At 35.4% G+C, this 72089-nt stretch overlaps 1 protein-coding gene, 1 long non-coding RNA gene and 1 pseudogene across 2 annotated transcripts; 1 reads left to right on the forward strand and 2 right to left on the reverse strand.

The window, feature by feature from the left end:
* Window positions 1–8067: 8067 nt before the first annotated feature.
* On the reverse strand, window positions 8068–37430 carry LOC129004183 (protein LTV1 homolog). The gene is made up of 10 exons (XM_054432644.1): window positions 37276–37430; window positions 36706–36840; window positions 34182–34325; window positions 32048–32135; window positions 31654–31777; window positions 15951–16173; window positions 14616–14741; window positions 10804–10971; window positions 9720–9929; window positions 8068–9221 (listed from the first exon to the last, which is right to left on the reverse strand). Exons 1-10 carry the CDS (start codon window positions 37276–37278, stop codon window positions 9111–9113), a joined length of 1332 nt encoding a protein of 443 aa, XP_054288619.1. The 5' UTR covers window positions 37279–37430; the 3' UTR covers window positions 8068–9110.
* Window positions 37431–38501: 1071 nt separating this feature from the next.
* LOC129002976 (uncharacterized) lies at window positions 38502–48193 on the forward strand. Its single transcript, XR_008491608.1, has 3 exons — window positions 38502–38805; window positions 40989–41147; window positions 48082–48193. It is a non-coding gene; the product is annotated as an uncharacterized LOC129002976 (long non-coding RNA).
* Window positions 48194–55713: 7520 nt separating this feature from the next.
* On the reverse strand, window positions 55714–55843 carry LOC129004540 (U4 spliceosomal RNA; annotated as a pseudogene).
* Between the last annotated feature and the right edge of the window lie 16246 nt (window positions 55844–72089).

A 72089-nucleotide genomic window follows, 5' to 3' on the forward strand; every position in this document is an offset into this window, starting at 1 on the left:
CGAAATAGTTTTAAGTGGTAAGAAATCCAGCTTAGCTTGTTCGATAAAAAATCTATAACTTTTTATTACTTTTGTGAAAGTAACGTACTATTGACTTTGGCGTACTGGAGTGTAGACGATAGACGTCCCATCTATGTGGACACTTCATACCTTCTAAATAACCAGAATGTCGCTGGGTCAATCCTGATAAAGCTCTACTCTGTATTGATTGTCTAGTCGGTAAATACAGTAAATTGTTAAATGTTGTAAATTACTATAAGAACCTTTAGGAGGATTAAAAGACATTTACTATTCGAATATAAAAGGGTAAGTAAAGCAATATCTTTCAAAAGCAAGGAATTCGTTCTGTATGGTTGATTTATACAGTCAGTGGTTTCAAATCTATTTATTTGTGCCTGAATTCAAAGTTAGAACTTCATAGAGAGGTAATTTGATGGGCTGAACATTTCAACAACTTATTAAATAATAACTTGTATTTCAACCAAATAAAATAAATTATTTGTAAATTGTTGATTCTTTCCTCATAGTCAAGAGTAGATTGTGTCCTGTAAAACCATTGTAAAACAACGTGACCAAATAAATAAGAAACAATAATATTCAACGTGGACACTCGCACCAAAACCAGTTATGGAATACATAACAAAACCTACTTCAAATTTTACAATAGAACAAAACCGTATATTTTATTTTCCAAAATCAACGATTAAACATAATATGTAAAAGAAAGACGAAATAATGTTATGGATTACAGTACAAATAATAAACCAATGTTTGCCAATACGGATCACATTCATGGCCAATTCATTCTATTGAAGGAACAATGTTTCGTACAGTGTACCAGGTACTTATTGAGTAGTACCGAAATAATGTTATGGATTACAGTACAAATAATAAACCAATGTTTGCCAATACGGATCACATTCATGGCCAATTCATTCTATTGAAGGAACAATGTTTCGTACAGAGTGAGTGTAGCAGGTACTTATTGAGTAGTACCGGCACCTTAAGCGTGGTACTACCATTGTACTACGTTGTTTTTAATTTTTCCTAGTTCTCTCTTTCTCCGCAAAGCGCTCGCGTGCAGACCACGAGGGTGCAAGTCGTGTTGGAAAAGCAGTTTGCAAGTAGTGTCGATAACGCAGTTTGCAAGTAGTGTCAGTATAGTTGATTGTATTAACTTGAAATAGTACCAAGAATGGAAATTTGAATAACCCAATTACAATTTACTTTAAATTTCAAGACTTGTTTATGTTTATAAAGTTAGCCTTATAAGAATTTGCTGAAAAACTATATTATAGTTTTCTATAAATAGAATTATTTAAACTAGTGGTCGAAAACTGACCAAAAATATGTAATGTACAGGCTTCTCTATTTTCACCCCACACTATAAATAAAACATGTGATTCTAATTTCTTCAATTTGTTTTGATTTTCTGTTTATTTTTGTTGTCATTTCTTCACCCCATAAGGCCCATGTTATTTTTTTTAATTTCAAATTCATTTTTTGTGTTTATTTTTTAGCCTATTTTAATTTTTAAAGGGACTGCATATCTACAGGAAATCCTTTCTAACAGTATACATAGATTTTACCTGTCTAAAACATACTTGTACATAGATTTTACCTGTGTACATAGATTTTACACAAGCTAAGAAAAAATGTTTGAAAGAAATAACATGCTTGCCTGTTAATAGGCTATACAGTGTGTAAATTAAGCATTGAAACAAATCTGTATTTTTAAAACCGAAATAGATAGAAATATTCTGTTTTTGGCAATAATTGTTAACAAAGGTTTCGCAATTTTTTACACCAAAAATATGTTTTACCCCCCTAACAGCGTAGGGGGTAGGGGGTGACTTATTTTTTTTCAAATAGCAACCGCTATTGAGTGACCCCTCATTTTGAAGGGTTTGTCTAAAGAAACACAATGACGCAAATCCGAGTTAAATATCTCACCCCTAGCCAAAATGGCAGGTAATTTCAATAGAAGTTCCTATTTGAAAAAAATAATTCACTCCCTACCCCCTACCCTGTTAGGGGGGGGGGGGGTAAAAAAAATGTTGATGTAAAAAATTGCAGAACCTTTGTTAACAATTATTGCCACAAACAGAATATTTCTATCTATTTAGGTTTTGAAAATACAGATTTGTTTCAAAACTTAATTTACACACTGTATACATTTTCCATACTGCACATTTTTACCATAAGGAATTAGTTGAATTGACTTCTGAGTGTGTCATCTTATTATGTAGAATACATTTTAAGGTACCAAGCTACCTGTAGTATGATGTTTTTTTATTTGGATCAGGGATTGTCGCCCAGTGCTGAGATTTTGTCGCCCAGTTGACTATGGGTGGTGCCGGCATATTTTTTTTTAATGATTCACATTTTAAATCTATAGGAATTTAAAATAACATTATGTAAATTTTTTAGAGTATTGAGCTATGTATGATTATGGCCCAAGAGACTATTTACAAGCAAATATAGCCTAATCTAAAAATTCACTAAAAGATACGTTGATTGTGATTTTCACTTAAATTTATCCAAAAATTTCCGGGGGGGCCTCGTACCCCCTTTTTAATGGGGGTATGAATACCCCCCACCCCCAGGCCCCCCGGTAAGTCCGGCGCCACTGTCACCCACTGGAAATCCCTTAAAATATGCTCTGATTTGGATGGAAGTGTAATGTTTATCACGCTTAATTTATTTATTAAGCCTAATAAAAGTCCTTGTTGACTTAGAGCTGGCCTCAAATTTAAGGATTGTTGGTTCTACTCTGCAGAGTATTAATTTAAAGGCTGATTTTTTGTTTTGCCCTCTAGCACTGGGGTTAGACATTAGAAACAGTAAGAAAACTAGAATATTAAAAATACAGTAAAATGAAATAGTGGACAAGCATCTTGTTTGTGAAATCTTAGAGAAATTCAACTAGCGTGCAGGTCGTTTTCTAAGCGGCCAAACTATAGTAGATATTTAATGCAAGAGGAATTGGAAACATTTAAAAGAAAATTAGCTAAAAGTAAGGTGAGCAATGTAATGGAAGGAAAGTAGTAATTTGGAATTCATCAAACCAAAAGTTTCGTATTTAGAAACATTCACAAGTAAAGCCTACAGTGGTATTTTCTTCACTAACATCTGAATGAAAATGGGGGATGAAAGACATCAATACAGAGTAAATAAGCAAATAGTTTGGTTTAAAAAAATATTTGATGTTACTTATTTTAATCAGCTTAATGGAAATGTATAATTAACAGATACCCCGCCGCAGCAATCCTGCAGACTAAGCGAATTTCCATTTGCCTGATTGGATTTACACTGAAATGTCTACTTAAAAATATAACATTTATTCCCTATTCAAATAGAATTAGTTTAACAAGCACTTAGGTTTGCTGCATCAGGAAGGGTAAAACTGGTTTTTTTTTGTAAAATGTTAATAGTTAGTAAGAAATAAAAACATTTTCCAAATTTGATCAAAATATGTTCATAAACAAGCAAACTACAACAGTTTACTTATTCTCCATAAGAATAACATGGGAATTTTAAATTTACAATTTTTTGGAATTTTCTCCGTAACCATTAGGCGCATAATAACGCTTCAATATACTAAATTATTTGTTTTTTTAAGCTGTTTTTTTTTAAGTTAAAATGGTTTGGAAAGAAATTGCATTATTTTATGTTTTTTGGGTCAAAAATGGGAAAAACCTATTTTTACCCCATAAAACCCCCCGTAAACCCCGGTTCCCATGGTCCGATCATGCTGGATCGCGAACTCGTTCAAATAAACGTAGGTTTACACGTTTGTACCAAATTTCATCAAAATCGGATCATTTTTGCTCGAGTTATTGTGCTAACGGACACATATATATATATATATAAATATATAAATATGTATATATATATGAATTTGAACGGATGGTGTTTTTGGCCTCTAGGGACCTCAAAACGAAAAAAAAAATCGGTCCCGCGTCCAGGTCTTACCATGAGTACTACGGTAATAGCTTATTTCTTAATATGGGAAATTCGCTAAAAATGAGAAATAATAGGCCTAAGCAAATCTAAGCAAACATTTTTAATTTTAGCGAATTTCCCATATAGGGAATAAGCTATTACCATTACCGTAGTACTCATGGTAAGACCTGGACCCGGGACCGATTTACTTTTTCGTTTTAAGGTCCCTAGAGGCCAAAAACACCATCCCTTCAAATTCATATACATATATATATGTGTCCGTTAGCGCGATAACTCGAGCAAAAATGATCCGATTTTGATGAAATTTGGTATAAACGTGTAAACCTACATTTATTCTAACGAGTTCGCGAACCAGCATGATCTGAAGTAGATATAGATATTTAACTGGGAACGGGGTTTTATATGGGGTTTTATGGGGTAAAAATAGGTTTTTCCCATTTTTGACCCAAAAAACACAAAATTTTACCATTTCTTTCCAAACCATTTTGTAGAGCTTAAAAAAACTAATAATTTAGTTTATTGGAGCGTTGTTGTGCGCCTAATGGTTACGGAGAAAATTCCAAAATATTGTAAATTTAAAATTGACATGTTATTTTTATGGACAATAAGTCAACTGTTGTAGTTTGCTTGTTTATGAACATATTTTGATCGAATTTAGAAAATACTTTAATTTCTTACTAAACTATTAACATTTTACAAAAAAAAAGCACTTTTTTACCCTCCCTGATGCAGCAAACCTAAATACTCGTTAAACTAATTCTATTTAAATAGGAAATAAATGTGATAATTTTTATGGAGGCATTTTAGTGTAAATCCAATCAGGTTCCAATGGAAATTCGCTTAGTCTGCAGGTTTGCTGCGGCGGGGGTATTCTTTTTGTTGTCAGAGAAACTAATCTATATTGAAAACGTAAAAAATTATCTCATAATTAAAAACAAGAGTGAAAATATTGTCATTTTCATCCATTCCTATGAAAACCAATCAATAACAATATGAGCCTAACTAAGTAACTTTAACATCAAAATTGCGGGTCGACATGAAACATTAAACATGGAAGCTGTATTTATTTCAATGTTGAACGTTATTCCCTGTCATATCAACACTCAAACGTGTTAAAAGGGAAGCAGATCGAGCAATTCTGTGTTCAAAGATCATAATGAGACAGAAACAGCACCATATTGGTGTGGAACTAATATTCCTCTAAGTTGCATTGCTGGTCCATGAACCATGAAGAATAAAGATATATGTACAAACATAAGATTAAGTTCATATATTAAAATTGAAACAACTCGATATAATGTTTCAGTGGGATTAACTTGCAATATTTATCTAGCACTTGAGCTCTCCACCAATATAATATTCTTGTTTGTTTATCATACACTCAATATACTGACAAAGGAGTTTGAAATAAACTGAATAGATATTAAAAGTAGACTATCTTATTAAATACCAGTACATCGGATAATGAACGTGTTTTTATTGTACAAGTTAAAAAAAAACTCCCAGCAGTCTTGTTTTCAAGAATACTAACATTCATTGTAATTGGATTGAACACTCATACAATAGCAATAGCACCTTATTTTGGGAGTTTTGGACGTCTCAATTGTTGTTGGTGTTTAAGTTGTGTTCATTCAAAGCATTTTTTGTCAGCGAATACTTCCGAGGGAGAGTCACTTGATTCAACACTAAAACAAGAATGTAGCTTGTTGGTTATTCCGTTATTCAAAACTAGATATAGATGTCCTTGATAGTTTGGGTCCTGACTAAAGACACATCTCTTGACAAAGCTACAAGAACCATCTCTCTCTTATATCTACAATCACCCTGCATTCAAATTGAAAAAAATATATTTACACCAAGTGTGTCACTAGCTTTGATAAGTGATCAGTAATGAACAGTTTTTATTCAACCAATGTTATGTAATACAGTAGGTTGTACAGGTAGTTTACTTGGGTTGAGATATTACTTTATTTTTCAAAATGAAAGAAAATTAACTAGAATAAGGAAGAGCATGAAGTGAGGAATTGAAGATAAGGAGTAAACAATGGAAGAGAAATAGATTGGAAGTGTATGCTAGAACTGCAGTACACATTTTCACTCCTATTAAGGAGGATAGAGTAAAAAAAGAGATTAAACATGGAATCGATACAAGTCCTAATGATTCCAGTATCCAAAACAATAAGGTAAATTGCCTGAATTATTTAGTGCATCTTTCTTTGCTAGATAGCAACTACAAGTTCAAACCAATAATTTACTAGACCAATCCAGGATAGTGTTATTCACCAACAAACATGATACCTTTCACATCCTTTGTCACAGTATTAGACAATCTACCCATTTCTGTCACCAAAATCGGAGGGGGTTCTAAAAGCAAATTTGAGAAATGGTTTTTCAAATTATGTTTTACTTGTTCTGCAATAGCCTTGTTCGAGTCTTATCTGGTGTTGGACATAATCTCCTTTGTGAGTATGGTGGCAAGTATTATCGGGACATTAGCAAGGTTATGTTCCTTGAAGTATGTCTCAAAAGAGGAAAACCGTGTGACCCTAATAGACATTGGTCGGATTGATGAAATGTTTTTGGGTTTCCAACCTAAAAACGACTACAAAGCTTTTATTTCTGCAATGTTTTACATGTGGTTGGCATTGCAGAATTTCTTCATTTGCTTCTTCATCATCGGATTTGAGGTAAAAGTTGTAGAAGATTGTTTTTGTACAGTTCTAGCTTACAGTCTAATCTACCAAATGGCAGTGCTAAAATGCTTTGTGGCTAAAAGACTTGATTGCGTTAAAACCAAACCAAGTTCAGAGTCGATTAACATCTCCTATTTTCATAAGTTGCTCGAAATAAATGAAAAAATTGACAATTTCTACTCTTTGATCGTAACAGTGGTGATGATTAAAAACTTCATTGATGTTTCAAAGTTCATGGCTCATATCTGGCTGGACTTGGGACTCCGAACAAACATGTTCAAATCTAGCCTAGATCTCTTCATTATGCTTCATGTAGCTATAGAAAACGTGGGATTCCTTTGGGTAGTGCACTGTTGTTCGTCCGTGAATGAGAAAATGGAATATATAAACAATGAACTCGATCGAGAGATTAGTTGTTCACGCTTACCACTATCAAAGAAACAACAAATGCAGGTCTTTATGCAGGAATTAGACCTCATGCCACAAACCTTTGACTGTTTAGGATTATTTGACTTTGACTGTAGTTCGGTAACTGAGATGTTTGTTTTGTTTGTAACAGTTGGTATGGTATTCATCCAGTTTGTGCAACCTGACGCTAGTGTGTTAAGTCATATAGTAGAACCTCAATAACATTGCCCTTGATAACAATAGTCATTTTCATTTTCAAATATCCTGGATTTAATATCACCTAAGTTATTGTAACCCTTCAAAGAAATGTCAACCTTATAGCAAGTATTATATTTTGATAATCCCCATGAGAGAATTGTTATTAAAGTTGTGCTATACAAGACATTAAATGCAATCTGTTTTGTGGAAAAGATAAAAAGTTAAACTTTTTTTTAACTTGTCTGTATATAAGTTATAAGAGGATTTAAAATTAAGCCCATTCCTCTATCAGACAAAAACTGAATAAGGGTATTTATAGAGTATGTGAAGGGTTAGCGTTGAAGGCAGAGTTTGAGGTAGGGATAGAGTTGGAGATAGAGATAAGGGTCAGACAAAAACTGAATAAGGGTATTTATAGGGTATGTGAAGGGTTAGCGTTGAAGGCAGAGTTTGAGGTAGGGATAGAGTTGGAGATAGAGATAAGGGTTAGAGTTGGAAGTAGGGATTGGGTTAGAGTTGGAGGAGGTAGAGGTAAGGGTTAGTGTTGGAGGTAGAGTTTGAGATAGGGATAGGGGTAAAGTTGGAGGCAGAGATAAGGTTAGAGTTGTAGGTAGAGTTTGGGATAGGGATAGGGGTAAAGTCGGAGGTAGAGATAGAGGTAGAGTTTGAGGTAGGGATAGGGGTAGAGTTGGTGGTAGAGGTAAAGGTTAGCGTTGGAGGTAGGGATAGAGGTAGACGTATATGTATAATGCTTATAAAAACTAAGCAAGACGAACCAGGAGTACAAATAAATAAAACATAGTGTTTTAGAAAACATATTTATATACATGTTGAAAACAACATTTGCTAACATAAAATAATGGACTCAAGAAACAGGGAAGTCCCTAAGGATAAAAAATTATTATTTCTTCATTTCTTGTAAAAATTTGACATTTCCTAGCTTTGCTAATAAATTATTTTAGGCCCCAACTTAAATTATAAATAATATATTTCATAAAAAACTAAACTTTGCTGGAGTTTCCAAATTAATATAGTTAGGAAAACATACTAGGCAATAATGGTAATAAATGATAATTTAGGATAAGATAAAATTATTAAAATTCCATGATATGCTATGGAAGGATATCAACTTATTGGCTCTATTAAAATGAGTTCAAGAAAGGATTAATTTAACTACTCCCTGATGATATTTCAGGTTTAACAATGTAGTTCTTTTGGTTAAAATGTAATCATTTTCCTCAATGGCAACTAGATAGAAAGTTCAAGAACTTCTTTCAAGTCACCCACTTAATTTTCTTAAGTTAAAATTTGCTCCGTACGCATCAATCTAAATAAAAACACAGAGAAGTAAGATAAAGAGGAAACATTCAATGGTATACTAAGGTGGTGTCTAGCGCTAGTGCTGGTGTCTTAAGGCAACGACTTCATGACCTTCCTCTGCCCCCCTTGCCCTCATGTACTGAATGCTCACGATGGAGGAAGACCCTGTGTCCTGTGTGATAGGCATTTCTGCAAAGTGCTCATCGTTCAGGCTCTTCCTTGATTGTCACAAGTATATTTCCGCCCCAACATATCATAGCTGAAAGCGCACAGTTATACCATTAGCTTGCATCGTCTGAACCTTTTTTCTCTGTGATGAATACTAATTTCTATTTTATATAAATGCAAATCTCCCATCTACCATAAATTTTAGAACAGTAAAAACAACTTAGTTTGGAGCCAACTAGTTCTTTATCTTTTTATCTGGATAAGACTTTTGATTCCATTACTTGTTAAAAAGGAAAAAAAGTTAAGTTTCTTATTTACAAAAACCGCCAAGTTTCTTGAACAAAGAAGATAATTTCATCAAAGGTGAACTGCTACAGTATTCACTCTGGCATTCATCATGTTCTTCTCTTGGCGTTTCTTTTCTTCCTTGAATGCGCTACTGTTGATCTTTCTTTCTATTCTTCGCTCCTGTGAACAATGAAAACAGTTTTGAAAAATTGTAAATCGTTAAAAGAACAAGTAGTCCCTGTGCTTTGTAACAGAGCATAAGCCTAGGAGTTCTTTTACCAATAGTAGATTCCAGCATACATTCTTTGGAGCTAATATAATCAACGTAAGGCTTGAGACCACAAAAGATCTTACTATTCAGTTTTGGGCCAAAATGAGACTCATTTTGGGAAAGTGGAGTAGTTTTACAAGATACAAGTGTAATTTAAACAAATGATTCAATAACTACACGAGATGAGAAAAAAGGTTTAAAAGAAACGTGCTTGCCTATACATATATAGATGTTCTTGACTAATAGCTAATCTTAATCTGTAAAAAAGTTACACAGTTCATCTCAAACCATTCTACATCACCTTGAATTGATATTCAGCTGAAAACACACACCCTAGTGTGGGTTGCTGTCTCAAAGAATTGTTAGTTGTTTTACCGTACTGTCCAATATTCACTGCAGACACTGACCTTTCGGTACTGTTTAAGGGCAGTTTTCCTCTGTTTCTTCTCCTCTGGAGTCTCGTCCTTGTTGCGTATGGAGAGTGTAGACAGTGCCGAGATGACAGACCCCGGACCACTTTTACCCCCCTCTCCCCCCAGTCTGGCTAGGTTCTTGGCTGTCAGTCTGTCGTCTGCTACAGGCATCCCCGTGCGGCTGCTGATCTTTATTTTACTAACCTGAAAGAAAATTGGAAAGTTAACACTTACTATCAACCTTGCAATGTAGAACTAGAAATTTCATTCCAATGCTAAACTTGCATCCAGTTTAAGAATGAAAATTGTAGTTGAATTTATGTCATTCATTACTGATTTCTGTTAATTACGGGAACTGCTTAACCAAGTTAACTGAGAGGAAACTTGTTGATAACTTTAAATTATTTTTGTCACATATAAACTCCACTTGTTTGATCTTTTAGTATGAAACAAGGAGTGAAGTGAATCTTCTTAAACAGAAGCGCACTCTGTAAATGGCTCACTCAAATTCAAATATGTCCTTTTTAAATAATAAAATTGGTTACACCTATAATTTAGAAGGGATGTCTGATTCAGTATTTAAAAGTAAATGGTTCATCAGATATAAGTTTTGGTCCTTAATTTGACGAATGAGCAAAAACATTAGGCCACACCCATGTCTTTCTAATGTAACGTCTCAATAAGCAAACAGCAAAAATATTGTGAGCCTATTTTAATGATGGGTCCAATCTAAATCTCGATTCTCAACTCCACCATATCTAGAGAAAAGATTCAAGTTTTAAGATTTAATGGATTTTGATGGGAATCACTGCAATAGCGGTAAGAGATGTGGTTGTCGCAATGGCATGAGATGATCAAAACGTTGCTAGGGTTATACGTTATACTTTAAGATTTAAAATTGATTCAAAATGAAGTTTAAATAGCAGAGAAAGAAACCTAAAAGGAAATTTTGACCATATCATATAAAAATTGTACTCGAGTTCAAGAGAGATTCAAGACAAAATTGTTTAGATTTTGGTTTTGACATTTGTATTCTTGAATCATACTACCACTAAAGCTTATGAATGAATGTACTCACTTTTGGCTCAGTAATGAGTTTAGGATGATTATAGATGTTTGAGTATGTTGAGAGGATTGACTCACAGTCCCATTTCTCTTTCTCTTCTATCAGAACGAATCTTTCATCCTCTAGGCTAGACGTATCTGAATCTGACAAGAGTATGTTGTTACCTTCTGGATCTGGTACCTGAAATGAACAATGACAAGATATTCTGTTAAGTAAAATCATAGCAAATAAATTTTATTGGAGAGTACACCATTATGGTCCATTTAACACCTTGGGTCAAATATATCATTTGTAAAACTATAGTTCGTGTCAATCAGGATAGGAAGTGGGAAGGACGAGAGAAAGGCTCTTGACAACAAGAGAGTCACAATACTGCTCACTGCTGTAGTTGACACAATCTATAACCAATGGTAATCCCTCTAACTCAGTGGTAAGATCAAATACTTGACATACAGTCGGGACCACGTAAGTTTGTAGTTGAGGGAGGAGCCTATTTACCATATGGTTTTGGATGAACCAATGAGAACCGTGCGGTGTTGCCAAATCTAATAATACCAGCTGATTTGAAAATATTGCTTAGTATATTTTAATTAGTGTTGTCAACGGGCGATGTGGCAACGTCGCACTAGCCTTGTTTTGTGATTGGCTGCAACCAACTGCAAACTTACGTGGTCCCGACTTTAGGTCCAACCTTCAATCTTTAATAGGATTTCAATTTCCATCCTAAGCCAAGGCACAATATCCAAGGAATGTACAATAAAAATGAGGGTTGTCTGTAAATTAAGGTTTGCATCAAACTCTTGTTGCAACTAAGCAAGCTGGTTCAAATCCAACCACTGCATGCTGTGTGACGCTGTGGGACCCAGTCCCACCTCCCCTTGTCGAACAGTTAATCTCTTCATAGTAGTCTAGTGAGGGAAACAAAACCACGATTCCATCAAGTGTGAATCATCTTCTGTGATTAGGTCTCAGTGGGAAGGGTCTACTTATGGATAATAATAATTGCCAGTAATCATACATATTTTAGAAAGTCGTAAACATTGTACGAGGATGGTATGGTAGCGAATGTTCATTCATTTTAGTATTTGGTGTCTGCGAGCCAGTACTTTTTGCTTCAGGTCAGGTGGGGGTCAGGTTTAAATAAAAATTCAGCTAAAATTAATAAAAATTAATTAATAAAAATTAACTTTTTTAGTAGGGCTCACAATAAATTTAAAATTGTATTAACTTTTATTACTTTTTATAAGAAATTATTTGTGGTATTACAATTGATCCAAACAATATTGCATCCCCTATATCGCAATAGACTCGAAAGTCTTTGAAGGTCACAACGAATTCGAGAACATCTTCTATAACATTGGCAAAATCGTGAACGTCTAACATAATTACGACAAATCGTAAACCATTTTGACTCCTAGAAGTGATTCATAAAAATCAGTTTTCGTAACATCGTTTACGTGGATGTTAAACTTTAACCAGGTAATTAGACCTATATATTTAGTTTAAAGTGTATACGGTAACTTTATTACCATATTAAAGTTTAGATCTTTCTGAAGAGATTGGTTTTTATTTTAATGTTCTAAGATTAGTAGATATTTAAATATAATGCACAGCTCTGAAATAGCTGAATACGGGCATTCGACTAACAAAAACATGGCCGTCATACAGTAGAAAAATAAAATAATTCTGTTTTTGTACATCTAATAATGTGTACTTTCAAGGATAAAAATATCAAAAAAATTTTAAAGTCTTGAAGCAACCATCTTTGGACCACTTGAAATGGATTGACCCTTGGAGGAACTTGTGGTCACGGTGAATCTGAGAACTTCTTCTACGTTCACAGCAAGATCGTAAACATCTTCTGCAGTCACCCATAAAGTAAGAACATATTCACGGTAAGACTATTAACATTTTTTGCAGTCACTATGAAAAAACCCGAGAACATCTTCTAGTCTCAGCAAAATATTCTGCAGTTAGAGTGAAATGAAGAACATCCAAGGAGCCAATTGTAAATATATCTGTGAGATTACGGCAACATAATTTTTTTTACTCCCATGAACATGACAAACCATTGAACATCACCCACAATCAGGACAAAATCATAATTTTATATCGCACATCTTTGCAGACGCTTTCTCTGAGGCAAAAATATAAACTTGACTTCATTGACCTAACCTAACCTTGGCCAGACAATATTTTCCATCCCGAACTGAAGCCTCACCTGAACCAAAAATATCAGGGACCCACAGACCTTTGATAGTGATTTAAAACTTTGTTTGCTAACCAAAAAGTGTAAGGGGTTTTACAGTCCTCGATAGTCTTAGCGACGTCTCTTTATCAGTTACCTCTTCCTCAGTCACACCAAAGTCCGCACAAAAAAAACTATTTACTGTCACTGACTCAATTAAATCTGAAGTATAGTCACAGCTTATACAGGGTGTTGAAAATGTCTGGAACCAACATTATATCTGGTGAGTGGTTTAAGAAAAACAACTGATATTTTGTGTACGGATATACTATGGTTTTACCTATCTTTTGATGCCTTATGAAATTTTTTACCACTTATAGGGAACGTCCTGTGGAGGATGCAGTAAAAAGTTTTAATGGAAGCCTATGCTAAATGATACATCATTTTAAAGGCCATTTTTTTCTGAGTAAGGAGCCGCAAGTTTCATCTCAAAAGGACCACCCTAGCAAAAATGGCGACTGTTTGAAATTTAAAAACCCACTTATAGGGAACGTCCGGTGGAGGATGCAGTAAAAAGTTTTAATGGAAGCCTATGCTAAATGATACATCATTTTAAAGGCCATTTTTTTCTGAGTAAGGAGCCGCAAGTTTCATCTCAAAAGGACCACCCTAGCAAAAATGGCGACTGTTTGAAGTTTTTGAAAATAATTGAAAGCTTAATTGGTATTTCTGTTAAAAATAAGTTTAGTAAAACAACACAAACAATTTAGTTAAATGTTTTTTTTTCAGTCATTTTTCAGTTCACCACGTGATAAACTACTGTACTTCGTAACTGGCTTGTAATAGCATTTAAAGGAAACAAATACGGACCATTTAAATAGCAATGGGTTTTTAAATTTCAAACAGTTGCCATTTTTGCTAGGGTGGTCCTTTTGAGATGAAACTTGCGGCTCCTTACTCAGAAGAAAATGGCCTTTAAAATGATGTATCATTTACCATAGGCTTCCATTAAAACTTTTTACTGCATCCTCCACAGGACGTTCCCTATGAGTGGTAAAAAATTTCATAAGGCACCAAAAGATAGGTAAAACCATAGTATATCCGTACACAAAATATCAGTTGTTTTTCTTTAACCACTCACCAGATATAATGTTGGTCCAGACATTTTCAACACCCTGTATATACACTGTGCTAGACATTCTAAGAATATTTACAACTACCTCCTAACTCTCCATCCACCCATTAGCCACATTAACTACGTTCACAAATATGTCTCTATTCATGTTCCTCGCTTAGAATAGTAGAGGGAGAGGTAAAAACCACGGCTCTGGTGTCAAGATTTGAAATAGCTCACATGAGTGTGGCTGGTAATCATTGGATACCTCAATTTATGCACAGCCTTCATAGTAACAGTTTGAGTCTCCTTCCTTGGGTTGACCTTATAAGCCAGGTATGACTATAAGTAGTAGATTACTTGAAATTAGGTTAAATTTGGGAATTTAGCAAATTTCCCTATAGGGATGAAGCTATTATTACTGTGGGTACAGTAAAACCTACAACTCACAAAGTCGAGTGCAGGTTTGCTGCAACAGGGTTATTATGATAAGGTATTGATTGAACAACGCATTGATCTTACTTTAGAACGTGTGTCAAACTCTTCTTCAGCCAGTCGCAGCACCATGTCATCAGCTGGATTTATTTCACCTTCGATCTCTTCACAGTCCAAAGCTCCTATCTCATTTTCATCATACTCAGCAAACATCTGAAACATTTTAACTCATTAGGCTAGTTGTTACGTCAGTTTCAGTGTTGCTACATCTACTGAACTACTGTATAATTTTTTTCTGTTGATTAATATTGAACAAAATACAAGAATAAGCTTTGTTAGGGAAACAGGTTTTAAAAAGAGTGGTGGCATTATAAATAACATGGTGTTTCAAAATGAGGTTTATGGTTTGGAATGGTAAAGACTTTTTTTTAAGTGAGGGGATCAGAGGCAAAAAAACCCCATAGTTTTGTTTTAAAATTAATAAGGCATCCAAAATGTAGCCTACAATTAGTTGAAGGCTTAAAAGGGCAGTTGAGTAGTTAGTCCTTATTTAATTGAAAATTTGTAACACTCTCTCCTCCAGTGACAGGAATTCTGTACATCCTTCTTCTGGAGCGTAAATATGTGAATAGGTTTATTATTTTGGGAACGACTGCTGAGATAAGGTTTAAGGTGAGAAAACAATCACACATTACTGTCACTCAACCACTTAGACACGTTTTTTATTTTTCTGTGAAAGGAGCAAGACCAAGTCTTACTGCCATAAACATTGCATGCAATGTTGCCATTATGATTTAGGTTTTCATCTGTGTGTAGCCCTAAAAACTTCAGGAAAATTTGTTTACAGGACACAACAACAACAATTTATCAATCTAAACGTCCTATTGTTTAGAGCAGTATTCTTCCACCATTATTTCTGATATAGCCTACAACACCACAAGAAAAACATAATTATTTTTTTCATATGGTACCACTTTGTCACTATTAAGTAGAATTTGAAAAAAAATATTATGAAGGTCATATGCTATTTTGTTAACTGGTATTAACATAGAATTCAGAAACTTGATTATAATTAGATATAAATATGCTTATAATCATGTACGAGCCTTGATCATTTCTGAAAAATGGCAGCAAGCTTTCCTGGGAGGGATATATTTATTCAATTTAGCACCAGATGCAAGACTTTTTTGCTCATATAAATTTAAAGTGCTAAGTAAGTAACTATGTTAAACTAATGAAATTACTTTTTCTTCGATCATACGTCTTGATTATTTTACACAGTTGCCATTAACTATTACAACCAAACAATCCTAAAATGTACTCATACTTATGTCGTCATCACGTACCACCACAATGGTTTAAGCATACTACAGGTTGGGAAACATTGGCTTAGAGGAAGAAGATTAGTTCAGGTCTACCAACCTTCTCGAACCGATCGTCCAGCAGTGTAAGTTGGTCGTTACGAGGCACGACTGAACTGGACATAGAAAACTCGGTAAACCTTGACTTGGTCTCTTCTTGGCGGAAGGAGCCGATAGTATCGTCCGACTCTTTACTGCGACCTCCCACCGTACTGACGCTACCTTCATCTTCACTGAGGTCATCGGAGTCTATGTACTCATCATCATCTCCTTCATCCTCAGAACTGAAAAAAGTGTGCAAGTTAAATACAACCTAATTATAATCAGTAAACAGAAGGAGTAACTATGGGGTTTTATGGGGCTAATCCCAAAAACATGCATAGCTGTTGAACTGGAATGTTTACAGCACTGCGGATTGTGCCATGTTGTTCGGAGTTAAAAGTACAACAACATAATAAGTTTTCATTGAAAAAGTTTAAGAAGTCTTTGTAAAAATATGTTTTTTGGGGTTTTTATTAAGCGATCCACATAAAAAATTAAAAATTTTATGTTTTTGGCCCCTGGACAAAAATTGATTTAACATTAACATACCTTCGTCAAACACAATTAAAATTGCACAATTTTTGGCTTATATATATATGTTTTGTTGCAAAGACAACATTTTCAAAGCTTGCAACTTGTCCAAACAAAATTAAAAGGAACACAAGATGAATATAAAAATGGTATGAATACACAAACATTTTGATAGCGCTGTCACTGAATCGCTCGGCGCAGGGTTGGTAGCAGACTGGAGGACATCATGCCATCTCCTCTCCATCCCTTATCATTGATGTTATCACATCTTCGGTCAGCTGTTTTTAATATAGAATTGTATTGAAGATCGAGAGAAAACGGAATGGTAGCTTTTTTTGTTGTTGATGATGTGGTGCTTACTCTATTCATCATTGTAAATTTTATAAATCCCAAACACCTCAAGGCGTGTGAGTTAGCTATCTTTCCAATAGACGTGTAAAATTTCTTAAATATCGTATATTGTGGTAGCTCATTGACTGATTTAAGGGCGCGCTTTACCCCTGACGCGCAACCGAATGCAAGGGTTTGCAAGATTTCTCTTTTCACCTGCTACATTGAAGATAGAATCAAATTTAAGGTCTCATATTAAAGAGGATGAAATTTTCTATAGTTCTGCGTTTCTATATTTCAATTATCTTTATTACACACCTTATAAACTTGAGTTTTAGTACAAGAAAAAAGGGCCTTTTCGACTAGCCGTAACTTATTTAAAAAACGTTATTTGAAAATTTTAAAAACGCAGAACTATAGATTGGTCTTTTTACTACTATAATCCGTTTAGAGTGCGTAGCTATCATTATTGGTTAATTCGAAAAGAGTAATCTTGGAAACCTCTGCAAATTAAAAATTACCACTGTGCGGTGCCGGCGTCTAGCGACAGCTCGGGGAAGCTCGCCGGAAATCCCCCTCTCAGCACCGCTTCTCACCCCTCCAATGCTTGATCCACGTGTTTCCATCTGTCAAACCCGGCGCTACTCTACCTCTGTGTTTAACTGTGTTTGTGAAGTTTAGAGATAGTTAAAAGTGAGTTTTTAAATGCCTGGAACTTCAAGGAAAACTCGTGTCAAACGACATTTGACACTTTCCACTAAAAGGAAAAGGTCTACAGCGAAGAATCTTGATAAGTGGCGGGAAAGAAAGAGAAATATTTGGTGAGTGGTTTGTTATATTATTGTTATTATTATTGTTAATTATGTTTAGGAATCAATATAAGCCAATTAATAAGCAGATAAAATAAGTACCGTAACTGTCTTTATAGGTTTGAAGGTCATTGTCAAAATAAGGCGAACTTATGACAAATAAGGCAACAACTGTTATAAGGGTTATAGCTACCAACAGACTGTCATTGTTTTGTTTATAATCCATAGCAAAAATCTATACAATCTATATCAGCTAGTACTTTGTGCAGTGAAATATAGTAATAAACAGTGTACAAATAAATCTTAGATCTGTGTGTACCGGATAAGTAAATAACAGGGGGCCATTGATAAAAATCAAATTATTAGTACCAGTTGTTTATACTCAATACAATAAACGCGCGGGCAATTTTTTAAATGTGTTTTAGATTACCATAAGCGGGATAACTGTATGATTAAAAAAACGAAATACTTGCCTACTTAATCAATTGATAGATACTGGAAAATGTGTAACGAATATCAAAAGGTCCTTTTTAAAAACATTGTTTTTAAATTATGGAAAGTTTAATGAACCGGAATGAGCAATAAATAATCATTAAAAGGTTTAAAAAAGGTAACCTAATCATTATTTAAACTACCCATTTTTTTCAGCCTAGTATCTGCAAGCGAATGTCAGTCTAACGCTACTGTCTTCCATGATTTGCCAAAAACAGATGAATCAGGCATTACTTCAAAACATAACACAGTCATGTCAGAAATGAACAACAATGATGAAATAATAGAATCTACTGATACAAGGTAAGGTAATAATTCGCCCTGCCTGCCCGTTATTTAGCTTTTCATAAGGTTTATAAAGTATAAATGGTATTAAAGTATAAAAGCTCCTTCGAAAAAATGTTGGAATGCATTTTGAAGATCAACTATTTAGCTATAACATTACCATTACTAATTAATCCTCTGCATTTAGTCGATCCTTATAAAATAACTGTTCATTGTTGCCAAACTGTGTAGGCCTACAGCTAACACAATCACTCGGAGAAATAAACCCAATTATTATTGAGTACAGTAGGTACAGACTTATCATATACCTTGTTCAGTATATATTTTTTTCAGCTTCGTACGCCTCTCCGAATGTCAGATTAGCGACAGCTTCCATCACAGTACTCCTAAAGACCATGATATAATTTCCAAAAAGGATAACGTTACTGAGGCTGAACCTACAGGAATACTAAACAATGATGATCTGCCTGATGCTGGAAGAGAGACTATTACCATCAGGTAATTAATGCATTATAAATAATATTGATGCTAGGTATTTTTTTTTTTCCAATCACTAACCTTATACAGTAGTATTAACTCGGTAATACATACAATTTATCTTTTTATCAATTGTACAGAGAATTAAAATATTAATGTTCTAACAGTTACTTGATAAATAATTAGAACTGACTAAAGTCAGTATAAAGTACAGTATTAGTAACTATTGTTGTTCATGAAGTTAAAACTATGTATTTAAAAATGTAAAATGTCTACCTATGTAGAATGTTTATTAAAACTACATTTGTTAATTTTAAATCGGTAAATACGTTAAATTTGATTATGTTTTTTGCAGGCGGAATGACAGTCTTGACAGTGACAGTGACGATTCAGACTGGTTAGCCGGAATTGAGCTTCTCGCTCCCAGGTATTTTCTAAACTATGTTATTTCTTAGAAACTCCCTTTAGAGAAAAATGTATTTTTATGTAAATTATTAAAGAAAGATGGGTAATACAAACCTATTTTTTATTACTGTTAATTTTTCACAGTTTAAAATGTTATACACTACTTCTGCATGCTTAATATATTTTTTGCCCTAAAAGTAATTTACGAAATTTTAATTCACATTATAAAGACAATTAACAGTTTAATAATTAACAATTAACATTTATTTTTGAAAATAGTTTCTAAAAAAGTAGCCTAAATGAAATACATCTATGTGAAGTCTGGTCGTTGACTTTAGAGTGTATGATAATTATTCGACTACAAGTTTGGAACTTGATAAATTTGTGTTTACAGAGATGAAGAAGATAACGAAGATATTGCCAAAGAAATATCCATACATGGAAGGAGGATAGTTAACATAGATCATTTTATCAAATCCCTGCAATCTCTAGAAAACCACGAGCCTTTTGACTGCAAGTTTTCAGATATGTATTTGATAAATGACAGACACATTGGTCTGATAGATGAATTGACATTCCATTGCAAGGTTTGTCGGAGGATTGAAAAAATCACGACGGACATATTACCTAACAATGGAAATGTAATGAATGTGAATACTTCAATGGTAAGTATTAAGACTATACGCGCGATACCATTATTAATTGAAATAGTATTGTTGTATACAGCACCAGTATATACAAGGTGATATCAAAATACCCACGTTGCAGCAGACCTTCATACTAAGTGAATTTCCAATGCATAAATGTGTCTCTCACTATTACACAAAGTCACTTAAAAAGAACCCCTACTTACCACTTACAATTCTATAAATTTATCTTCTAAACTACAGTATAAAGAAAGATTATTAAGATCGGTTAATATCGTATAGATAACTGATTTATTGCAAAATGTTTCATACGATACATGCTTATTTTGACTAAATGTTTTATTATTGCCGCAAAAAAGCATGTATTCTATTAATTTTGTGACTTAAGATTGAACTATTACGAGCCAAAATTTAAAGTGCCACGTTCGATAAAAAAAGATTTAAAAAAACACTTCATTTAAAAGAAATTTGTGAGAACTTTATCATTGACTGCTTAACTTTTACTATTTAATTAGCTGGTTAATTACATTTACATTTAGATACATTAAACAAATATTATATAAGTTACCTTATGTAAAATTACAATTACAGTAATATTATTCATGCAGGTTGAAGGTATGACCAATATCGGCCAAGGATATAGTCAACTGGAGGAGCTGTGTTGCAGTTTAGACATGCCGTGTATGTCTACAAAAACGTATAACAAACACCAAGAGCTCTTATATACAGCCATTCATGAATGCTCATGGGAGAGCATGGCTGAAGCTGCTAAAGAGGAAGCTAAATTAGCGATCGAGGAAGGCAGAGTTGATAAAGAAACGGGAACTCCAGAAATTACAGTAGTAGTCGATGGTGCCTGGAGTAAAAGGTCTTACAAAACCAACTACAATGCTCTCTCCGGAGTGGTAAGTACATACGTGTAAGAAATGTCCTATGTTGATGAGGGAAATGGTCTTTACCTTTTTTATCATTTAAAATTACTGAAAACATTAGGTTTGTTTTTAATAATAGGTTTGGCTGAAAAAATACTATGTTAGTTTTGAAGTTATTGTTCTATGTCCAACCATTGCAGGGATATTAAAATTGCTAAACACCAAATTGCTAAAATTGCCATTCATAAATCGAAAATAAGTGAAGATATAAACCTAAATAACTGGAACTTGGTATGAAGCTTCATTCACTTTATTGAATCATATTGATGATTGCATAAAACACACTAATTATGCTTGTAAAAAAATGTACTATCATCCTTTGAACGACCATTCTTATTGCGTCACATTTCATTTTCAAGGCTTGCATCATGGGGTATAAGACCAAGAAGGTTCTCTTTGTCGGGGTTCGCAACTCTTATTGTTCTATCTGTGCACGGGCTGAGTACAAACAAATCCAACCAGCTGAACATGTGTGCTATAAGAATTGGACCAAGTCATCGACGGCAATAAAGGCTGACATAATAGTGGAAGGGTTTAAAAAAAGTATCGAGATGTACAACTTGAAGTACGTGAATGTAATAGGTGAGTATTTTGTCGTAGGTTTGTCTATAGTTTACTTGCAGATAGGGTTTCTTAAAATATCGAAAATGCAGGCAAAAATTACCATAACTTTTTTTTTTAGCTACATCAATCAAATTTCAGATTTGTCTGTACATTTCTTACAACTATGAACGTTTTCGATAATTTTACCCAAAATATGAATAAATATGAAAAAAAAATTACATTTCATAGAATATGAAAACAGAGATAAGTCTTATCTCAATTTCTATCGGTCTGTCTGTTAATTGGCCTATTGTTTCATTTATATGTACGTCCACACACACACACACATAAGGTAAGGGAATTTTGAAGTTTGTTGATTTATGAAATGTTTTTAATAATTTTTAAAATGATTTGTGGAAGTCGTTTGTATTCGAGATTTATATATTGTTGCCTATGTTGTTTCAGGTGATGGTGATAGTAGCGTCACGTCAAAACTTACTGAATGTCAGCCGTATGGTCCACGTACACCAATAATTAAAATTGAGTGTACGAATCATCTACTCCGAAACTACATTAGAAAAGTGAGAGACATTGGTGAGCAGAGAAGAAACCAGACCGGCCCAGTCCCAGGAGAACTAAGAGATAAGGTGCTCAGTAGTTTAATGAGACTACGGCACGCAGTAACAGGAGCTGTAAAACACCATAAAAAAAATATGGAAACCCAGCGTCTTCACGAAACTGTAAAACTCCTACAATCCGACATTATCAATGGGCCAAATCATGTGTTTGGTGATCACTCCAAGTGCCCAAACTATTTTTGCAAGCGGCAAAAAGAGGGAGATAGGAATTATGTGGAGCTTTTAAAATCCTATGGTGTTTGGCAAGAGATCATGGCTGCCAATGCTTATCTAACCAACTTCACGTACAGCTTACTCCAATGTGTAACCTCAAACATCGTCGAGAGCTACAATGCTATAGTATGCAAACTGGTGGGGGGTAAAAGAGTAAACTTCATTCAAAGGAATAGCTACACGGCAAGGAGTGAGTTGTCGGCGTTGACGATGAATAACAGCGAAGAACTACATAGGGTTATTCATAAGAAGTTGGCATTTGGACTGAGCCCAGGACTCCACTCAAAGAGCTTGGCTGCGAGGAGATAGAGGAGGAAGTCGAAGCCAAGGAAAAAGCTTTTTCGGGAGCCGATCGCCAAAAAGTCACGTATTATGTGTGCCGACAAAGACTATGGTGATGTGCCGGTTCCGGACCTTGAACCGGATGTATATGAAAGTAAAAAATTCCATTTCATGAAGTCATTAGAACTTGACGCTGGCAATCGAGATCAAATTGAATCAGATTCTCGTGGCCAGAGCTCCTGCGAACTTTGGAAAAATGAACGAAGAAAACGATTGACAGCTTCAAATTTTGGCAAGATTTGTCGAATGAGGCAGTCTACTTCATGTCAAAAAACGGTGGTGCAATTACTCTACAAAGAATTCACCGGAAACAAGGCAACAAAGTATGTTATGGAAAACGAGAGAGTTGCCATAACCGCATTAGAAGACCTACTCTTGGTCAAAGTTGAAGATTGTGGACTCTACATAGACCCACAACATCCATTTCTTGCAGCATCACCTGACGGAGTGTGGGATCAAAAAGCTTTAGTGGAGGTACGTGGACTTTTAAATGTTGCATATTTATTACACCTTCATTCTAAATCTTTCATTAAATCAAATATTTGCTGAAACAAAGAACAGAAAATATTTGGTTGTCATACAAGTATCAACCAGGTGAAGCCACATAACAAGTGTCATCCCTTTCCATTAATAACATTAATGATATTTGTAAAATTTGAATTATTCTCGATAAGAATAACGTAGCAGCCTGAGTAGTCAGGTTTGCTGTAACAAGGATCACAAATTATAGTTGTTAGACAAATCTCAAATAGGTGAAGCTATGTAGGTGAACCTATATACCCAGTAAAAAATATGGATTTTATGGTAATAATTAAGAGAGGCATATCATTTTACTTATTCTCCATAAGAATCATAGGGGGATGAGTACTCAGGTATGATTGTATGGACTTAATCGGCAAAATTGTGTTTTTTGAGCAAATATCAACAGGCGACAATAAGATTAAGCCTCATACCAAAGTGTGTCAGTGTGTATGTTCATAAATAGGCGAGAAATAAAATTATTCTTATTCTTTATACGAATAACATTGGACAACGTACTGTGTTTAGCACTTTTATCTTGGTATCCTATTGACATAGACAAATGATCAAAACACCCAAATCCATTTATTTTATTTTAATTTTGTTACAGGTGAAGTGTCCAGCGTCTGCTAAAAACCTAACACCAGCAGAGGCAGTGCGTCAGAAAGTGATAAAATTTTGTTATCTCAATGACGAAGGAGAGCTGAGATTGAAAACACAACATTGCTACCATTACCAAGTGCTAGGGCAGCTTCATATAACCGGGAAGAAATACTGTTTGTTTGTAGTTTGGACACCTCATGGTTTGTCAGTGGAGAAGATCATGAGAGACGATGAGTTCTGGAGGAAGAATATGGAAAATCCACTAACTGACTTCTATTTCAAATGCATTCTGCCAGAACTTATTGATCCCAGATACCCAAGAGGGCTACCCATCAGAGATAGGATATAAATTCTATTAGGGTCTATATCCGAGATTTAATTCATCAAATCATCAAAATCTATAATCCATAATCAACTCAATCATCAAATCCTTATTAATAAATATATTTTCAAATAATTTTATAATCCTACCGAGTTTTTAAATAGTTGCCATGTAATCCAGGATGTGGACTAGGGTCCTGTTGGAAAATAAAATAATATTAGGTACCCTTTATGTATTTGTTGTGTATACTTTGCATATAGTGAAGGACAAATTATAATGTGTATTTGTACGTCATGTACACAAATTTCCTTTTTTTACTGCCAATGTCCATAATTTTAAGATGTCTAATGGTGTAGAAAAAAAATAATAATTTTGAATAACAAACATAGCTTACTTCGCTACATTCTACCATAGATGAAACAAACTTGTTGCTTAGTCTATGATTATACTGTACGCGACATCGGAGCGCTTACACCCAGTAGTAGCCTAGTTTGAGTTGTGTGGTTGTGTTGATGCGACGAGGCAAGGCTACCGAAAAGCGCTGGTCTACTGTGGCCGTGGCTGGCAGTGAGTGGTGCGCGGGCGGGCGCGACTGCGCGTGCGAGAGCCATCTCAGTCTCAAGCGCTGTGCAGCCCGGAGTTCGCTGCTTGCCAGTTGCGGCCATCTTGCCATTTCCCCTCTCGCCGCATCGCTCCTAGCGCTCCCAGCTCATAACGGCGTAACTGGCGTTAGCAACAACGATCGCAGGATTTCTACTGCGGGTAAAGCGCGCCCTTAAGTGAACCAGGTTAAGGCAATGGCTGATTCCCGATTAGAAATTTTTGGAGTTCGTCTATGTTTCATGTAACGGGTTTCAAATGCCTGGCCTTTCGGCCTATATATTTGCGTGGATAATCTAGGCAATTAATCTTGCAAACTCCAGTCTTGTTTATTTTATTTTTGGTTCCTCTATTGTTAGTTGTGCAAAATATTTCTAGTGTGGTTGGTTGTTCGGAACGTAAAATTTATGCCTTAGTTATTTAATTCTTTTTTTAATCCGAGTTACAAGCTTTGAAAATTTTGTCTTCGCAACAAACATATAAGCTATTAAGCAATTCTAATTGTTGGACTATTAATTAGATGGAGGAACGTAAAACATATATTTAACTAGATAAGAATACTAAAAAAAATATTAAAAAAGGAGGCCTGGAGGTTTTTGTTTAGTTCCTACTTAGTTACCAAATTTCATCAAAACGGATCACAAGTGTAGCCTGTAGTTTTGTACACATCCATACACATATCTATACTTATTTAATACGCAAGCAGGATTTTTGTGACAATTACTCCTCCGAAACTACTGAACCGATTGACATGTTTTTGGTGTCATCGGAAAGAGCGTAACGTAAAGTTGTGCAGGAAACTTTCTTTTTAGGGAAATAATTAGAGAGTGAGGCCCTAGGGCCCTTTAAAGTTTCGTATTTCTCCATAAGATTAACATGGGAAACAAACATTGTTATGAAACTCCAGCTGTTGTCAGAAATGCTGTTCTACTATTTAATTTAATTTGTTTACAAGGAAAATAATTGTTTCTTGGTGACATGTGGTCAATGAATTATACTTTTGCATATATTTTAAATGCAATACACTATATATTTATCAGTCGTTATCAGTCAGCCGACCAGGACGGACCTCTTATCAGAGATCGTCTGAGCCAGGCCTATACCTGCTCAGTCACGGACTTAATTCATAACCTCAATTCTTGTAACCTATATATTTTTATTTATATACTGTGGTTCATTAGTCTTCCCAGTTTATTATAGTTGTGACTATGGCGGAAAAGTGCGGTAAATGCAAAATAGACCTGTCAAGTGGCGAAATACCCGTAAAGTGTGTGGATTGTTCGAGTGTGTTTCATCCTGCGTGTACAAGATTCGGCACTACGCAGAACCTAACCAAAAACAAAATTAAATCCTGGAAATGTGATCAGTGCGACCCGAGTGTTGTGCGACCGGAAGAAAGTGTAGCAGTATCAAACAAGGTATTCTTCGATGCTATTAACTCTCTTAAAACTGACATTAATACTAATACTGATACAAAAATATCTGATGTTATGGAGTGTATCAATTCACTCAAAGTGGACCTGCAAAAGTTCGAGGGTAGACTGACATCTCTAGAGGCTAATTTCACAGAGTTAGATCAGAGATGCTGCACGTCGGAGCAGGCCAGCGCAGAGATAAGCGACCAAGTGAACAAGATGCGTCAGCAGTTGCGCGAGACTGAGCAACACTCTCGCTGTGCCAACATAGAGATTGTTGGACTGCCTCTTACCAAAGATGAAAATATCTACATCGTTCTACAGAAGATTGCCAGCGTCATCGGGGTCGACTACCAAAGGGGTGATATTTCAATAGCACACCGTCTTCGCAAGTACTCGGAGAAGCTGTCACATCCACCGATTATTGTGCAGTTTGTCTCCCGCACCTTCAAAGAGTTGTGGCTCAGCGCTGCCAGACGCAGAAAGAGTTTCAAGGCATCTGATCTGGCACGTTCACTTCCATCCACGGACGTCTACATCAATGAGCAGTTGACACCCCACAACAAGCAGCTGCTGGGTACTGCGAGAAGACTGCAACGGGAGGGGAGGCTGCATTTCGCGGGATATTTTAACGGGAAGGTGCTAATCAAACCCACGGAGAAGGACTCGGCCATCCGCGTGATGGAAATCAAGGACTTGGACATATACAAAAAACCTACTACACACGAGGAAAACGTGTCATCCTAAAGTAGGTAAACTTCTTCACTATACAAGTCGTAAACATTATTTTTTTACTACTGTATCATTAATATAGGCTTTTCTTTCTTGTGATTAAAACTGATGGTTAGTAACATAATTATTTAATTAGACTTTTGTGCTTTCATTTAGTATAACTAGATAAACTTTCGTTATATTTCTTGCCCTCAAAAGTCTAGTGTTATGTTTATCATTGTTTATTAAAAAAATACATGCAATATCTAATAATATATTTTTAAATGCAATTAATAATTGATGGTAACAAGTATTTTAAATTTCCATGATTGTTGTTAGTTCCCAGTTATAGGTATTTTATGATTCGTATCACATGTTCAGGGTAAAAGATATTTTAGTTTTTCATTACTGTTACAATTATTTGTTATTTAAGGTTAGTATAGCTTTGGACTCCAAAGCTCAATTTTAATATGTTCAATATCCTAACTTTTACAACTCTGTTACAATTATTACTTGATTTTTTATTATAATTAGTTTTTTCCTACTTTAAATTCAGGGTCCTTGACTGGGTGGGAGGCTGTGCAGAGGTCATGTTGGGTGATGTGGATGACGATATACTTTCATTTAATTCCTGTGTAGCATTAGACACAGAGACGGATTATTTTAATTTTTTTAATACGAAGCTTAATGATAGCACGTTAAAATTATTTCACATTAATATTCGTAGTATCCAGAAGAATTTTGACGAGTTGTTAGTCTTATTACATCCGTTTATTCATAATCTTGATTTCATTGTTCTTTCTGAATGTTGGTTGAGGGGTGGGGTGGGGGGAGAGGTTATAGAGGGCTTTGACCTTGTGACTACAGATAACTATCGCAATCAAAATGACGGTGTACTAGTTTATGTAAATAATCGTCTGGCTTTCACTTATGTACAGATTACTATTGGAGACGTTTTTGGTTTACGCTTGAACTTTACTTTACACAGTGAGCAATACATTCTCACTACACTGTACAGAACTCATGACAGCAACGTTGACCTATTTTTATCAGAACTCGAAGAATTCTTTAACTATTTGCCTTTGAATGTAAAGGTGATTTTTGTGGGTGATATAAATATTGACTTGCTCAAAGGTAATCTCATTTCTGACAGATATTTAAATTGTTTGATAGGCAATGGCTTAGTTCAGTGTATTGATAAACCCACACGTGTCTCCTATAACTCTATGTCTTGTTTGGATCATATATTTGTCCGTATTGCAGATTTAAAATATATAAATACAGCTATTTTTGAGACAGGTATCACCGATCACTATGGAACTGCACTGAATTTGACTGTAACCACGAACAATTCATCCAACAATCAGTCCGACAAAACAAGTCGCACTTACATTGACCGCACACTACTTGCCGACAATCTTACTCACGCAGATTGGGGAACCGTTCTGAACTGTTTCGATACCAATGTATGTTCTGAGCGTTTTAACGAAATTATATCAGTGTCTAATAAAAGCTCAAGAAAATTATCAAATAAAAATACAAGATTTAAAAAGATAAAACCTTGGATAACGCTGGATCTTGTTCAACAAATTCGTGAGAGGGACAAGCTTAGTAAAACTCTAAAAAAACAACCTTTTAATGAAAACCTAAGGATTCGCTTTATCATAGTTAGAAGCAATTTAAGTCGATCGTTAAAAAATGCAAAGAGAGATTATTACAGAAGCAAAATTAATCAGGGGAATAAAGATCCCAAAGTGCTTTGGGGTGTTATCAATGAGCTGTCTGGGAGAGTCAAATCTCGAGATGCATTTCCTGTACAGAAGTTTTTACCTCAATCACATGTTTTTAACGGTGAAACATTAAAGCGAATTGCTAGTGATTTCAATACTTTTTTCTCTCTTGTTGGTCAAAATCTGGCCAATAATATTGACTCTGGAGGAACCCCAATACTGAACGACGCCGACTACAGGCATGACTCGCAGCTCACGCTACACACAATCACTGAACATGACGTCACACGTTACGTTAACTCACTTAGGGGAGGGTCTGCACCTGGCTTTGACAATATATCTGCTGATTTTCTAAAACAACAAATACATATTTTTCTCCGACCGCTAACTCATTTGATCAATCTTAGTTTAACATCTGGCACTTTTCCAACCCCCTTTAAGACAGCCAAAGTATATCCCCTTTACAAATCCAACGATTTTTCAGACGTCAATAACTTCCGCCCCATATCTATGCTGAGTGTTTTCTCAAAAATTTTAGAACGCATTGTGAAAGATCAGCTTGTTAATTACCTTGAAACAAACGAAATTTTAAGCAAAGAACAGTACGGTTTTGTAAAAGAAAAAAATATATCTGACGCTCTATTCGAAGTAAGTAAAAACATAAATGATAATATCTCTCACAGCAGACGGAGTATGCTGGTATTCCTAGATCTAAAAAAGGCATTTGATTCTGTTGATCGAACAAAGCTTTTGGTTAAACTAGAAAACATTGGCATTCGTGGCACCGCTCATCAGTGGTTTCAGAGCTATTTATCCGACAGAAAGCAAAGTGTGGTGATTAACGGAATTTCCAGTGACGTAGAACCCATAAACTATGGGGTAATTCAAGGAAGCACTCTTGGGCCTGTCCTGTTTTTAATTTATATAAATAATATCACAAAACTTTCAATTAAAGGCAAACTGTTTTTATTTGCCGATGATACCGTCATTCTTGAAAACGGGACAAGTTGGGAAAACGTCCGTGATGATGCTAATCATGATCTTCTTTTAATACAAAAATGGTTTGACCAAAATGTTCTATCCTTAAATGTTTCAAAAACCAAATTCTTACCTATTTCACTAAGAGATACTACTGATTATAACTTGGAAAATATTTCAATTCACTCTTGTGGCAACTTTTTAAATAGATTTTGCTCTTGTGAGCAAATTGAGAAAGTAAGTTCCTATAGGTAAATATTTAGGTGTGATTTTTGACAATCGTATGAAGTGGTCTGACCACATACATTTTTTAACCTCTAAATTGCGTAAATATATCTTTGCATTTAGGAAACTGCGTGACATATTAACAACACAGGAAATGAAGCTAGCATATTACGCCTATGTCCAGTCGCTACTTTCATTTGGCATCATCGTATGGGGCGGAGCTTTTCCCACTGTTTTAGAACCTCTCTTTGTCCTTCAGAAGTTATTACTCAAAGTTTGTTTCAATAAGCCAATTCGATACCCTACTAACACATTATTTCGTGAATTATCCTTACTCAGTGTAAGACAGTTATTTATCAAATTTCTTTCAATTCATGTTTTCAAGAACTTCGATTCTATTTTTAACCAAACATCACATTCTTATAATACCCGATATGCACAGAATGTCGGAATATCTACCTCCCATTTAGCCAAGTCGTACTCATTAACAAATTCCTCTTACATTTCTGAAGTTTTATATCGTAATGTTATCTCCCGTTGTAATTCTTATCATTTGTTTCATTCTCCATCGATTTCTATTTTCAAAAAATGCATCACTGGCTGTCTGATAGAGTGGGGTGTAGATGAATCAGAACTCCTAATCAAAGCAGAGTACAGACAGACTTGACCCTACTTTATTCTCTCGTAATCCTTACTAAATAACTGAATCACTAACATCGAACATTCTTAACTATATTTATGTATGTGCCCTCCGCCTTGCCTCATTCCTCAAATTGCTCATTTCACTTACTTAGCCTCAGAATAGTTTTACAATTATATTAAATTATTTGTTTTTAAAATTCTCTGAATATTTATGAATAGTATTTTTCCAACAAATACAGTCACTGATAGCGACTGAGCCTACGCACAGGCTTCCAGCCCATGTAGGCTCATTTCCATAATATATTATGTTTAACATGGCTTCTCTGAGACCTTACATCCTTTGTTGTTATTATTAAGTTTATATGTATTTTTATATTTAATTATTTTTATCTATGCAATAGCTAATAGGGTGTCTGTTCACTGGAAGTTGTGTTATAATTTATATTCGGCATATTTTTGGAAATAAAGTATGTTTTGATTTGATTTTGATTTGATATAAAATGATAGTGATACATTAAGAGATCTTCATTTAAATAATCAATAAGAACGATTGAGCCTATATGTTTCCTGGTAAGTGTGTTTCTTATAGCATCTTATTGTAAAACCGAATTATTCTTTTCTTCATTCTCACCCCGTAGCAAAGCACGGGCAGAGCAACTAGTATCACTTAAAACAAATAAGGGCTAGGGCAGGGCGGCCCAAAAGAAATTTTTTCACCTAAAACTGCAACTAAAAAATGTTGACAAAAACAATACTTTCTCCATATATAATATGTATAGGTGGAGAAAGTAAAAATTTATATTGAATTTGGACTGGAGTGTCTGTCAAGCAATTTACACTTGGCCTAAATGAATATACCTGTTCATCCAGCACTGTACAGATGCTGTACAAATTTTTTTTCAGTATGAAACAATAATTAAATAGTAGTCCACTTGGAACAAGTTTTATCGTAACAAATTCATTAGTTTTAGTAGGCTATTAACTTTTGACGGTTTGTGCATTTTATAACCTGGGCAAGGGTCCAATCATATTGGTGTCTTAAGAGGGAGGAGCATATGGTAATAAAAATCCAATTATATAAAAAAATAATTAAATATTACAAATCCTTTTATGGACTTGATGATAAGAACACGCAATAAACACTAATAAACATAAGTTACCATATTTTACTAAAAATGTTCTATGGGAACAATTAAGATTACATTACTATACATTTATCAAGTTTTAGGGAAAAGGACTTAGGCCTAGTTACTTTTTTATGTTATCAAAACATACACAAAGTGTGTAAAAAAAAACTTAAAAGAAAAATTTGTAATCCTTAATTAAAACTTACTACTCATCTCCAGAGGCATTTGCTTTTAAAATAAAGTCATCTTCCAGTTGGTTTTCAGGGTCCTCAAAGTCAAAATCTTCGTCCATTGCAGCAACTATGTCGGGGTCTAAATCCAAACGGAGTCCTGAAAACGTTTTGAGTCAATTAAGAATGAAGGGCTACGATTAGCCTATTTCTTTGCCCAGAAACATTTATCAAGAGCTCAATAACAGCTGGGTCCAGTTTTGAACCATGAAGCCCAAACAAACTTTCAGGATCAAACTATCAACCTTCTGTTTATCACGTAAGCATTAAGTATCAATCAGCTAAAGTAAATCACTCAGTTACATTCATAAACAATAAAAAGTGTTTTTTGTTAATTTACGCCAAGACAAAGATATGTTAAATTGATTACCTGATTGAGGTGCTGCTTTGTTTAGTAGTCCTACATCTTCTTGTACCTCGGAAGCAAAAACTGATGATGGCAATTTGATTTTGTTTTCCTGAAATGAGTGAGAAATCAATCGCTATGAATGACTGTAAAAGAACGTTGAGATTTTGATAATCTACACACACAAAAATCCAATTTGATCTTTGCACCTTATGTCTAACACTTTGAGCCCCAGGAGTCATTCATTGATTGGTACAGTAGGACCTCAATAACTTGAACCTTGATACAGTAAAACCCCTTATCCGGCCTACCTGGGACCAAGCCCCTGGCTGGATAAAATTTTAGCTGGATTAACCAACCTATTATTAAAACAATAATTTGTATCTAATGACAACTTGTGATCGGTTAAAAGTAGTGTTTAAGTCTCTTTTTTAAATCTACTAGCTCAACTGAGTAGTGAACCTGCTAAAAATGTATATTAACAGGAAACAGATAAACTGTGAGAACGTTCAAATCATGAAGACTACATGTACAGCAGTGGGAAATATATTTGGCATTGATTCCGGGAAGTGGACGTATAAACCGAGGATCAGAAATTAGAAGGCCGGTTGTTAGGGGTTCTAGGATCTTGAATTCCTTGATATCTCAAATTGTTCACACCTTGACATCCCCATTAATCACAATGTAAAAAGTACCTCTATAAGTTGAAGGTTTTAAATGTTTAAACCCAAAAAGTAGAATTTTAATGGTTTTTGAACAGTGAACCTCTATAACTCGACGATGTTCCTTTATAAGTCAAAGTTCACAGGAAGTGCCTCAATAGCTTGAAGTTTTGCAGTACAGTGAACGTCAGCTGTGTTTTGATTCCAGGCAAGACATGAAAATCCAAATTCCTTTGTTTGTTTGGCAATGGCTTTTGGCTAGCACTGAAGTCTACCAGTCAAAAAAAGAAATGTGATTATAGTGGACAATGGTTTAACGTAAAAAGGTTAAATCACCAGGGAATTTGAAATTCCACTAACACTTTATTGATGATTTTGAAAACTGGGGAAAGCAAGAGGATGAAGCTGGATTGATCAATATGAAAAGATATGTAAGAACGGTGAGTTTAAAGATGTGGACATATGTGTTTAACGTGGTTTTATAATTGTCGATATAACAACATTCCGAAGTCAAAGCTGACTTAGCAAGAGAAGGTAATTCAGCACCGGTATGCCATTTGTGTGCATGATAATTTTATTTAGCTATAGCTTGAGCTCGATTTATTAAAATTATGAGGCTTGAAACAGAAAAGATAGGCGCAAAGTATGGAACATCTAACTCACAGAAAATCCATCCAGTTAACTTAATCTTATGTTCAATTTAAGGTAATAAACCGTTAAGCCATCATTTTAGGTAGACCTAAAATTATGGCCATGGATTAGGTTGACCTAATCCAGACAAGATTCTAACTTTCGATACACGGTGCTGTCTCTAAATGTGTGTTGAGGCTAGGGAGTCATCACCACAGACCAAGCCATTTTTAGGCCCAATGATCCGCGATAACAATAGGCCTAGGCATCTACAGATAAACACAAAGCACAATTGTGATATCGAGATTTCCAGCCGTGTTTGTTGGGTTAGCCCAACTTACTCATAAAATATAGGCCTAGGTAGCCTACTGGCAGATTTTTGTAAATGTTTGGTCAGATCTATGAACGATATAGCAGTCTTTGGGGCTTCAAGGATTAAAAACTCTGTTTTACATCTCAATAAAAAAATGCAAAAAGAATGGAAGTAAAAATATATCCAAAACAATCAAGCCTAGATTATTTTGGTCTTAGGTGGACCTATATTTTTATTTGACATCATTCCAAGAAACAGGAATTGCTCTTTCCAATATGATTTTTTTATGAGCACTTTCAAGCTTTTATGGACCAGCCTATAAAAGCCTAATTGTAATTAAACTGCTCCTGGCCAAATCAAAAACTAACAATTTTAGGCTTTTAATCAATTAAAGGGATCTTTTAAAAATAGGAAAAAGAAGTTAATTTAATTGGATTTCAGCCTCCTGATCATATTTTAGTTGATACCTTCTAGTTTGCCTTATGCATAAAAAAATATTCATACAGATTTTTAGAAGGATAGGGCTAAAAGGTATGTTGTTTAATGGTCTTACCTTTTGTGGCTTTTCTCTTTCTGGTGTTTCTTCCCAATGTGCAACCATTGAGTCGTTCTCCCGCAAGTGTTGGAGGTAGTCATAATCATCGTCAAAATAGATTCCATACTTCATCTCTTCCTCTTTTTGTTTTTTCGATTTACTCTAAAATCAAAATTGTTTGTAATGAAAACTTTAGTTAGTTAGAAAAAATTTAGTTAAGTAAAAATGCAACAAGTTTTTATGTTTATCAACTGAAACGATATGTCCCAATTAAGTTAGCATTTCTAAAATTTAAGAGTGGAAATGGCCTCACAAAGTCATATTAAGCTATAGTTTCATGGATAAAAATAGCTGAAAAATTTTCCATCATAATAGTTTAAGGGAGAAATGATCACAAAAGAATACAGAAATGGCGCGATGCTAAAAAAATGACAACAACAACAAGAAGAGAAAAAATGTTTTAGTGCACAACATCCCTGAGAAAATGTGTCCTGATAAAGAATCAAGAATTTCTCATCACAAGAACTTGGTGAGAAAACTTATTTAGACAGTACCTAACTGGACATTGAAAGCAATTAATGATATTGGCTTCCCTATAGCCTTTGTGGTATTAAGCTTCTAAGGCTGGGCAAACCAAACAAAACCAGACTGTGTCCTATTAAAGTCATACTCTGCACGCAATACTTTAACTAATGAAACAGCTGCAGGCCCATTTTTGACTCTGCCACTGCCAGCTCCCTAGGCACAACTAATAATAGCGCCCCTTTGCAATATATAGCCTAACAGGGTGTCCACCAACCGGGAAAACTGGGAGCTATGTGTAATTTTTTAAACTGGGAATTATCGGTGAATTTTGTAGGCCTATGTCTGCTTAGAATTTTCAATTTACCGCGATCATGCATGACAACAGTGACGTTTCCATGACCACGGGAGACGATAATACACTTGAGTCCTGCCAATCCAAACGTCCGCTTAATCCGAACACAAAAAGTGTTTGTGATACTTTAGCTTCAGCCTCATATTTGGGTTAAAATACACACCTAGACCTAGGGGGCGTCTCCGTCTCAATAATTGATAGTTGAATTGCGTAAATTCACTGAGCCATTTTCTTCTAAGTTAAGTTAGTCGTCAATACTGATATTGCATTTAAAGATGACAACAGAAGGTAAAGGGATAGGACTCCCTATGCGATCTGGAAGGGTCTCAATGGTCGTACCAAGAAGGGCAACAAGAAGCTTACTAAACTTACAACATTCTATATATTAATTTGAAACTGTTTTTCTTTGTCACAGCTATTTTGAGAGAATGGCTGGGCGTAGAAACTCGGTAGAGGTGTCTAAAGAAAGGTCTTGGTCTGTAGATGAGCCATCAAAAGAGAAAAATGGTGAATTCCCTTGGGGCTCTGCCCCCGTGGCCTTTAAATTCCCATCCCATGTTATTCTTATGGAGGAAAACGGGGTTTTTGTCACAGCTAATTTGAGAGAACGGCTGGGCGTAGAAACTTGGTAGGGGTCTCTAAAGAAAGGTCTTGGTCTGTAGATGAGCCATCAAAAGAGGTAAATTCCATTGGGGCTCTGCCCCAGAAGCCTTTAAAAGTTGGCTCTTCAGATTTGTTTACATTAAGACCATATGCATAATTCTACACTACTTTTTTTAATGCAACAGCTGTTAATAACTTATTTAAATTGTGATTTATTGAATTTGTCAAACTGAAGTACAGTATTAGCAATGGATTTTTCAGATTTTAAAATTGATTTTCTTCTGCATCGTGTCATGTTTTGCAATATAATGTTCCATTACCAAATCAGTGGACAATCCTAATATCACAGTAACTTTTAAAATTATTTCTTATGGAGTTAACTTATATCTATTGTATGGGTTGGTTTCTGCCTTTTTTACCACTTCTTGGAGATTGTACGTAGGTGATATTCTTTGGCATATTGCATCTGTAGACGAAACTTGGGTTGGTGTAATTATTACAATGGAAAAGAGCGAGAAATCCTGGACAATTTGATATAGGCTAAAAATAAAACTGAATTAACACTGTGCTACATTTTTTGAGCAATCATTGAAATAACCGATTTGCAAACAATGGAAACATAGAAAAAGTCATAGAACACAACTAAGTAGAAGAAATAGAAATAATGTTTTTTTTTTACACTAAAAACGCTCAAAAAACAAGATCAGCTTTTTGGAAAAAGATAAGATATTTACAAAAGATTTTGATCTTGTATGATCTGAGTATTTCCATAATCTTTGAGTCGCCTGTAATGCTTCGCAATTGCTCGAATTTGAGCAACAGGTACACTAGTATTGAAATGATGCTATAAAATATCCCAGGCTAGAGAACCTATGGCATCCTAAAATGTGAGAGGTACCTAACTAAGGATGTTATATAAAATTGCGAATCCCCTACTGGCTTTTTATTCTGACACTCCCTACATTTGGAAAAATTAGAGACCCGCTGATACCTGTTCTAGCCACAACCTTGTTATTGTCTAGCCTACATAATAAGCCATATTTTTTCACTCTCATAACTTACCTGAGAGGAAGGTGCAGCCAAAAGTACTCTTTGAGGTGCACTGTCATCAGCAGCCAACGGATCTTGTTGACTGCGGTGAACCAGGTGAAACGTAACAGCATTCTTCTTGTCAATCCACTTCTTCTTGGTTTTCGGCTGTGGAAAATAGGCTATGTTAAGTTTCATTAATTCTAATGGACGATAATTGGGCAAAAGCCTAAACTTTAATAGTAAGTTAGGCTACTATGCATGGTGGAAAAGTAACTTACATGAGAATAGTTAACTTCAACATGATATATAAGTTAGATAACTTTTTTCTGCAAACAATTTAAGATCAAGTTGATGCAACAATTAGTAGGCTATGCCTAGAATTGGACAGTATATGCATTGGCATTACTTATTTGGTAATATCAAACTATTTTTTTGAATAACTTCATGATGGCAAAATAAAAAGTAAACTCATATTATTATTCCCTATTTGATTGCAGTCCTAACCTCAAACTAAACGTGGTTGTTGTAGCCCACTATCTATACTTTTGTAGCTCCATCATGTACGTTAACTAATAACTATAATAATACAGAATTACTGACCATTGTACTTGAAGTGATATATAAAAAATTAAGACGAAATTTTCGATGTAAACTGAGTCCGACACGAGAAAAGGAGGGATAGAGAATGAATAAGGGAAGAAGAGGGATTCACTTGGACTTCTACTTGACACTTGGACTTGACTTTTGTTTTTTGTTTTGACTTGACTGCTGAGTGCTGACGCTGACAGTCTGACACTGACTGACTCCTAGAGATGGGCGTTATTTAACGTAACAGGGTAAATAACACTGTTAATAAATTGTAACCTGTTATCAAGATAGCACATTACTCAGAATACCCTGTTATTTTTGTAACGCTGCGCTCATTGGCTTATGAATTGATCTCCTGTACCGGTTCCGTCAGGATCAAAGTCCTGAAAGCAACAAAAAAGTCTTTAAAATAATAAAATGTGAGAAAACGTTCCATTCCAGCCGGAATTTAACGTACACGAGAACTGTACATAGTGTGGCAACAATAACACCAACAATAATTATGGAAAAACTGGAAGAAACGTCCAGCGTCCAGCTAGGTAACACCCATGCTAGAATTAAGTTACGTATGTTTTATCTATGGTTACAGTATATCCGGGCCGAAACGAACGAACACGGCCAGTAACATGGTAGAGCAATAACACCCAGCGAGAATTTCGTTACATTACGGCCAAACTGGAACGAATAAACCACCCGCAGAGAGTAACGCCAAGCTGGAATAATAACGTTACAGCCCAGCCGAGCCAGAACGAACATACGGCCAGTACCAGTAACAGGGTAGAGCAATAACACCCAGCGAGAATTTCGTTACATGCCCGCCGAGCTGGGGCTGGGATGTCCGTGGGGTGTAATAGCTAATAATGTCATAGCTTATAATCGTGAATTTGTTCCATAGCTTATAATGTTGAAAATGTGGCATAGCTTATAATCAGTTATAAGCTATGCCACACTTTCACGAAAAATTATAAGCTATGCCACAATTTCTCTAAAACGTTATAAGGTATGACACATTTTCAGTTTCACAACTTATAATGGTCAAATAGTGGCGCAGCTTATAATTCCGATTCTGTTCTATAGCTTATAATCCTGATTTTGAGTCATACCTTATAATCCTGATTTTGGGGCATAGCTTATAATTGAAGAGAATGTTGCATTGTGGGAATGGCATCAGCTGCTCGCTTCAGTCATGTCTACCATATATACGATATTTTATGGTAGGATACGATAATTATTGTAATTGACCGTACTGACAACTGCGATATCGTAATTTATAACCTAAACATTTATTTATTTAAATGTTTTAAACGATTTTTATACGAGAAATGGCAACAATTACATGCTATATGACAATGAAAATGCAAGAAATATTTATAGTGAGAAGTTAAAAGATATGAAAATGAAGTGAAGGATAACGGCATTGAAAATTAATGAATCTTGTCAATAGTCTGGCTGGTGTTGACAGAAGATAAAGAAGAGGAACAATAATTATTAATAAATTGTAAACATCAAAAAATTCCAAAACTATTGAGGTGTTGAAATCCAGTAAGTTGTGTTTTAATCCAATCCTGTTCCTAGGCCTTGTTATTCAAAGTAACAAAATGCAGTAGGCTATTATTTGCTTGAGTGTTATTAGGTTAAGTTAGTAGGTACAGTTGCCTAGCCTACTTAAGCTTAAGGTAGCTGTGACTCAAGTTACAGATTTCCTGTGACAGGCCTAAACAATTAACTTAATAAAAATATCAGTGAATGTATTCAACGGCTGCACTTTATTTTACGTCCTACACTCATTCGAATGAAAATATCGATTATTAGATTGTTTCATTTGATATATCGTTTGGTTAGTTAGGTTAGGTTAACCTTACCTAACTAACCAAATGATATAACTTATCTAATAATCGATATATCGATCGATATTTTCATTCGAATGAGTGTAGGACGTAAAGTAAAGTGCAGCCCTTAAGTTTACGTCCTACACTCATTTGAATGAGTATTAAGTATTCGAGTAGGCCTATATTCGATATAAGTAGGCTATCAAGTTTGTATCATTTGTGTAACCTTAGAAATGGTAAGCGTGATAATACTGAGCCAAGAGATTTAACTTGGGTAGGCCTACAGTTTCTTAACTGGGCTACGCTAACTTAAGTTAATATATTTTATTGAACTACAGTATTGAATTAAAAATATTGATTAATAATAGATATTTTAAAATATACCTATCTAAGTTTATTATCAAATTAAATTATAACCTAACTTAATCAACCAAACTTGCTGATGGTGAAAATCGCATGTAGGTTTACTAATCGAATTGAGATAGTTTCAATAAAATTAGCGTAGCCCAGTTAAGAAACTGTACCCTTTAACTTATTCTACCATCAATACTGTTAATACTATTCAATGAAATGGCGACGATTCATATTAGGTATTTTAAGCCAAGAATGAATGGAAATTTAGTAGTCTATAAAATAACTTACAATAGGCAACGTCACAAAACTTAAGTTAGGTTAATTTCACGCAGTAAACAAGGCAGCAAACCATGCAGTTAACTTATGGCAAAAAAACATGTAGGCTACCTAAGAAAATAAAATTGTGACACATACCTGAGTACATGGATAAAATTACAAATTAGGCAAGTAGGCCTATGGGTCAACTTTTTTCATATTAGCCCACCATACTTACAATTGATTGTAATTGGCAAAGGCAAATATCCTTGTATTATGTTTCTTTCATAACCTAAAATCAAATGAAAATTCGGTTTGAAGGTGTAAGGCGGGATAAATCTGAATGAGTTCGCGAACTAGCATGATCGGGCCATGGGACCGGGTTTTAATGAGTTCTATGCAGAGAAGGGGCCTAGGCCAAAAAATGGGGTTTTCTCATTTTTTACCCTTAAAACACAAAATTTATCAATTATTCTCTAGACCTTTCTAAAGAAATTAAAAAAAAATAATATGTCATCTATGTATCGTGTTGTGTATAGTGGAGTCGTGGATTAGTTGTCCGCTTAACTGTGTGTGTGTGTAAGTGTTCGCATAAAAAACTCAAGCTAACCGTTGCACCTATAGTGTTAAAAAATTGCACGAATCTTAATTATGACACCAATGGAAAGACACCATAAAATTTAGACGATTCCGTTCAGTAGTAATTATAAAACCCTCAAAATACATTTTTAAATTTGTCCCATAAGAATAACATTAGAAGCTACCTTCTTCTACTTTTTATTTGTTTATGTTTTGCGACCAACAAAAAGCTTAATTTATATTTGAACGAACTTCAACCTGGAGGCGAGTGAGCGTAGCGAACGAGCTAACCTGAAGGCAAGTGAGCGTAGCGAACGAGCTAACCTGAAGGAAAGTGAGCGCAGCGAACGAGCTCCAACCTAAAGGTGAGTGAGCGTAGCGAACGAACTTCAAAAAGAACCGAAATTTCTTAAACCATGTCCTCACTCATAACTGCTATAAGCATTTGATACTTATATGCCAACCCCGTACGAAGGACGGGTACTCTGCTAGTGTTTTAATAAAAAACACACTTTATTAGTTCCACCTGGGTAATGACACTTGGGTCCAAGAGAACCAGTGGCCTTCGAGTTTTTAAGTTTTTATCTACCAATCCAAATATTTGTACAAAGAAAATATGCCCTACCTTGAGTCATTAGTTCTATATTCTGTTTTTACTTTTAACAAGAAGTAGGCCTGAATGATGTACACTGCCTATTTTTGTTCCAGGTAAATTTTCTTGTAAAGCTTGGAGCATTGCAAATGTTTGGTGTTAATGTATGAGAGTACTTCACATGTAAACAATATTGATGAAGTTGTCTGCTTATTTGGGGCCAAATAAGAAGGAGAGAAATTTTCTTGGAAAAGAATCGAAAGCAATAAAGATAAGTAAGTTTGGCTAAGTTATCAATAAGACTTAGAAGCATTTTCAGTCCTTGTTTAACATTAACACGTTGACTGCTAACGCCGACTCTAGTCGGCGTCGCTAGTACTTCAATGTGGCGCGCGCCAACAAAAGTCGGCACCAGACCAACAGAAATATATTGAGTCAGTGTGTGAGCTTAGCCTCAGACGGAGACGTTATAATCGTTGCCAGCCTGCCAGCTTAGAATGCGAGCTTTACTTTGGTGTAGGTTGATACTAAAATTTCCCGTAAAATCCTGTCTGGCAATGCTTTTGTCCCGGTTTCGGGGATTTTTTCTCTTCAACCCACATTACAAAGACACTGGATACGGATCCGTGCAGTGCTGCTACCTTTGGGTGTTTCAGTGAACTACATCCACTCTCGGGGTAACGCAGCACAGTCACCACTGCTCTTTTGTGATTCGTCAGACTGAAATATTTGAATGCCAATTGCGTTCGCTGATTCGGTTGCGTGCCGGGGCTTCGCCCGCCACTTGGGAGCGCCTGTACGTTGTTTTCAGCAGTCATCGTGTTAACTTATGATGTGCTGTGGCGGTTAAGTTTTTATATTTGGAAAAAAAATACACTTTAATCAACTTACAGCACTGTTCAAGTTTCAGAGTTACCTACCTATGGTGACAGAATAATACAAGGCATGTTATTTAAGTAAGTACTGTTTTTAAATTTCTCCATTTCAGTGCTGCGATTGGCATTTTGGACATTTGTGCTGTGTATGTGGATGTATTGGCAAGTCTGCGCTGGAAATTCGGCACAAATCGGCTGTGTTTACATCCGGTTTAGAGCATTCAAAACGGTGCCGCCAATTGAGACTGCCGTCGCCTGTGAAGTTTGCGCTGTACCGGTAATATGGAGCGCTGTACCGGGGATGGAGGGGTGTTTAGCTCTAGGAGAGATGGAAGTGCATCATATTCTCTAACCTACCTGTGTCTGTGGTTCTTTGGGCTTCGGCCTGCTTGTTGTGTGCGACCAGCATTCAGTGTGGCAAATCCTCGACTTTGGAAGTAACCTTTCCTGGAGGTGAAAACGGGCAAGTACCCGTAGCTCACGGGGACACTCAAGGGCAACGTAACTTTCCGCAGTGTGAGGGTAACGGTTTGTAGGCACTTATGCAAACCAATCCCTGTCTCTGAGCACGGACGGTATGGTTATCTTGAGTGTGGGGGGTTCTTCCCGGAACCTCAATTGAGTCAAGGGTGTCGCCACCTCTGGTGGATAGGTTCATCCGGGTGGGTCCCTCTTCTATACTTGCCTCCTTTTGGGAAACCCTGATGGCCTGGCAGTGATGTTGGGTCTGACGGGCAAACGAAGTAGATCGGGTGCTGGGTCCGAGCCCGCCAGGGGTATCTGGGGATCTATCGCTCTGGTTATCTCTGGTTTCCCAGTAACTGGGTAAGGCCTCGATTGGGTAGTGGTGTAAATGGGAGGGGTCCCCTTCCTTCTGGCTATTGATGGCGGGTTTGCCTGTCAGGGATTAGATAGGTCCCGAGTGTTACTTGCACTAAATGCGTCGGGGCGCTCTACCATGGTCCTCTAGGTCCCGACCTAGTAAAACCCAGGTGGAGTGACGCTTAAACAAGTAGCCGGAAACCCTGGTTAGGATTGAGGGGCAACCCTCTTTCCGAAGGGTCTGCTTCGGCAGCCGGTGAGCCTGATGACCTTAAGTCATCCGCCCATGATGTGCAAAAGGTTGATGCGTAAGCTTCGGCCTACATCATGGGGCCCGGGTAAGTCTCACGATAGGTACCGGGTATGTAGTCAGGGGGCTTCGGCTCTCATGACAAATATTGAAATTGAATTGAATTGAATTGTACCGGTAATAAGATTTTAAAGTGCTAAACGTGTGAAAGCCATTTAAATTCATTGACAGATTAGTGAAGTGTATGGGGAGAAAATTATGAGTAGCGGAATGGTACCTACGCAGGTGGGTAAGGGCATTTAAAGATGGCCGCACCAACGTTCATGAGGAGCAACGCACAGGGTGGCCATCTGTCAAATTGTCATGGTGATTTCCAGGATGTGAATCCGTTATCTTCGGAACCGGAGACTTACGCTGTACAACTACACCAGTCTAAATATGTGGAAAGACCAAGTTATTTGTTTATAGTTTATTGCCCCCACACAACTGGTAACAATAAAGTAGTTTCACATCTTTTTGTGGTAAAAAAATGTTAATACCAGCACAGAATTAAATTAGTTATTTTTACCCAACACCCATTAAACCTTAGATACATCGATTGCTCATACGTAGGAGCTTGAACAAAAACGATCATACTAGTTTGATGAGACACCGTCCTTGTCAGATCATGTGAAATGAGAAAGGCTACTATCTTACTAATATTATAGATGTGAAAGTTTGTGTGTTTGTTTGTTTGTTTGTGTGTTTGAAGTTCAATCACATGTTAATTACTGGATGGATTGGGCTCAAATTTGGCATGATGATAGCTCACATTCACGATTAACATAGGTATAGGCATATTTTTATCTCAAAAATCCTTTCGGGCTCCGCCCCAGTGGCTCTAGAGTTTCCCATGTTAACCTTATGAGTACTCATATTTAAATGGAATTAAAGAATTTAGTCAGCTGTTTCAACTAAAAAGGTTGGTTCTATGATATGCAAAGGCATTAAAAGTTATAAGATTTACCAACAGGATGCAGCACTATTATATTTTTTTCATTTATGAAAACAGCTAATTTGAGCTAAGCAGCAACAAAAAACTGTGATACACAATGATATAACTGTCTGTTTACAGTTATGTTTAGGTTTTTAATTTCACGAATAATTTGTGATATTTTGTGAATCTTTAATAATTAATTTTTTTTTTTGTTTGGGTGAAGAAGTAGAACATTATGGCTATGGTAGATGAGTAATACTATAGTCGTAGACAATAGAGTAAATATAGACTGTCAAAGAAAGGTTTTGCGATCTGCCACTAGAGCGTTTTTGCTGTTCGATATCAGTTATCGGTATTTGATTCAGTGTCGTCGTCGACTACTCGCCAGCTGTTACCAGCACTACCACTCTTGCAAACGAAATGATTACTATTCGCTATTGTCGACTTCTGCAATCGTGTCAAAATCATGAACATCTTCCGCGGCTGTGTAGACATCATCATTGAATACGAAACGTCATCGTCGTCCACGATTGCAGCAAAATTGTGAACATCTTCAGCGGCCGTATATACAATCGTCTTGCGCGATCTCAGAAAAGACGTGATCATTTTTCCCGTGGTCCGTGGTCACGAAAACGTCGTCTAGCACAGTCGCGGTTTAAGAACATCTCCCGCGGTCGTGTAGACACATCATCGTCTTGCGCCATCACAGAAACGTGATCGTTGTCTAGCGCGATTGAGGTAAAAATCATGAAATTTACCGACTTTGATATCAAAATAAAGACTAAATCTCAACTTTTCCAGACCATTTTGAAATTCAATACTAATACCTGACTTTCCCGTTTTCCCCGACTACTCGACATCCTGGTTAAATTTTATTTTGACCTTGCAAATATAAAACAAAACCTTCCAATAAACCACTTCCTAAAATTATGGATTAATAAAGAAAAACTTTGAATCATTGTAATGGAACTACAAAAGTATAACAAATATATGTTTAAAAAAATACAATAAAAGATGGCATTTATATTAATTTATTGCTTAATATTAAATAAGTCAATAAACTCCAATTCTGGGGGATTCCTCCAAAGTTGGCAACACTACTCCCAACTACCAAGTTGTTATGGAAACGGTCGCTAGCGCTTGATGCTGCAGCGGTGTGCGCCGTAACTACACATTACCCCTGGTGGTCGGCGCCGGAATATACGCTAACCGCAGCACAGCTGGCCACTCTACTCCTGCCCAGTATGGTCAAACCAACTAGCATATGATTTTATATGATGAAGCCGTACTTGGGCTACCGCTGTATGGTTTCATCATGACATGTATTTCAATCATTCACTGGGTTATAATTTGTATGTATTTGAATAAATACATTTAATACTTAATTGATAAAAGACTATGAAAACCGTTTAGTGCTCTTTGGTGTTCTATAGTGCTATGGTGGACACAAGAGCGTAATCTGATTTGGTTCTACAGTACTTTACTTTACTTTAATTTTAATAGTAGCCTGCTGTTAGCAGGTTTGTGTTGTGCTGGGCAAGTGTGTGCAATATCAATGGAAAAATTATGTTTAATCCTCTCACCTTGTGCAAGGATCCTTTAAGTCAATCCCAATTTCTCTTGCAGCAAAGTCCAGGACAAATTAACCACCAAGCTAACAAGACACCCCTTTCTCTATTTAGTTCTGACTAGTGTACCTGTTGCTCGAATTCGAGCAATTGCGAAGCATTACAAGTGTTATTTTAAAACGAATAACGGTCATAATTTCCGATGACTTTATAAAAGTCGAGTCAAAGATTATGGAAATAATCACGATGTACACAACAGTTATATATAATCAAAATTGATTGTTAATATCTTATCTTTTTTCAAAAGCTGATCTTGTTTTTTAGTGTTTTCTACAAATGTTTCCCACTCATAGCCCCATTAGGTTCTCTATAATAACGATTATACTTAATACTTACTTACTTGAATACTTGAAGGCTTCGTCTCTGACCGGGATTCCGGATGGACTGCGTCAAATTTATTTTAAAAAGTAAACTGAGATGGCGGCGAGTTAAAAAAGTGGCACGTCATCTAATTCTTTAAATGTGTAAATAGGCCTATTTTGAAGTTTTTCCTTCACTGTGGTTTTAAACCCAGCCACATCCATACTTCTGACTTCTTCAGGCAGACTATTGTAGAGTTTAATTGCGGTCACTGGGAAGCTATTCAGGGATTTGGACAGTCTGCATTGAGGGGTGTCGAGGTTTCTAGCGTTCCTGGTGTTATGCTGATGTATATCTTGTCTTCTTCCATACTTAGAGATGTTCTGGCTAACGTGTATCAGACAATTGAGGACATATTGTCCATAAACAGTCAGTATTATCACTCTCAACGCCTCCTTTTGGAGTATCAACAATCTACTGCATGTGGGAGCGTGACCCCAAAGGAGTATACCATACAAGATATGGCTGTGGAACAGCGAGAAATAAACAGTAACAAGGTACTGCTCAGTGACCACATGACGTATAAATGGGACATATAAATGGGAAAAAAACATTATTTCTATTTCTTCTAATTCAGTTTAATTTTTAGAAGGCCTATATCAAATTGTCCAGGATTTCTCGTTTTTTTCCATTGTAATAGTTACACCAACCCAAGTATCGTCTACGGATGCAATACGCCAAAGAATATCATTTACGTGCAACACACCTACGTACAATCTCCAAGAAGTGGTAAAAAAGGCAGAAACCAACCCACACAATAGACATAAGTTACTGTAACTCCATAAGAAATAATTTTTAGAGTTACTGGGATATTAGGATTATCCACTGATTTGGATTGCACATTATCACATTACAACATTACAAAATTATATTGCAAAACATGACACGATGCAGAAGAAAATCGATTTTGAAATCAGAAAAAAACCTTTGCAAATACTTCATTTTGACAGATTTAGTAAATCACAATTTAAATATTAACAGCTGTTTCATTAAAAAGTAATGTAAAATTATACATATGGTCATAATGTAAACAAATCTGCTGAGGGGACTTTAACCCTCCAAAGGTCCATAGTTTAGGCCTTAATGTCCACCTATTTTTGGCCCCTTTGCAAGGTTTTATTAAAACGGATCTGAGAAGCTTAAAACAATGTTAATTCTAATGTTCAATATACCATTTTGTTTGGAAAATCATGGGCTTCAATATTATATATAAAACATAAGGAACATTTAAAAAAAAAAAAATTTTAGGTAAAAAAAAATATAATTTCAAAATTTTCAAAAAAAAAAATAAGTTCGCGCTCAATGAAATTGTATAAATTATAGGCCTATAAATATTTGAAAATAGCCACTTTGTTCTAAATTTAATGAGGATTACAAATATATAATCATATAGCGAGGTAAGTTATCAAATAAATAAGTTATGAGCGAAAAACGGATTTCAGTACATAGCGTTTAGCTAAGAATGCATAGCCTAACCATAGCTAGGAATCTGGCTGATAATTTACATCAATATCACTACCTACTTCTTCAGGATCATCAACCAGCACTTCAAAACCACTTAAATCTTCTTATAATTCACCACGTATATCACTACTTTTGATTTTTAACACTAAAACAATGATAAACATAATAAAACACATCAGTCATCGGTCCGAGGTTAAGTAACCTGTTTACTAATATGCACGTCAGCTGTCTGCTACAATTACGATCGGCTCAGAGAACAAACAGCGCTTAGAGACAGACCTTTAGAAAGCTTAGAATCTAATGAAAAGAACGATACCTAACTCGATCCAGTTCAATCCGATTCAGTCAGTCATAGAGCCTTCGCCGTAAACGATGTTCGTGCGTCTAAAAATAGACGCGTGACACTACACAAAGTGTGTTATGCGTCTATTTTTAGAAGCGTGACCTTCGGAGGGTTAAATGCCTCTGGGGCAGAGCCCCAAGGGAATTTACCTCGTCTCTCTTTTGATGGCTCATCTACAGACCAAGGCCTTTCTTTAGAGACCCCTACCAAGTTTGTACGCCCAGCCGTTCTCTGGAATTAGCTGTGACAAAAACCCGTTTTTCCCCCATAAGAATAATATGGGATGGGAATTTAAAGGCCACTGGGGCAGAGCCCCAAGGGAATTTACCACGTTTCTCTTTTGATGGCTCATCTACAGACCAAGCCCTTTCTTTAGACACCCCTACCGAGTTTCTACGCCCAGCCGTCCTCTCAAATTAGCTATGACAAAGTAAAACAGTTTCAAATTAATATATAGATAACAATTTTGAGTTATTGTTCATTTGTTTCAGGATATCATGACAGAAGAATGCAGAAGGGTTGCTCAGCTATTAACTTCGCCTTATAATCTTTATTTATTTCAATTGTGTTGTAAGAAGTATTTTTTAAACAGTAAAACTTTCTTCAATATATAGACTACCTATTATGATTCATTGTTGTGTTTTATTAAGGTCCCTACCCTTATCTAAAAAATATTTTATAAACCAAAATGTTTAATGCTCTTCGCCTATTATTCTTGATAAAACATTAAAATACACTCCATTATTGAGCCTAATCATTGATTTTCTACTTTTAAAAAAGTAAGTAACACAACCAAGACCAGTCCTTAAATAAAAGTACTTCATAACTATCCCAGTAAGACATAATGGATTTCCGAATTCCTCCCTAGGAGTTAATCTGCATCCGGACAATCAAATTTGTAAGATTATTATATTTAAAGAATAGGCTTGCTAATACAAATATTATGTTCAGTTATAACATTTTTCTCATTATCTATACATAAAATTGATTAAAATTGACCAACTTATACATACCGCTCCCGAAATTTCTCGTCTTAGTTCAACCAAAATTCAATTTGTCCGTATTTTGGAAAAAAACTCATCCGTATTCTCTCTGATTCCTTAAGTGTTTTGTGTCTGACGTCCAATTGTAAGTAACTATATATTATTTATTGTATTAGTGTTATAATTACTCTTAGTGGGTCGTACAAGCCGTTACATTTTATGTTATGTTTTGTCATTTCCTGTTCTTGAGCACATGTTTTCAGATTCAGATACTAATAAGTACATTTTGTATCCATTTTGATCTGATTAATTGGTATTGATACATAGTCAGTGATATTATCATTATTCTAAAAAATAAATAAATGTTCAATTATTTGTGATAAAATTAACGTAATTTGATTAAAATGTTTGTATTATAATCGTCATTGCAAACACATTATTCCCATAACAAAGTATTATTCCAAACAAAAGGTTACAAGAGTATAATTGCCAATGGTGAAATTAATTGGAAAATTTAATACACTTGGAAGGGCTGCAGTTTCGATTCTGGCTTGCGATTGTAGTTAGTGGGAGTGTATTCCAATATAGACGTATCCGCCATAACACTCTTTAGCTATAAATAATAAATAATCTTTCATACCATTGAATTGAGTTACGTACAGTTATACTGTGTAACAATTGGACAACGAGATCTACACTTCAATTTTATAGTCTTTCAGGATGGCTAGTGACCTGGAAAACCTGGAAATGTCAGGGAATATTAAATATCTGGAAAAGTCAGGGAATTTTGTCATAAGTCAGGGAAAACTGTAAAATGTTTAAAATAATTGTTAGTAAAGGTCGATCTGGTGAGATTATGTATGCCGTGTCGGGGAAAACTAAAAAATATGTTTGTACAAATAAATTTTGTGTTTTTGTACAAATTAAATTTTGTTATTAACTGCGTATCATCTTATCAAACTCTGTTTAATTTTATTAAAGCAAGCTGCAAAGTTTGAATATAAGCTACAAGCCTGTATCTATAGATTTATGTATTTTTTCATGTCAACAAACATAAGATATTCTTCAGATAAAGATTAGTCCTTTTGAAGACTTAGTTAGTATTAAAATTGAATTTGTCAATCATGGAAGATTAAAAAAAATAATGGAATCGTCAGGGAAAAGTCGAGGGAATTTTTCAATGTGATTTCACTAGCCACCCTGTCTTTGGATTGATCGTCTCAAACATTAAAATTTCACACCTTAATGTCACTGTCGCGGCTATATTGTAATCACTTCTTCTACCGAGAGGTTCGATATATAGTAGTGATAACATAAATGGCAAATATATTAGGGTAAAAAGTCCATACATTTCATAACACATCACCTTGTGGTTATATTATAATTATATTCTCCACTGAAGTTATTTTTAAATATATGGAATTGTGATTTATTTGCTGATTATCATTAACCTTTGGTATTTCAATCCTAGCATAAATAAAGAGTCGTAATTATAACCAATAAGAATCCACTACAAAAGATACACCTTGGGTGCACACTAAGTTAAGTGTAGTAGTGAGCAAGGTAGAGTCAGTGTAGTCATAAAGATTGTTTTCAGCACTGGAAGAACTAAACACTACCAAGAACGTCCCCTGAAGACTTCTGGGGGTAATTTTATTCCACAGGGCCCACTACATTTCTATTTATCAGCAAGCTTCCACTGCCAACGCTCTGTTGTAATATATTTTTTCACTTAGTTCTTCCAACCCAGGAGCAACCAATTTGTAAAGAACCAGTCAGTCGAGAGGTATTTGAGAGTATTTACCGAGATTTAAAATTAACAGTCAGAATTCTGTGTTTAAATTTAGAGTTATCTAGCAGGTGTTAACTTTTGAGATTAAAGTTAAATTTAACAAGCTGGCCTTCCTCTCTATGGAAAATTAGAACTGTGAGTTTTAAATAAGAAAGTGCAATGGTGAGATATGAGACCTGATTAGGCTGTAAAGCATATTTTTATGGGAGCGTGTTGTGTGGTGGTGGTGAGAGTAAAAATATATTTAAATATGTTGTTAGAAACTCGTTTTTTTCTTTACACTTTTACTTAGTACTGAATCACTTGATCAATACAAATAAAATCTTAAATAAACTTATTACTTATTCCTTATTACATTATGACTATTTTGGTAACTAAGTGCCTTCTTGTGTCAAGTTTTGCTAACGACGTAGAGTTCAGTATGGATTTTAGAATTTTAGTACCTACTGTTTATAAATACTTGGATATATCATTTTTGATATTACAGAAATTACATAAATGGACAAAACTATTGTCAAACGTATGTTTCCGATCTTTGGGAAGAATATTTTAATTTTTCTTGCAATAAAAAATCATGCTTGGGTTACTTTTTAACAGAAAAGTTGCATTAACTTTTGAAACATAATTTTTACAGGAATGGGGATTGCACTGTTTTTTGTAGAATTATAAGGACCTTTACTGACAAATTTCAATCAAAATTGTTTGTTTTTATTCAAACAAACAAAAATAAACTTTGTTTTACTTAACGTAACATAGTTGTCCATCAATATTTTTCTTATTTCTGGTATTGTACATATGATAATCACCCCTACAAATAAGTGACTGGAGATCATTTTTTACATGCACAACTGAAACAAAAACATACAAACTACAAACAGTCATGATTTCCTCATTTTACAAAGAGGAGGTCTGAAAGGGGCATCATACTCAGCGTTTGCTAGGATTCTTCCAGCTCTTTTTTGTATTAGCATTACATCATTAATTTCAGCAGACCCACCCCAGAGTCTGAGCCCATACAAAAGAACTCCTTGAAAAAAAGCTAGATAGGCTTTTTTTAACAGTTTTTATTTAGACAACTTTTTAGACTTCTCAAAAGGAAGATAGCTCTGGAAAGTTTACTGCAAACCAAGGTTATATGAGGGCTCCAAGTAAGTTTTGTATCAATGCAAATACCCAAGAGCTTAACAGAGGTCACATATCTTGTTTAATGTTTTTCAGCTAAAGACCAAAGATTGTGTTTTGGTTTCATTGAGAGACAAAAAGTTAGCATGGAACCAAACCGATGCCTGTACAAGGGATTGCTCCATGAGTTCCTCAAAATTTTGAAAATTTTTTGAGCTGAACGAGCAGTGTTGTGTCAGAGACCACACCACATTCAACATGACCAATTGTGTAACAGAAATTAACCTCTTTGACTATTCTCCAATCACTTATTTTTATATAGCTATAAGACGACATTTGACTGATAAAGATCCACTGTTGTCTAGGGTTTGGGATTTTGTGTTGTGTGGGTGGCGTGAAATTGTAGACCCAAAGTTAATTTCATTCCAGAGAAGGAGTGATAAACTGTCAGTGGATAAAAATTTCATTTTATGGGACAGTAGAGTGGAAGCTAAGAAATTGCAAGGTAAAGTCATCCAGATATTGCATGAAGAGTAATACTACTTTCTGGCTCCCTGTATTACCATTTATAGAAACTAACCAACGCTTTATCGACGTTTTTTTCCTTGTGTGCCATGGTGGCACCTTTAACACGCTCCCATAAAAATATACTTTACAACCATATAATCAGGTCTCATATCTCACCATTGCACTTTCTTATTTAAAACTCACAGTTCTAATTTTCCATAGAGAGGAAGGCCAGCTTGTTAAATTTGACTTTAATCTCAAAGGTGAACACCTGCTGGATATCTCTAAATTTAAACACAGAACTCTGACTGACTGTAAATTTGTAAATTAAAAATCTCGGTTTTTGTGTCTACTGTAGTTCTTGTCCTGTGACACTGACCGCTACATGACAAGATTGTTTTATTTGGCTAAATGAAGGCGTAACAGTGAAATAATAAGAAACAAATTGTAAACAAAACATGACCTCTATAATATACATTGCATAGATTTATTTCTGTCCGTAAAGAAATAAAACTAAAATTTGGGCTTAAGCTGTTCCATAAGTATGACAAATCTACTAAATATGTTTTGATCATAGATCAAACATTAAGTCCCTTAGAATATTTGTCATCCTTCTTGAAAAGCTGAAGCAAATTTTATTGCTATTCTATGCTGACTTTAGAGGTTGTGTTTTTTTTACAATAGGTATGTTTCTTAATTGTTATTTCATTTCATTTATTTAAAACCTAATTTAACCAAATAAAACTATCTATTATAAAAATAACTGGTCTCCTAGTTATATAACCAAACAGTAAAGCACAAACCTTAAAATTACCGTAATAAAATAGAAACGAGATTTCGTTTACACTATAGCGATCAGTGTCGACGTATATGAACTATACACGAAAAACAAGCTTCAAAATCAACAATGGGATGAGAAGTCTACTTATGCTGCATAGTCGTCTACGGTTTTATCTATGAAAAAGTATTTTTACACCGGTATTACACATTACAAAATAAATATTATACAATAGTTATCATGCATAGCATAAATAAGCAACACGAGCAACATCAAGCTTATGATAATATATTTCAGCTTACGTAATTAAAGTAAAACAGCAGATACAAAAAGTTATTCTATTATTCAACAAAAAACCATTTCATATATAGGCTACATCTATTTTATCGGTTTTATCTATGAAAAAGTATTTTTACACCGGTATTACACAATATTACAAAATAAATATTATACAATAGTTATCATGCATAGCATAAATAAGCAACACGAGCAACATCAAGCTTATGATAATATATTTCAGCTTACGTAATTAAAGTAAAACAGCAGATACAAAAAGTTATTCTATTATTCAACAAAAAACCATTTCATATATAGGCTACATCTATTACATATGTCGTCCAGGAGTAAAAAAAATTGAAATACTTTTGGTTTTGCTACGTTGGCTGCACTTAACGCAACTTCTCCATACGATAATTTGAGGACCATTGCACGATAATATTTTTGTGTACTCAGGATCGATCAGCTGTCCCATCCGCTATGACGTAATTCCCGCGCGTTATAAGCTATGCCACGTTTTTAAAATTATAAGCTATAGAACAAACGAGATATTATAAGCTGCAGCACATTTGAGCTATACCATTATAAGTTATGCCACATTTTAAGAAAACCGTTATAAGCTATGCCACATTTCTACGATTATAAGCTATGGAACAATTTAAATTTTCCATTATAAGCTATGCCACATTTTCAAGATTATAAGCTATGCAACATATTCGCAATTATAAGCTATGACATTATAAGCTATGGCATCGTACCGGGATGTCACCTGGATGTCACGGTGTGGTGGGGGAGGAACGGACCGGTAACAGGTTACAAAATTAACAGGTTACTGTAACCTGTTACCAAGTTGTAATGGAACGGTGTAACGCGTTTCTCAAAAGTAACGGTAATTCCCATCTCTACTGACTCCAGTCCACTTCTACACTACTGACAGTCGTTCGTAGTTATACTTCTTTTCTTTCTTTATCGAAAAAAAACCATTCGTTCAGTGCTCTTCGCACTCGACCAACAAACTTGGGTTCGATGGTCGGGATTACGACCATCTCGCCCAGTAATAAATCCTATTTTTTTTTTGAACTGCAAATTTTGCGTAAAAAAGTGTTGCTCTGTGGAACAGATTGGATGGAACCGTTCCTGATAAAAAAACGAACTGTGTTGATTCCCCAGGGGCACTGGATTAAGAGCAGTCTTCACAAGGAGATACCAGCCGACTAACTATGCTCGTAACCACGGCATCTCTAGACTCCTGAGAACCAGCGAAGATGTGTCTTCTCGTCTCGACTTCTTCGGGTCATCACCAGCTTCATTCAAGCGAGACGTCCGGAGGCTACTCCACTAAAGTGACCTCACTACAGTGTTCTGGTCATGAAACAGTGTTGTGTTTTGTTATTGGTGGCGCCTTTAAAGGGTCACAACCACATTGTGGGGCGGGGGGGGGGGGTTGTTTCGATTTATCTAGCTGCTGTTTGCATCAAAGTCTAACTTTTGTTATCTTTTTTATAAATTGTATCACTGTTGCCTACTTCATTCATCATCACTTTTATCTATTTCTAGTCTGTTATTGTTATCATTATTACTCGTTTCCGTATTGCATGCATTACCACTGTCAGTATTGTTGCCAATTATTATTGTTAACTAGTTATAGATTATTTATCGCCAAGCATGTTATATATTTTATTTGTTATTGTTACCTATAGTTATATTCTGTTATTCGCTGAGCATGTTGATGTTACTTAATTATTATGATTACCTAGTTAATTCAACTTTCACTCTTCAATTGTTATCACAACTGCATGTCATTTTCATTAAACATGTTTTTCATCTTTTCATTTTAATCTTTGCATGTATCACTGATGTATCTGTACAACATTTATCAGCATGTAATAAGCATCTTGTCACATGTATCACAATGTAAAACGATTGTAAAAATGGTGTTTGCCGTAAAAATAAATAAATAAATAGTCTCTCGTCAGTCTCGTCCCTCCCTACCTTCACCATTCGTGACTCGGGACTCTATAGCGTTTTAAAGGTGGAAAAGGTTAAATTTTAAAGTTACACGCATCCAACATTTGGAGGAAATAGGTAGGGTCCTACTTATTTGCCCAACCTATAAAGCATCTGATATACCATTTTGTCATTGCAGTGCCTAGGCTAGTATTTTGAAACAAATTTAACCAAGCTTGGCAAGCAATCAAAGACAACCATCTAAAATGGTTGATATTGTATCTCAAACTGCTGGTGTGACAGTTTATGACAGGAGTGACGACATGGAGAAAACGACAACATAATAAACAATCAAGTCCAAGTCATGTTGACTGTGGCGTCTTTGTGTATATAACTCCACTTCTCGTGAAGTTCCTGCTCGCTTGGAGCATATACTTCCTGACAGTTGTGGGTCCAAGCCCTGGTAGCTCAGGGGCTCAGCTACCTGTAGACGTATAATAAACAAACAATAGTTTAACAAGACAAGGGCCGACTAAAGAATGCTTCTTGTTGTAACGGTTATTCATTTATTCAGTTCCTTTTTACTAGAATGAGAGAGCAGTAGCACGGCCTCCTGGCACTATAGTCTGTAATACACCCTAGGAACATGTTCCTTAAAAGTATGATTTATTTCTACTGCGAAACGGTCGTTCTCCTTCAATCCATTCGTTATTATGAGCCTCCGTAGAGGCTGCCAAAAATTGCCGATGTGGGCTATATTTCAAGCCCCCATGGCGGGGTATTGGTAAAAGTTTTCAATTAGCAATAATCGCACTTCATTGGTTACGATATTGCCACTGCGCAAAGTTGTCTTAATGAGGGGAATTCAAGGTACCCAACCAAACATGGATGCTGTTTTCAAAGCGAGAGCCAATCGGTAAATTACAATATTATTGTCTTAAACAAATTACTATTACTTTAAAAGTTATTTAAACCTATTAAATACATATTACTAACCCCTTTCTGAGGATATTATTTCTCGAAAAGTGTCTGTAATTCTTTTAATTTATTAGGAAACACAACTTCCGTTTGTTGAAATCGCTGAATCGCTCTAGCGGCTACACTCTGTACTACTTCTGCTGCTGTACGTAGTTTCGTTTTGCACCGCTAGAGTGCAGTTAGTAAAACAGCTAGCGCTTCGAACTAGGAAGTAGGAAGTTGCCGCATTCAGTTTCAGTTAGCGCTGCTAGGATCGCTAGCTGCAGTGCAGAGGCGGCAGGAGTCAGGTTGAAAATCGTCAATCTGCGACTCCTGCATTTGTACGGTCCGCAACCCGCACGGCTAGTTTTTGACCTTGAGACTATTGATCGTAACTTCCATATATAGAGCAGTGTTGAAAAATGGACAGTTCGTACATTTCGAAATGGTGCAATACTGAGGCCGACGCGACGGGTCGAATGAATCTGTCTTTTTACACAAACAAACATTCGGCCTGCAATGCTACGCTAATTTTTAACGTACAAATTTAATTTATACGTTTTAAAATTTTATTTTTTTAGTTTTAAAATGTATGTAGTGCGTGCGAGAAGCCGGTAATTATTACTATATTATTTTGATAAAACTGAATTAAATTTGAAATTTTACGTTTATGCAAATATGCAATTTATTTCATAGCTTTATTTATTTATTTATTCATTACTTTATTTATTTCATAAATGAGATACCATAATTAATTGTTGTTTTTTCAGTATATGTTTTATTACATTACATTAAAAGTTCTTCTATGGAATTGAGTTTTCATTTACACTCAATTTATATAACTGAGTTTAAATAATTTGATGGAAATGGGTATGGTCAATTCAATACTCATGTTTTCTTTTAGAAAACTATTTATTTCGGCTTTACAGTGTAGTTGATGTTAATGAGTCTTTTCCAAAAAAATCAAAACAAACATGTATTACAAAAAATTATATGTACAAAAATGAATAATCATTTTACAAGCTATGATGACATTTAACCATCGCTTTTGTTTGTCTTCTTAGATGCTTTTTGCTTTTCCTGGGCATTAACAATATACGACGGATTTCGGATTTCCATTGATCTGCAATGGCGGGGATCAATTAATTCAGGTAGAATGCAATTGAGATAAAATCTCTCTAACTTAGGGACCATGTTATTTTGCCAGAACTCATCATCTCGTTCGATTTTTTCCATTTTTATTCCTTTAGTTGTCCACAGTACAAACTGGCAATAACGTCGTTTTGTAATGCTCAACTGGCCTTGCATTTGGTAGTAAAAGTCATGCCCCTTATTTATTTCACCAATCGTTCCATCCTTTTCCTTTTTCCAAAATGTACATTTTCTGGAGATGACTGCTTCATCCGGTGTCAGGTTTTTGCATGAAGATGGGCATTTGATCTCAATCAAGCCATCATCGTCGATTAACCCATCAGGAGATGCCCCTAAAAAAGGTTTTTCGTCGTCGATAAACAAGCCGCATGGTTGTATAGTTTTCTGTAATAAAGAAGCAGCTTCTTCTCTGGCCACCGGTTCATTTTGGCGGCCGTAGGCCATTGACTCACAGTCAAAAGTAGAGTATAATAATTGCTTTACCAACGAACCACAACCGGTCGTTGGTTTCATTTTACATACACGCCCAAAATTAGAGGCGGTCAATAGGTTACGGCGTATTTCGAGCCACTCTCCACTGTCACTCTGTTCGACGGTGGCTCGCTCGATTCGAATTCTTTCCTCTTTTGATCGTTGAAGTTTTTTTAGAAATTCTTCGGTTTCCATTTTCATTGTTTCCTCGTCGATGTCCGGCTTTTGGGCTGCTACGCCATAATCCGCATCGTTGTTAGAGCTCACCTGAAACAATGTCTTTCTTGATTTTTTCTGTCCCTGTCCTTTCACAACCTTTCTTTTTCTTTTCAAACCTGTACTTTTGGTATAATATCCAGGGCTAGCTTTGTACATGTGCTTGTGGAGTACGTAGTGGGTGTTTCCTGTATTATGTTGAAGAACTGCCGCTGAACACCGTCCTTGGTACGATCCTCTCATGGCGAAGTTCACCCGTTTTCCTCCAATGTACTTAGCCACGATCGAATTGTAGTGCTCAACTGCATTAGAGGTTACATCCGTGATCAAACTCCGTGAATGGCGGCTCAGGTCACGAATAACATCACAGATTAAATTATACAATCCAGCGGACACTAACTGTGGAACAAAATTTCCTTCACTATTTACATCTTGCGCTTCCTTTGTACAAAAGTATCCCCTTTCTCTACAATGCTCATGCTGTCCAAATACATGACTGGGTACATTCAAAATATCCAGCCTCAGCTGTTTAATCTTTTCTACGTTTGGCAAATCTTGTTTCTTCCTGTATTCCTGGGCTTTTTGGACAGCCATTCTACAACGGAAAACGTTTTCACCCAATTTTTTTCTCATAAGGATACTGTTTTTGTTTTTGTTCGATGTAACTGCAATTTGCCTTAGCTTGTTGGAGAAGTTTCGCAGCAAATGGTTCTTACATTCTATTTTTTCAACAGTAATACTTTTATATGGTCTGCTCTCTCTAATCCTTTTGTATACACTACTGTCGCCGTCTGCGATAAGACGAGCGTATCTCACTCCATACATCTCTTCACTACGTTGAAAGCCGTCTGCGATGATGGCAGGTTCCATACTAGAAGAGCTCTGGGTTGACTCCCAGTTTTTGTAGCAGGTATGCTCTGTTGGCTCCTTTCCTAAAGATGCAGCTCGGGAGCATGGAGTGCAATATTTATTCTTCACTCCCATGTACAGCACCTTTTTTGTATTGTGGCCGACAATAGCCGCCTGTAAATAAAAACCCAAAAACCTTAGTAGTACACATTACATACACGCGTTAGTTGCCAATTTTTTATAATAGAGAATTATTTTCTTTTGAGAACAGATAAATACCCTCGTAGCAATAAACCTGTCACACCCAATTTGATGTGATGGAGTGAATGTTAAAAGGTGATTATTCGCAAGCCCATGTAGCACAGATGGTTGGGCCAATGTTGGTAAATTGTGGAGCCACACAGTTGGCCAACGGTAGAAATGCCATCTCTTTGAACTGTTTTCCAACCAACCATTCTCCATCAATGGCCCAACCATCCAAAAATACTGATGGCCAGGGACGTAACTAGGCTATTCAGTACCCGGGGCAAACACCTATTTTGGCGCCACCCCTTCAATTGGACTGAACCCAATTCCTTACAACTCTTCTTAAAAAATGTGTGGTGTGTCCATCGGTGCAATACATTAATACAACAGTATTTAGATCTTAAAATGCTTAACCCAAAGTTCAAAGTATTAAGGCCTAGATACTGTATAGGTGGTAAATAATTGAATGCAATATGGTTCGTATTTTCAAAGACAAATATTTTATTTGAAAACGAAATGATTCACGAAAATAATATTGCTAGTAACTAATAATATTACTAGTATTGCTAGTGTTGTGTTTGTAGTATGTGTGTGTGTGTGTGTGGTGACTGGTGTGAGGGATGGTGTGCGGAGGGGTAGGTGGGTATCGGGAGGGGTGTGGATTGTTTTGACACCGCGCCGGCGCCGTCCTAGTGACTCATCGACGACAGACAGATAACGCAGTATGCTTATCCTCATTCTCGCACCGTACAAGTTCATACGTACCGTAATGATTCGTAAACAGTAAAATAACAGTTATATAGCATTTATCATTCACCCCCCCCCCCCCTAGTTACGTCCCTGCTGATGGCTAACTAACCATAACAAAACTGATATCCAACCAACCGTTTAATTTAACACAAAATAATAAAAGATTTTGTATGAAAAGCTTACGGTAATTATTAGTTGAGTAAATTGATTAAACATTTCGTAAAAAAATTATAAAAAAACTAGCACAACATTTGTTTGCCCAGACGGGGGTCAAACCTACTTACCACTCCTGACAGTGACGAGTAATTAGATCTGTAGGACCTTTTGCACCAGCTGCCATCAGCAACGACAGTGAGAAGCGGCGTGCCATCTTCGTCAACCTCTCCATTTTCTACTGCTATGCGTGTCTTGCTTCTTCCTGTGCTGCTTCTTTCATTTCACACTCAGCTGTAGCTACCAACTCCGAGATTACCTAAAAGGTAGTTATATAATTAAATATTAACTATTGTACGTATATAAAAAAAAAATAATAATAACTACAACTTAGTAACGGTCTCCAATATACGACGTTATTGTAGCAAATGGCAAATCTTGAATAATAATAATAATAATTTTACATCAAATAAAGTTAATAATAGTGATAAACAAACAGCCGTGAAATGAATTATATGATTAATGGATAAAGGATTGGTTAAACTTTTTAACTTACGTTATATCCAAAGCAAATAAGTGGACATACAGTAAATGTTTCCCTAAAATAATTTATATTTAGCTTGTCCTCTATTTTCTTAAAGGTTTTGTTGCTCATCGGGGGAATGTCCATTGTGGAAAAAACTTCCTCTAATTGAGCATGGCCTCCACCTGTTGCCATAGTTCCACTAACAGCACTTGTATTTACATCCATCAAATCATTTTTCTTTGTTTCTGACCAAATAACCTTTGTTATGTTGCACATGGAACATTTAAATACAAAACCACTCTTCAGTCCAACTCTCTTTTCCCGCAAAAATGTCAAATCTTTGAAACTACAACCTGTGGGACTATGATTATCTAATTCTTTCACTTGATCGAAAATATCTTTAATTGTCACTATTCTACGACCACACAGCATTGAGACGTGAGAAGTTTCTGTTGCGTCTTTCTCCCCATCGTGACTTGGTTCTTTCCTGAAAATACAAGAGGTATGATGGTACAATGCTAATGCGTCAAACGTCAAACTGACAAAAAATATATGTTTTTTTAAGTTTGGACAGTAAATACCTACTACAAATTATTGTAGGCCTCATTTAAAAGTCCCTCTTAAGTCACAGTGAAGTTAATTGAATTGCACATAATTATTTTTTGAATTACAGTACTAATACCACAATAAGTCTCCTATATAGTATCCAGGCCTATTCTAAAATCAAGACTAAATATTATGCATACTTACTTCTTATCATCAAAGTATTTTTTTAAATAGGAAGGCAGCTTCCGCTTTTTCGTCCTCGACGGGAACTTCTTCAGATGACCCATCACGGTTTGATAGAAACAACTCAATAATACTGACACTGCCAAAATTGTTGATCTTCCGATGTAGACTTTGCTAAGTGTGGGTTTATACTAAAATTTGTATTTTGCGCGCCTTTTCTTTCACATCGACGCTAGTGCTATCTGTGTGGAGAACGCTGAACTGTTACGCCGCCCCGCGCTGCGCGTGAGGGGGTTGCAGTTGTAGAGTTATTTTAAAACAACGAAAAACATTGAAACCAATTCACTTTTCAAGAAAACTAAAAAGTAGTTTTAAGACTGAATATATAAGGTTACTTGTAAGCCAAATTTCACAATTTTACGATAACGTTTTGTGACGTAATTTTCCTGGCGGACGACAAGAGGTAAATTACGCCACCGGTAAGAAAACGAGATCCCAGGATTCGCCCTAGTCTGGTCGCGGGGAGTTTCCCAGGAGTCGATAGTGATTCGGATAGCCTAACTTTGATAGCCCTGGTTGTCAGAGCTCGAGACGAACGTTGCGGGTTACTAAACACCCTACTCGAAATCACCACTCTAGCCTAGGGCTTGTGGGGAAATAAATAATTTTGACTTGACTCTGTGGGCAAATATCTAAATGACACACTACTAGCCAACTTAACAAATCAACAAGTAAGCTAAGTAGGCACTCCGCTTACCTACGGAGTTACGTCGTCACCCTGAAACAAACAAGGTTAGTACAAGATAGGCCTAACCTAGCCTAACTCCCACAGAGTCTGAATTTACTAAAATGATAAGAAAACAAGTTAGCCTAAGTGGTCCAGGTGAGGAACGAACAAAAAAAACGAAACTAAAAAGGTGAAACTGCTCCTTGAGCCAAAAACGAAAAACTAAAACTTTAACTTCCTCACGTGTTCAACTTAGACCAACTTCGACAGAACTTGTCCAGCAGAAACCTGTCTGCTGGAACAGACTTTGGTACGTCTGGGGAACTTTAAAAAAGGGGTTTTCAGAATTAAAAAAGAAAGTCCCAAGACGGATTATGAAACGTAATTGAAAATATATTTCACCAACTGCAGTACTTTACTCAAATTGTTGGTTAAGGCGTATGACTAGGTCTGCGAATCAGGCCTAGCCTTCAAGTTCAACCAAGTTAAGTACACGAAAACTGGTCAAATAATATACAATAATCTGTAAGTTAGTTACAAAACTTACCCGATGACGAAATTATATCACAATATTCACTACGAAACAATACGTACGAACTTAAGCTTTCAGAGCTTGCGATACGAACTTAAACTTGCACGAATTTTCGAGAGCGAACCAAAACGAAACAAACTTACGAAAAGCCGGGATTACGAATGAACAAAACTTCACGAAAACTTCTTCTTACTTCACCTTCGTCTCAGAATCGAGACGAAAGTTAAAACGATTCCTGATTGGTCAACGAGTTACAGAAACAAAAAAAAACTGGCAGCGAAGGCAGGCGCATGGCAGCTTTAACCGGCTTACAGCCGCGTACCGCTCAAAGGTGACCTCGCTGCTCATCTTCTCTCCCGTGGCCCGGCCTCAGACGCAGTCGAACAGCCAAACAACCAAACTGACACCAACGTCGTCTGCGGTCTTGGAATTGGAGGTTAGGTACGACGTCAGTTTAGTGTCGCGACTAGGCTTACTCAACAGCTTATGTTTAGCTGTTTAATGTTCGTGGTCTAGATCGTTATATTTTTACCCCCCTACCCATTTGACTCGTTACAGTTTACCTACTGTAACATTGAACTAGTTCTGTCAAATCCTTATGGAAAATAATATTTTTGATTTCAACAAAAACAAATTAAAAATTTTTTTTTTTTAAATGTTTTTGCATGCTACACGTAGGTTAAGTTATGCTTTTTAATACTACTTTTTGATCCATGCCAAATACGCAATCGTTTAATTGCAGTTAAGTGAAAAGTAAATTAGTCCCATGTTAAATAGCAGGCCCTGCCAGTAGCGTGGTGGTTGACTCCTGCCGCCTCCTCCTTCAACGGGTAAGGTACCGGGTGATTGATTATAAATGAATATCGGGGTTTTAACAGTTTATATAGCTTTTATACTATTAAATTTACCGCTATAAATAACGCATCAAATGGAAAAGCAACTCAAAGAGTTTATGCCTTACAACCACAAAGACGTATCATTTAACAAAATCGATCCAGTATTAGAACTGTAGAATTAATTGTACAAGTTAAAAATAAATCTCTAACTTTTTTCACCAGTATATATTCGGAGTTTGTTTAACGTTTTTGCAAATAGCTTTTAAATTGTTAGGAAATCGACCAAAGTAATTATCCGAAAGAATAAAATTTCCTACAATTTTAGTAAGCATTTCTTGAAAATACTCAATAAAGGTAGCCAAAAATTGCCTTAAAATAAAAAAAAAAAAAAAAAACGGAAATCCACGTCTGTAAGGTGGACAATAGAAATAGCAAACATTAAATTTCATAAAGTAGGTATAGGGGGAGAAAGTAAAATTAACTTTTTTACTGGGCCCAGTTGTCCTTGATCATTGGGCTATTGATCCTGGCTAAACCATCTGGTCTTAGTCAATAACAAAGATGTCACTCATCCAACAATCATCGTCCGTTAATTTTCGAATGAAAATACGCACCCTTTTCAGAGTCATACAAATCTCCCTAATCTAGCCTATAAAAGTGAGTAAATTAATTGCTTTTGCATTGTATTTTCAGAGACCTTTCACTGTAAAATAATAAGCACGAAAAAATCAACCGCACCTTAGTTTAAAAAACATAAAAAAAACTTTTTCTATTTCAATGGGTTATAATGTTGAGAATTGTATTAACTGTGTTTTCCACAGTGAGAAAGAAAGACATTTTAGTCCAAGAAAACTACAGTTAATACATCTTTTCCCTTGGAAAAATTGCAACAGAAGCTTTTTAGTGTGTAGCCTATTTTAATGACAAATTACTGCTTTATAACATCCAAAATCAGACAAAATCCGCCCTCCGATTGGTAGTTTTTTTTTAGTCTATCAGAGAGGTCGATAGCTGTTTTTAACCATGCAAATGCGAAGTTAACTTTACTATAAGCTTCCGGAAGTATAACCCTAATAGATTATCATATAATCGTTGTATTAATAGTCAAAGGTATAATGGATTACCGGAAGTAACAATATTAAAATAAAAACAATACATAGTGTGAAAAATCCTTAAATGCAGTATTTAAGTTGCTATCCACAACATTTAGCTTCCATACACACGGTTATTAAGTTTAACCATGTAAGGTACATAATCTAACTAACTAAGGTCATGGTGGAACTAATGTAGTACAACCATAGATTAAACATACCATGTTTAATCTATGGTACAACCTAGATTTCCTATAGTCATGGAACAGCTGAAGCCAATTTTATCGTTGGCACAGAAAACGTACTACTTGTTGGTTCTGTCCGGTGCACTGTAGAGGTCGTGTTTTGTTTACAATTTGTTTCTTGTTATTTTAGTAATTTAAAACCCCGTTTAACCAAATAAAACTATTTAATTATAAACAATAACTCATATACTAGTTATACAACCAAACAGTACAGCACAAATCATGAAATTAACTCTTAAATAATAGAAACAAAATTTCGTCGACACTAGCAACCAGTGTCACCGGAGATGAACTGGACACGAAAAGCGAGATTCAAAATTTACAATGCGTTGGGAAGTCTACTTGTGTTAGTCTATGGTACAACGAACAACTAATCTATGGTTTAACATAGTTCAAACCCAATGCATCTTTGGATATCTGATCTGATAAAAGTATTATTTTATTTTTCTACAATTTAAATTGTTAAAATGTTAAATATATTCCTATTTCAGCCTATAGATAAAATAAATTTATGCTTTTTTATATTTCACCTGCAAATTTTCTGAATGTTCATACCGATTTTCCATCTCCTGAGAATATATTTTTTTTTATCTAATAGGTTAGCATTTTTTATGTCGTACATGTTTATTTGTATGCATTGGACGTTTCAATTTTGGCTTAAAAACAGGACTACTAAGGAGGTTCTAAAAAACGAAGGTGTAGGATATGTGCTGCTCCATATAACTTGTGGAGATATCTCTGTCCATCAAGAATACTCCTAAGCCCAAAAATAATAAAATCAGCGATTGAAACACAAACGCTATATGGTCACATTTTAAAGCTGATTGGTAAAATAATATTTTACGTTCTTAGAAAAGTAGAAACATAAACTACATATTACGTAAAGTGTCAACGGAGTGTGGCTCAGCTGTTCAGGGTAAACGCATACGGTAGATGAAGTAATATAATATCCATGTATTAGGAGTTCGAGACATTTCTCAAAACTAAACCGTAGATATAATTCGAATGCCATAAACATTAAAATAGATTTATTACTTATGGACTCACAGGGAAATGTTGTATTTGAAATAACTGTAATTACATCACTGGTTAAAAATAACGTCACCATTGCCGATGAATAGCACCATAGATTAAAGGAGTGTACCGGGTGTCCCACGAAGGGGTTTAAACGTTTGATTTTATATTACGTGCCCATTCATGCACCGAACTTTTTTAAACTTTACACAGTTTACAAAGTAGGTTCTATTCTGGAAAAATTTCAACTCCCTAACTTTAGTAGAAACAAAATGGTGGCATATTGAAAAATTTACCAATTTGCTTCCTATAAAAACTACTTTCATGATTTATTATCTGATTTGTTTACTACGTTGCGGTTCTAAAGCCGGGTTTTCCTAGGCGCGGAAGCGGAGAGCGGAGAGAGGAAAGCGGAGAGCGGACTCCACTTGTCTTAGGTAATTAATGTTACCGTTTTCCTAGAAGCGGAGCGGAACACCATGTTAATCTCTTTTCCGCTCTCCGCGTTCCTCTCTCCGCTCTCGGCTTCCGCGCCTAGGAAAACCCAGCTTAACGCTCATTGTTGAAGAACAGCTGTTTGATTGTAAAATGAGTTTTAAATGAACAGGTCTTGCCTCATTTGACGGTACCAGAAATTAATTTCAAGCAACCTTTCAACAAGATGGTGCACCACCTCATTTCGCAAATCCTGTCAAGCAATTACTAAATGGCAACCTTCATGGCCGTTGGATTGGTCGTTGAAATGATTTTTTTAGATTGGCCACCCCGATCACATGATTTAACTGTTTGCGACATCTTTTTATGGGGTTTCTTGAAGGAACAAATTTATCCACATAGCTTCAATAATGATGAGGAACTAAAACGATTAATAGAACAGGAATTTCTCCGGATACCGCAGGGTTTCTTTGTAAGAGCTTAAGAATAATTTGTTACGCACTGTTATCAGTGTGTTGCTGTGGATGGGTTACAGTTTGAATAATTTTGTACATTAAGGTTTTCCATTAGGCTATGTTCTAGTTTTTTTTATTTCAGTCATATTGCCCTGGAAAGTAACAATACAAATATTTTATAAAACCAAAAATACCTTCTTTAATGTTTTTAAAGCATCGTTTTTCAATATGCCACCATTTTGTTTCTACTAAGGTTAGGGAGTTGAAATTGTTCCAGAATATTTTTATATCCTACTTCTTAAACTGTGTAAAGTTTAAAAAAGTTCGATGCATGAATGGGCACGTAATATAAAATCAAACGTTTAAACCCCTTCGTGGGACACCCCGTATATACTGTATAGCACTGAACACAGCTATAAACCAGGGCCAAAGAGAATTTTTCAATCGCACGCCACATTTATTTCGAAAATGTCAAAAGGAAAACACTTTATGTCCTCTCAGGGTCACACGCTGAAGGTGTCAAACCATATTTCATTCTGTCGCAGTCACAAACTGTCAAGACAAAAACACTGTCACGAGTTAAAAAGCTACATATTGCATTCTAGAGAAGCAACAAATTAAATCGTTATGATGTTATACCCCATTTATATCAGCTTGATTGTAATTAATGGTCTTTAAAATTTTAACACTAATCGCTTGGTTGGTTATTGGTGCAGTAAAATAATTAATCATTACAAATATTTAAATATTCTCATAACAAGGATCGTATTTTTGACGAGTAAATGCATATTTTCCTCAATATAATACAGGTACATTACTAATATTATCTGGGGTTTGGTGGGACACACGTTGCTTTAACTTTCTCTCGTATTTCCCTTGGGGGTTGTTGTGTGTCTTCTGCCTTGTAGAGCCGAGTCCAATAATACGTCACTCAGGTTTTTGCGACCCTTTTCCATTTCTATCATAACTGATAGGATAAAGCTTTATTGCAGTAATTGAAGGGAAAACACTCAACCAGATTTGTAAAAAAATTGCTTATTTGGGTGAAATTCTATATTAAAGAATATCTTCTCCTCGTCCATGAGGCTAATACTTTTTGTTTTCTAGATATATGGATTCCAATCCTCCGGGTCTCATTATTATCAGGTTGTAAATATCCATTGATGCTAATAGGGTATGTGAGCAGAGGGGCCTCCAAGGCAATCCCGATTCCCAGTGTTAGTTCCAGGGGGGGGGGCAATAGAGGCTAAAGCCCCCCATTTGACCCTGGAATTACATAGTGTACATAATGTCCCGCACGAGGGTCTTCTTTCAAAAGACCTTTCATTTGATGTGCAACCTATGCTTACATTTAAGAATTCTTCCTGACTCCTTCTGGGACGTCAACTGATAGATATGTGAACTGATTCTGGGATATAACAGAAAACTGATATTTCCATAAAAGTTGATTTTTAGGTGTCGTGTTGATGTACCAAATCGTATTACTTTATCTTTATCTTTAATAAAAATGTTACGGAGGTTTTTGACCGACACAGTTCTAAACGTTAAACATGCTTAAAGAAAAATCCCCAAACCACTTCAAAAGTGGTAATTTTTCCGCGGGGCGGACCCTAATACCTACTTAAATATACCTACTTAATACCTACCTTAAATATTAAATAATATTTAACAGCTTGGGTGACGTTTATTGAGTGTTTATTTTACAAAAGATGCATTAAACCCATAATTACAACATTTAAAAGGTAGTGGCACTGTAAGGAAAACAAAGTATAAAAATGTTTGTGCCTACAATAATTTATTCAGAAAATATCAAACTACTGTACAATACAAACGAGGAAATGTAAATAATTGTTGTAAAAATATATTTGACTTGCAAATTAATAAAGTTTATTTATTTTATAAAAGATGGTTTTTAATAGCTAATGAATTCAAATTTAGTTTGTTTTTTTGCCCTTAGAATCCTGGCAATATCTCAACTTACAACCTCATGAATCATAAATAAAAATGTGTTTTAAGTAGTCAAGTACAGTAAACCTAACAACGAATAACTATGCATGTTACTAACGTTCAATATTTCTAACGTATCTTATTAAAAGAAGTTTCAGGACGTTTGTGTGCAGCAAATCAACCCCTAAATATTTATATTTATAGGCATATTCGGTATCAATTTAAGGATTTTATCCTCTAGATGTGCCTTTTGCAGGTTTGGATGATATCCCGTGAAAGGCCTTCGTCCGATGGGCCTTTAAAATTTTATAGTGCTGAATTCTGTTGTCATTTATCTGAGCTTTTTCAAGTTTACATCAAAACAGATGACCATGATTCAGTTTTGTTAACATGAATAGGTACCAAAATGGGGTTATATGTAGTTGGTGATGTTTCAGTGAATTCAAGTAAAATGTTGTAATGTTATTTGTATAAAATGTAAAGAAGAAAATAACTTACGTTAGATATTGTGTTGTGAGAGGATTTTGTGACTTCATAGTATGTTTTATTGATCATGTTACAGAAAATGTGATGTGTTTAGAAAATTCAAGTAAAATATTTTAATGTTATTTGTGTAAAATGTAAAGAAGAAAATTACCTGCGTTAGATTTTCTACTTTCATTGCATGTTTCATTGGTATTTATTATTTTTCTAAGGTGCCTCAAAGAGATCGAGCACGCAATGAAAATAATAGGACTCGCAATGCAAATAATAGGGATATGATGAGACATAATCTTTTTCACTCCTATCAACTATACATAAAACATCTCGCGAATTTTGAAGTCACGAAGTGACGCAGGCTTCTATAATTTTTTTTTATTTATCTATATTTTTGAAACATTGTATAAACTCAAACAATAATGATGATTGGGTTGGTTAGTAGTAGCTTAGTGGCATTGACTTTATATCTCTACACATGAAGAGATATAAAGTGTAGGGATATAAAGTCAATGCTAGTGGTTAGCGTCTCGGACTTCGGTGTGGTGTGAGACGGGTTCGAATCTTCTGGCACATCCACAAAGCTATAATGCATTTTGGGCCACTTACCATTGAAGCCTTTGAAATACCTTTATCTTTACTTATCACACAATTTTTAAATGTAGGCCTACGAATTTGTGCGATAATTATTATTCCCAATGTCTTATTGATTGAAAATATATTAACAAAATACAGTACATAATTTTCTCTCGAATGTTTGATACTTAGGAATAGTTTTTATACGCAAACTCCCTTACTTGTGAACTGTGAGTTTAGGGTTGAGTTCAGTTCTGGGTTTCATCGCATATTCATTGCCTTGTTAACATCTTTAAACCTTTGTCAATGCATCTCTGAGTATCTGTCAAGAACAGAATTGTCCATTTCAATCCCAGTAGAACTTTTAGGTGTTTTAGATTTGGTAATAAATTAAGTCGATTCTTTTCTTTTAAACTTAGTTTAACGGAAATGAAAAAGACATAAATTCAAAGTTAGAGTTCCATGACACTTTCTGCGCTTAACCTGTGGTTCAAAAATAATTTCAAATATTCTGTATGCAAATATGACAGTATAGTAATATAACATCAACATAATACATTATATGTATAAAAAATAGATTGCGTTTGTAAAAATAGTTGAATAGGTCTACGTTGTATATAACTGTTGGAGATAACAACATTAAAAATAATTTGAACTACATATTTTGTATACAGTTAATGTTAGAGTAAAAATGTGTGCGTTTTAATACAATAAATTATGGTGCTAGAATAGGTAGACCTGTTAGAATTAGTATAATGTTATTATATAATAAAATAACACAATCACAAACAACCAATCTTCTCTGAACCTAAGAATACGAGTATGTTTATCTGTTGAATTAATTAAACAAAACAAAACATATTCCCATTGCGATGTCTGTACAAAGGTTATTCAGATCACTGACGATTGCCTTAAAACAATCTACCTAAAATAACAATGAACAACAATTCCCAGTATAACAATTTACTTAAATAAAGGTTTCATCGATAAAAAATGTCATGTAGTATTCTATTGCTAACTTTACTGTTGATATTGCTGCTTAAGTTTCGGATTTGGCCTTGTTTCGTCCGTTAAACTTATATTTAAAAAAATCACAAAGTTTTAATCATTTTCGTAAGGAGTTTTAATGTTTGTTTTTCTTACGAATACAACAGTTCTCTTCTCTTGATGTATTAAAAGCTTATCAACCATGTTGAATGTTTTTACAAAACGTCCATTTTGTTTATTACGTTTTAAAAATTTAAATATTATTTTGTCTAATGTTTATTGATGTCTATTTCTACAATCAAATATCCGCTGTTCTCTATCACAACCAGTTGTGACAGGTTGTGTTGAAGTAGGTTAGGTACCTCTTAGATCCATCACTCCAGTGCACCTGTCACCAACAATACAGGGTGTTCTAGAGGGGTTACTGAGAGGTTCGTTGTGTCATTGAGTACATTAGGATTTAGAGAGGCTTAATATACATCGATGCATAAACAAGCTCTTGAGATTTGATAGAATTCGCTGTTTTACGTGTAATATTAGTGATATAAATAAGGGTGGGTTAGGGTTTATAGTACACGCCTGGTGATCAAAAGGTTTCCATTCGATAGGATTATTGTGAAAAGTGTAGCTTTTTAATGGTTCTAAACTGGGCCCGTATGTCCAAGGTCATTGGGTTTTTAAAAATTAATCCTCACTAATATCTAGGTCAGTAACAAAGCTAAACAAGGCATGTCACTCCATTTAATACTCATTATTCGTTCATATTAGGCAAAGATACTCCTGGCTGTTTCCTCATCTTGATTTATTGTCAGCCTAATAATGATATTTCAAAATAATGCTAACTGGAACTCTTGAATTTTGGCACTTCATGTAGACTTATCATCACATTGAAAAATATCCCCGCCGCAGCAAACCTTCCGTCTAAGCGAATTTCCATTTGCCTGAAATGATTTTCACCAAATTTTATTTATCATTTTTTTATGATTAATCCATTTAAATAACATTAGGTTTAACGAGTACCTAGGTTTGATGCTACAAGGAAACTAATAAAGTGTGTTTTTAAGTAGAATAGTTATAGCTTAGTATAAAATCAATAAATTTGCCTAGTTTGATCAAAATGTATCCATAAACAAGCAAACTACAACATTTTACAATATTCTCCATAAGAATACCATGGGAATCTTTCATTTACAATGTTTTTAGTTTCCTCCATAACCCATTACCGTACAAAAACAGTTTTATATACTGAATTATTTGTTGTTTAAGCTCTTTAAGATGGTTTAGAGAGAAATTGGGAAATTTTATCTTTTGAGGGTCAAAAATGGGAAAAATAAAATTTTGCCTTATATAACCCCCGTTAATACCCGTTCCCATGGTCCGATCATGCTGGTTCGCGAACTCATTCGGTTTATCCCGCCTTACACCTTCAAACCAAATTTCATCAACATCGGAAAAAAATTACTCAAGTTATCGCGTTCACGGACATATATATATATACAAATTTGAACGAATGGTGTTTTTGGCCTCTGGGGACATTAAAATGAAAAAAGTAAATAGGCCCCGGGCCTAATCTTACCGTGCCACCTACGGTAATAGCTACTTCCCTATAGGGAAATTCCCTAAAAGTTTTATCTTGGTCTAGATAATCACCAAAAATATACGTTCCATAACGTCAGAGGCCAAGCAAAAATATATATATTTATTTGTTCAAATTATTTTAAAG

Source organism: Macrosteles quadrilineatus, unplaced genomic scaffold, assembly GCF_028750875.1.
Source record: "Macrosteles quadrilineatus isolate MER2022 unplaced genomic scaffold, UCM_ALF_1.0 Scaffold_9__3_contigs__length_116548681, whole genome shotgun sequence".
NCBI lineage: Eukaryota > Metazoa > Arthropoda > Insecta > Hemiptera > Cicadellidae > Macrosteles > Macrosteles quadrilineatus.

Bases quoted from the DNA above. Each gene is read 5' to 3' on its own strand.
- LOC129004183 (XM_054432644.1), bottom strand. The intron at 31,778-32,047 runs GTAATCAATTTA...AAACGTTTTCAG, and splicing joins CAAAGCAGCACCTCAATCAG to GACTCCGTTTGGATTTAGAC. The intron at 10,972-14,615 runs GTAAGATCAATG...TGTTCATTTCAG, and splicing joins AGTTTGACACACGTTCTAAA to GTACCAGATCCAGAAGGTAA.